At 37.4% G+C, this 72,089-nt stretch overlaps 1 protein-coding gene across 1 annotated transcript; it reads right to left on the bottom strand.

Annotated features, from left to right (window-relative positions):
- Positions 1-25,832: 25,832 nt before the first annotated feature.
- On the bottom strand, positions 25,833-59,685 carry PPP1R3A (protein phosphatase 1 regulatory subunit 3A). Its single transcript, XM_021545243.2, has 4 exons — positions 58,864-59,685; positions 38,410-38,468; positions 38,170-38,306; positions 25,833-35,959 (listed from the first exon to the last, which is right to left on the bottom strand). The coding sequence occupies exons 1-4, from the start codon at positions 59,655-59,657 to the stop codon at positions 33,482-33,484; spliced, it is 3,468 nt and encodes a 1,155-aa protein (XP_021400918.2). The 5' UTR covers positions 59,658-59,685; the 3' UTR covers positions 25,833-33,481.
- Between the last annotated feature and the right edge of the window lie 12,404 nt (positions 59,686-72,089).

The raw sequence follows: 72,089 nt of genomic DNA, 5'->3' as shown, positions 1-72,089 counted from the left end.
GGTGGAGAGACAGATGAGACCATAGAGTAGGATATGATGGGAACAATGATACAGAGTTTATGGCTTCCATAAGAGGCTGCTGTCATGGACACTTTATTACCAGGAAGCTCAAGAACATCAGAAGCAGTGGTCTTAAAACCTACCTTTAGTTCCTGTTAGGCTGAGTAACAGCTCACCAATTGCTAATAAAATCTCCATCACTGATTATCTATAGCAGGATATTCCTGCATATTACTAACTGATTAGCTAAAACTTCACCAAAGTTGCTGGACTTGCAAGAGGAATTACTTCCTCATTAAGCAGGGATGTTAGGTGATCGTTTAGCCTCTTGTAAGCATAGAGAAAAGAAAGGAAAACTGTTTCTTTGTGGATATTCCTTCAACTCTTCAGAGCCTGTTCCATTCTGTCCTCAAGCTGACTGAAAATCCATTAAAATGCAAAAGGATGTGCAGATAATGAGCAACCCTGGGCTTCATGGAGGAATTTTGGGGTGAGATATGTTAAGCCTAGACTTTAGCTGTTAGCTTCTCTAATCAGCATAGTCCCTTTGGTCCCTTTGGGCCTCAGAGGCATATTTTTTTTAATTGGGGCATCAATATGCACATAGCTGTCTTGAATGGTGGGAGCATCCCTGCTGCACACACCCAGTGGGGACAAAGCTAGCCAGGGTAGCAGACTGCTACAGCCTAAGGTCAGAGCATCACTCTTGCTCACCTTGTGTGCATGTGCTCCTGGGGCTGCTGGGGCTGGTCTTCAGCAGGGACTAAACTTACTTCACATAATAATCTTAAAAGTAAGATAGGAAAACATGGATTTCATAAAACTCCTATATGATCAGCAGGAAACTACACTCAGAGAGAACTTAGTAGTGGTTCACTGTCAGGAATAGAAGGGTGCATGGCATGGGCTTGCACAGGGCTCTGTCTTGATTTTCAGTAATTTTGTTAATGACCTAGATGGTGGAAAAAAGTGGTTGCTTATCAAACCTGAAGTTTATATCATGCTGGAAGTTCTGTAAGGATGCTGGAGAACAGGAGCAGGAATTCAAGGGTATTTTAACAATTTGGGAAAATTATTGTAATTGCACTGTTTTTATGGAGTTCAGTGTCCACTTTTCATTCTATTAAAGCTCATTGTTATTGTTAAACCCACAATTTTATTCTCATTCATAAAATTTATTGGAGTTGTTCACGCTTCCAGAACAAAATAGAAACACGCACTGTTCTGGAATCCTGAAATAACTGTGGAGTTTTAGGGAAAAGTAGTAAGTATTTTATGAATTGAGACTTCAAATAATTTTCTTAATCTTTGATAATTTCACATTCCAAGTCAAAATAAGAATCTTGATACTACATTTATAGGAGTATATGAAGCTAAATGGCATAAATTCAGCCTCACACCTTACTGCCTCAGCACATATCTTATACATGTGTAAGTATTAATATGAATATACATCCTCATACAAAGGAGTACTGTACAGCATCATTAAAATATATAAACTCGTAAACCTGACTAATGTGGAAGCAATGTGGGTTCACTTTAGCAACTTGACAAACCTTTGCCCCATGCATTTTTTTGTCCTGTTCTGGTCTAAGAAACATGGTTTTCAAAAAATAATTGCCCTAAGTGTGAATCGCTACCCTGAAAATAATCACAGAGACCCTCAGTAGATCCTTGGTGCCTTCATTTTCATTAGGAACTTTCACATTTATCTCTTTGTTTTATGCCTGTTACAAAGAATTATAGTCCCCCTGGAGACATTGGATTAGGGATTATAAAATCAATGTGGTGTAAAACCGTTGTTCCAGCACTTTCAAGCCATCCCCACAGAATGGGAAAAGGCCAGCTGGACCCTGACCCACTGGCTGGGACAACATTGCCCAGCTGAATGATCTCTTCAGGAGCAGCTAACTTGACAGCCTGTGTAAAGCTAGATAAGCAGAGATATTAGTGTTCCCTGAGATATAAATAATTATTCAGCTCACCAAGCAAGGTAGCACTGCACCCTGCAGGACCTAAATCAGATGCCTCAGTATGAGCCAAAATGCATTGGATTCACTGCCAGATTATTCAGCTTAATTAACACTCCAGACTTTGTCAAGATAGTTGACTTTCCTTAAAACAAATAATTATAACTGACTGCATCTGGAAGGATAACATTCTTACAAGGTCTTATATTCATATATAGGCAAAGATATTGTTTTTCTGTGATGTAACCATTAATTTTAAATCTAGTGACTACTTCTGTATGTATCATGTTTAAGAGATGACTTGAAGAGTAAGACTGGTTCAAAACATACTGCTCACCCACAAAAAAAAGTGCCAGATAAAATCTTCATTAGGGAAAAAAATAGCATTGTGCACCTTTTCTATTCAGCTCTAAAAAGGGACAAACATGCTAAACTACCCCATGGTAAACCACACTTTTATAGTCTTTGTCTTAATATGCATAACAAATATATTCAGTTAATTTGGATGTTTACATTAACATATGTTTATCAAAACTTCCAGTTTTCCAGTCTGGAAACCCTTAAATATGTCTGTGAATCTCTACTGAGCTTTACTTAAATACAAAATGTTGATTCCAGTTATATGGATTAATTCTATTACTAATGACTAAAATCAACCTAAACCCAGGAGCAAAATGAAAATTGTTTTTTCAAAAAATTCAACAGTTTCCTGACTTCATCAGCCTCTGCCTTACACACGGCATGGGAAGAAAGCAGTGCAATGCATGCATTCATGTTGTCACCACTGCATGTTGTATTAAATGTGAGAGACAAAAAGTGGAGAATGTGCTGTTTTGATATTGAGATAATTTTCTTGTAAAGATGGTTTGCTATTTTTTACATAGTGAATTTGGTTTAATTACAAATTTGCATATTTAATTACATAGATGTCAATTTACTAACCAGTAGAGTTCTCAGAAAAACAGACATAGATGTTATTGTTTAAGGTAACATTACATTTGAGAGGTGATGCAGTAAGAGTCTAAACATTGCGTGTGTTTCTTGATGAAAACTCTTTCTTCAGTAAGAGTAACAAGAAAGTATCACTGCCATGATACCTCTCCTACGACTAACAGCTCATTTTTCATTCTTTCCAATCTAGTTTAAACCAAAAGGGAACTCCTGCAAAATTAAAATATTTTTTCTACTATTTTTGGTTGGCAAATTTTCCTTCAAAATGCTGTAGGTTCAGAACAGATGTGACAAGGAACATTCTGACTTTAAGCGTAGACTGCAAAAGGGGAAGCCAAGCAGGACAATGCTCCTGTTGTTAGTGACCAGCCAAAGCCTGGCCACAGCTCATGATGGGTTTGTCACACAAATGTTTTCACTTTAAAAATGATTGTATTTAAAACAAAGAGATTAGGCAGCTGGCATGAGACTCATCTCATGCTGTCATTCCTGTCCTCTGCCTAAACCCCAGGTACATGCTCCCACACACTCAGTAGAGGGGGGAAAGTGACCTGGTCCCTTGCCTGTCCTAGAGGCAACTGCTAATTTCTGGGGAAGGACTTGAAAGTCACAAGGGACAGTGAAGTACTGAGCTTCTAACTGAACCTTTGAAAATACCCCAAACATTTTTCTTTCATAAAGCAGTGATGCACATGTTTTCTTCTTCCCACAGCTTGCTTTTCTTCACAGTGATTTATAAGTCCAGTGAAGCATATTTCTTTTACGCAATATATCTTAAAATTAATGAATCAGAATATGTTTTCTTTATGAAGAAAATATAATTTTTCTCTACTAACCTAAAATAGGCCTGGGTTTCCCTAAGAACTTTATGCCTGACTGTAATAAATTAGAGTATATTAGCTTATTATTGCCATAAAATAATGGAGCGTCCTTTGTGTTGAATTCAAATTTCATACTCTAAATCCAAATTTCCATCTTCAAATCTCAACTCTGATAACACTTTATTTTGACCCTGGAGTAGATCCGTAGTGTACATTAAGAGATAGTCTGGGGGGAATGAAAATTTTGGATGAGGTACCATGTGTGCAGATTGCAGAAGTATAGGATAGTTGTACAAAGGTCATCATAATATTTAGACCTGAAACTACCTAATTCTGATAAGAAATCTCATTTCTAAGCAAGGCAGAAGTGTGGCATTAAGGGCTTAGGTTTATGTTTTAGGAGTATCATTGGTATCCTTTACTGTCCCCAGAAAATTTCTTCAGGTACCAAACATACAGAAATTTTCCTTATAGTGAAGCATCACCTTCTTTTCTGGAGTGATTCATCTCCAGAAGAACACAAAACTGAAGAAGTGTACAGACCAATATAACCTCTCTCTTTAGCACATTAACACAGAGAATGTGTCATCTCTGCATGGCTTTACAATTCCAACCTGAGTTCTGAAACGTTCCCGTACTCCAGCTTGGAGTAGGGACAAGAACTCAATTCAGTCTTAACCTTCCACATGAACGAACCCCATCTTTCACAAAAACCACTTATTTTAGTGATTGCAATGCTTAGATTTTTAGTTTGAAAAACAACACTTCTATAGTACACTTTTTTTGCAATAAGATCTGAAGGCTAGATGGGTAAGAAACTGTATTTAAGGAAGGACACAGAAGAGAAGCTATCAGTTCTGCTAAACACTTATCTATGGCTTGACTCACTTTTGTCAACATGCTGGATGTTGTAATCCCTTGTACAACTCTTTAATATTTTAGGTAAAGGAAAATATTTATAAAGAAGTCTTGGTTAAAGGACTTAATGGATTTTTAATGGAGACCTGGTCCAATACTTACTGTAGGGACAGAGTCTTATAGAGAATCTGTTTTCCACATGCACATACACAGCATGCAGCTTGCATTTCCCCCTGTTTTTATTTTCCTTTTATTTTTTTATTCACTTGCGATTTTTTAACTTGAAACTAACAATCTTTAAAGGGAACGGATAAAGAAATATTTGAGATGAGAAATCAAGAAAAAAAAAAAGAACCCACTTAAATAAAAATGTCCCAAAAGTTAACTTTAAATTAGACTCTTTTCCCTCCTGCAATTCTCTTTTTTTCTAGCCTGTAGTGTTAAGTTATCAATGTTTGATAAAAAAAGTATGTGCATCCTCTAATAATGAACTTATGTAAGGTTCATATACTGTACCAACATGTCCCATGACTGACACAGTAAGCCAATATCCATGTGCAATGGAAAATTTGGATTTCTGATTTGTTACTGTATTTTTAAATAAGGGAAAAAAATAATGTTGGGGACTCCTATTCACACATTATTTATAGCTTTATTAATATTAGCTATACAGTGTGTTGAAAAAGAATATGAACAGTGGCTCACAGTGAAAAATTTTCTAATTCAAATCCCTCAGTTCTGAGGTTCTAAGAAAAACAAATATTTGGTAACACACTGAGTCTCCAGCACAGTCTAGCCTTTGAAAGAGAAGACAAACATCTGCTGAGAAAGATAAAAAAATGTTAATTGATAAACAGAAGGTCACCAATATAAAATGCAGCTAACAAAAATTGGTCTTGGTTTCTGAAAGTCACACACAGACTACATAATTGTCAATATGTACATAATTTAAGACCTTCACCAGACAGTTATCATAATGCTAAGCATTGCTAAATTTTATAGAAAATACCACCTTGAATGTCAGAAATTCAGTCTGCAAAATAGAAAAATTGTTGATGAAGGATGTATGGGGTTGCAGACCCTGAAACTTCTTTTGACTGGCAGGCAGAAATTAATGACAGGAACATACTTCAAGTGCAAAGAGCTCACAAGTGAAATTTTGGAGGAAAAAGAGGAATATAAACTAATTCATAAAGTGTAGCATAGCATAATCAAAAGAACCATTTTAAATTGAACAGCCAGACATAACCAAAAAAGCCATTACCTCTTTCAGCAAAAATCCCCATCTCTGTATTAACAATCTTGCTGCTCATGAGAGGACTGCATTGGTGTGCAGTTGCTGAGAGCATAGGCACTGAAATAACCTTGCTTGCCTTTGGCTAGGGAGTTCCAGCAACCTGAAGATGGGCAAGAGCAGGGATGGGCATGAGTGATGATCAGGCCAAAATACCTGTTATGTTTGTCAGGCCACAGCAGCCAGGCTTCCCTCCTGCCCCAGACTTTTGATTTCCGCTGACCACACGGTCATGGGGAAGAAAAGCCTGCTGACAGGAGGGGAATGTAAGTCTTCATCTCTCATTTTGCAATAGTACTGGGAGTTGCAGAGAGGATTCCTTTCCATGTGACATCTTCTGAAAAAATAAAATGGTTGTAAAGCTCTGTGAGGTTTGTGTGGGGCACCAGCAGGCAGTCACTAACACCGTATAAGAAGATTTTCCCTGGGGCAAGCCATATGAATGTCATACATGCTGGTGGGCATATGGCAGCCCATCCCATGGAAAGTCCAATCTAGGCCATTCCCCTGCTGTGGCAGCCTCTGTAGTGCCTTAGCTGCATCCTACATACTGCAATACCACCTGATGGAATGCAAGCCTCAAAAAATGGAAATATTTACATTCTTGGCATGGCGGTGATCAAGGAAAATCTTTGTCTGAAAGTGAAAGACAAAGAAAGCCTTACCAGCCTACATTTTTGAATGGAAGGATGAGCACACAACTTCACTTTTACCAGTAATATGATTACTCCCAGCAGGGGACAGTATGTGCTAAAATACAGCAGCATGTGCCTAATTATACAATTACACCCACACATCCCTGTCACCCACTCTTTGCAATTTTCATCTGAGAAGAGAAGCAGAGTTAAAATACAGCATTTTTTGGTTCTGGGTGTAAAACCTCTTTCTCACACAGTCCATCTCCTTAGGAACCAAGTTTGTACATGTGCAAATGCAGCACAAAACCTCAGCTGAACCCTAATATACACTACAATATTAAATGCATACTTCTCTTAATGCATCTATAGGGCATGCAGTGATCACATGAATCCTTGAAGTTGGACATTACTACCAGAGATGAAATATCACAGACAAAACAAGTTTTGTTAGTGAAGGATACATCCTTCATAAGTGGATCAAAAAAAGAGCTGGAAATTGACTGAAAGAAGTTGATGCTAGGATGGATGTAACTGTAGGATGTAACTATAAAACATCAGGCGGGGAAAAAGAAAAGCATAGGAAAAAAAAGAATGTATGACTAATACAAAATGTAAATATGTATAAGTGGTGAGATAAAATTATATTTTCTTTTTATTCACTGTTCCATTATGGAAGCATATCTTACTAATTTGAGAAGAACTAATATTTATTAAAGTAGGAAGACTATTTATACATACTTACATTGCTTCAGTCATACCACTATACCCGCTTCTTAGCTTGTATCTGTGTTCTAGGTCATATTGTGGACTTTAATATAATCTGCCTATTCTGGAGAGTCAGTTGTCATTTTCTACAGGGACTCCTTGGATCATACCTGTTTCTCATTTAATGTGAATCACAACTTCACTGAAGATGTTGAAAATATTTATCCATGCAAAGCTACACAGAGAAATTACATGCTGGTAAACTTATTAGGTTTGGACCAAGACTGGATCCAAGCCCATATCAACTGTGAAAACATGAAAATATAATTTCCTGACTATGTAAAACTAATGTTATAAGCATCACAGAAGATGTACTTAGTGAAGTAGCTATGGGATAGATTTTGCATTTCCTTATGAGGCAGATTTAAGTGCTGTTGGTGCTGCTTCTGGACAAGTAAAGCTTCTGCACCTCTTTCTTTTTGGGTCCAAGACTGTTGGACTGGGAAGGGCAATCAGATTACTCTTTTTTTTTTATCCCGATGATAATTTAAACCTGATACTTGTAACCCTCTCTTCAAAGGTGAGAGTATATACTAGGGAATGTTAAGAATATTTGGTTTATCTATGATTCTGAACCCAGATTGCTATGCATGAAAAAGGTTAGAGCATAAAAAAATTACTATTTCAAGGACATTGAACACAGGTTGTCTACTTCACAAGTAAGGCAGCAAAAGCATTTTGACATTAGGTTCAAATGCCAGCAACAGCAAGCTTCAGATTTCAAATTTCTTTGCATGATTTATAAGGAGCAACAGAGAGGATAAAATAGAATCCTCACCAATGAAAACTAAAAATGAAAACACTTCCATATCCCAGCCCACTGGCTGAATATCTCTCTCTCTAATCCAAAGTATGCTACTTATTTCTTCATAGCTGGACACAATAAGGGTAATGGGGTCCTCGCATCCACCAGAAAAAAAGATTCAAGATCAGGATCCTGCTATTCACAGCTGGACATAAAAAAAAGATTAAAATGGTCCCATACACTTCCATAGCTAATAAATGTGATATTCTCCCTTGAAATATGGTAGCTTATTTGAATTGTGATGGCTGACTCCATATGTGTGTTCCAAGAGGTCTACAAAGCAAAATTAATTTCCTTTAAACATATTTTTAAACCTCCATGAAAGAGTTATTGTGAGGGAAAAATGCTTTTTTCACCAGGGAAACTTATCAGGCCTGTTCCAGGGGTCTCAGCTGCTTGGCTATTTGGGTCTCATTTCATTTTGGAGATGTACCTTGTAGATATTCTAGGTCTATGTATGGGCCAGAGGCCAAGGAAAAGAACAATCCTATATGGCTGACCTAAGCAAAAGGAGCTAAAAAGCATTCAAGAAAGAACATGGATTCAAGCTCAAAAGTCAAATAAATGCTTAGTGGGGCAACTCTGGAAACCAAGCCAGCCTTTTAATTACTAAAAGTTCATCACCACAGAAAATTTTGTGACTGCTTTTTTGGAAAATATTTCATTATTTCTTTTCACAAGAAGTATTTGCCAAAGAAATTCAGCATATTCTTGTTACTTAATATGTTCAGAAAATCTTCATTGAATTCATATACATGGATTTTCAGTTGAATATATTTTTTTTATCTTGGCTTTCTAGAAAAATCATATTTTGTAGACCTGTAATATAAGCAAGTTTTCCCAAACACCATACATTTGTCATATATTCTGATTCTGTACAGTTGAATCAGTGGGACCTTTGCAGAAACTCAAGCAAGTAGTGGGTAATCATACTGCCAACAAGGCCTAGAGCCACCTTTGCATTTTGTACCTGAAAGGTAGTAACCAAAATGAGCACTTCAGGAATAGTTTTACTTCAGTTTGACACATCAAAATTGTGTTAGTCAAAAATTTTTTTGAGACTGAAGTAATGCAAAAGAGCACAGTAAATAAAATCTTCTTTTCTTGCTACACCCTCACCATATGCACACAGTTGCTTGGGTATGAAACTCCAGCAAATAATCCAACAACACAAACATGAACTCTGAATGTTCAAAATATCCTGATTACAACAGTATTAAATGTATCTCTTTACTTGGGAACTCTGGTCTTGACAGCAACTAAAATTACTTTAAACCTCATCTCTTTTTCAGGCAGAATTTCCTAACTCCTGCTGTGTGGCATCTACCACTAATCTGACATGCCAGAACAGTGGCAGAACAAAGAGGAAACCATTGTAAATGTATTTATTTTTTAAATCTGCATAAAATTACTATTTCAGGGATGCACTATTCAACCTCTGACTGCAAAGTTTAGTCACCCCTAATCAGTCTTCAGTGTTGAATTTTATCAGAAAATGCAGAAAGAAGTGGTATCATTTTGTAACTGCATCTGGAGGCAATAATGTGTAGGTCTGTCTGTATGGGGAAGTTACAACAAAATATGTCAAGGCATGAATTTCAAGCACAATAACTGCTATGCTCTAAGTCTCTCTGTAGATGCTCTGCAAGACTAAGACTTCGGGGGTTTATTCCAGTTTAGCTTAATCCATTTTCACAGTGGACTCCTACAGAGGAATTAGTGTCCACAGGGAGAACTATTTCTTAAAGGTATTCTGAGATATTTTCCAACTAGACAAGCACTAATTGTTAATATATTTTAAAATATATATTTCCCCATAGTAATAAAATAACAAACCTGAGTACTTTTTCAGAAGAAATTAGAGATCCTCAGAGACTAAATCACCCCCATCTGCTGTTTTGCAACCCATGTTGTATGGCAGCCTCTCCTACTTACACATGCTAAAACAGTGCACGAACAAAGAGAAACTCTGGCACATGCATACATTTTCCAAATTTACATAAAATTAGAATTTCCAGAATGCATAATGTGCCAGCCATCTCAAAGTATTGTTAGGCTGACTTGTCTTTGAACTGGGTTGGTACAGTATTGATTATATATTAAATAGGGTGTTACTTCCCCTGTAGTACAGGCTGTGTTGCAGCAAATGTCACTGAAATATAAAAAAAATGTGCCAGACTGCTCATATAAAGTGGCATAGTGGCATGCAGAAAACATGCATGTTCTCTTTTTTCTTTTTTTCTTTTTTTTTTTTACTTAGGAATTCATTTCTTCATAAAGGTTTTGTCTTTCCACGCCTGAAAAATGTAAAATGTAAGCAACCAGACACATTTCCTGAAACTGAGTAACCTGTTTCACTGATCAGAAAGTCTTATGTGTTGTCCATCATGATGGGCATTAGCCAGTGAATCACATCACTTCTAGCTGGGACCTTTCAGATACAAATATTATGATGCTAATGTGAGTGTTACTTAGTGTCAGAATTTTAGATTGATTTTCAATATCTAGAAATTTAATCCACAGTCTGAATTGCTTCAGGTCTGCCTTAATGAATATTACTGGCATATCACATCTTTATTGATGTTATTTTTGAGACAGATATGTGAGAAGAGGGACTACAAAGAGACAGCATTTCCCTCCATTAAGAGTGCAGCAAGCCAGCCCAAATATCCTGTCTGCTGAGGGTATGATGTAAGATTTATTATGAAAGTTTTTTCTGCCTTTCAGACTTAAACATTATCAAATTATCATATTTTTTTTAGGACCCACACTGAGGGAAAACAATGTATTAATGCAGTCAAAATTGTTTGGAAATATTAATTTTACTAATATTATTAGTAAAAGGAAAAACTTAGTTGTGGAAAAATTGCCCCAGCATGTATTAAAAAGGTACCTGAACATTTTGTAGACTGCTTAGGACAATGAAATATGGCACATCAGCAGTATTTAAAACTGTGATTCCCGAAATAATCTCAGTATTTGTTGAATATTTTCTTCCTCTAAATTGTGCCAAAAATTCCAATTCATCTTTTGATATTCCACTTTTATTCTTTTAAAAGAGTATGAATATGAGTAATAGTTGTTTCATGTAAGAGTTTTCAGAGTACAAAACTGCCTTGGAATAGAAATTAATAGAAAAAAAAAATCAAGGTTTCCAGAATTTTATTTAAATATTCCGACTACACTTATTGGGAGAGAATAAATTTCAGATGCTAGGTTTTAATCAGATGAGAGTAAGTTAATGGAGGATCTCACAGCATCTCCTTATTTGTGAACTGAACATTTGTGTTACTGATATTTAGCAGCCCCTACTAAGCAGAGTTTGAGGATGGTTGATAGAGGTTTCAACAGCCTCCAACTCTTCTGAGGAACTTCTTTGCCTTTATCTTCTTCTTCAGTTCCATAGTAATAGTAAATCTAACCATTTGTTGGGTTTTACTGATTTCAAAGTTGTTCTTAGTATACATAAAGTAGATGTTTATTTCAGTTTTGTCCACATAATGATACTGTAGATTCACATCCTGGTCTTACTGCCATAAATGTCTGTCTTTGAGGTTGAGAACGTGATGCTGGAAAAGCTTGCAGACATTTTGCAGACATGTTGCTTTTGTCCTTACCTAGTAATTTCTAAAATCAACATACTTTCACTATATTTATCTTTCAAACATGGAAAGAGTTTGAAGTTTAAGGATTTTTTTTGGCTTTTGATTGGTTTTCTTACTTTTGCATTGATGCACTTTCATTTTAGTGAAAAGAACTCATTCAATCAAACCAGCCTAAGTGGAAATACACATTTTTCTGAGATGCTCTATGAATAAACAGGATGTGTAATGAGCAGTCATTAGACAGGATTTCCTTCGTCATGCAGAAACCTCCATATCTCACTGAGGAAATTACCATTTGTGAGTCTTTGCTTGAAATTGGGTTTATCATATTTTGTGGCAATTTTCATGTCCCCTCTATTAATGTATATTACTGTTTCACCTGTACATACTGCATTTACATTTTGTGGTACAGTTTCTATTTTGTTGCATATTCTGAAGGCCTTCTGGATGTAAGAAAATATGTCAAGGTAAAGCTCCTAATAGCTTAATTAAGAGATCATCTAATGTGAAGAAGCCTATAAACAGGAAAAAAACCAAAACCAGCACCATACATCTACTTTTATTTTCCTTTTCTAAAATACCCTGGAGATATAATGCAAACTCCAGCTTGGCTGATGGTATCTAAAATGTGTTGTGGCAAATACTTAAATGCTGATGGAATAATACACTGTGTAGTTGTAAACTGGTTTTAGACAAGTAGTTTTCTATAACATAAAATTCTATTTTATTTTTGGTATACCATTCTTCATTAAGTTCTAGCTACAGTGATCCAGATATTCAATAAGGAATAACCTCAGTATTTTTATTCAGTCTAAAGCAGCACAATTTTAATGCAAATCTGCTGGAATAATGTAACATTTTGGCATGAGCTTCAGATGGTGTTTCCACACAGAAAATAAAAAACATAAAGGATCTGTGAGTTACCCACTTCAAGAAATTTTATCTGTCTTTTGACCCTCTGCTGTTTCAAAGGCAGAAAATAGGTCTGAGTACAAATATTGCACTTGAAACTATTTCTCCTTATCTTCAGAACAGTGATGTACTTTTCCACCATATCTGAATTTGTTTTACGCAGTACTATATTAAGTTTTCCTTCCAGAGAGCAACACAGTGCTAAACTAAACATCTGACTTGATAAAAGCTGGAATTACCTTCGAAGTCACACCCCATGAGCTGTATTTCCAGTTTAAAGATCATGTTTTAAGTGCCTTGATGCCTGGGTGAAATGTTCCTGAAACGGGTGAAATCTGTGTTAGAGAATCCAAGACTACTTGAACACACCATGAGCATAGCACTACAAGCCTGTCTTTAGAGTCTTGCAAACTCTGAGGCTGCTGCCTGAGTGGCCACAACAAGGAGCACTCACTGCAGTTTCTAAAGACAGCAGGGAGTAAATAAAGGCAAATCCCAAGCAGCCAAAGACGAGCTTTCTCAAAGGTCACAGCAAGTCACATTCCTGAAGAGGAGGCACCTATATTTACACAGGGAGAATTCTAAAGAGATATGAAATTGTGCTCTCTGTCACACACACAGCACCTAAAACTAAAAAATGCAAGATTGAGACAGACAGACCATGCAACCATACCTGAAATACTTTGGACCTATCAGGATACAAAAGATAAAGGAAAACTTAATAAATTATGATTTTTTAAAATTGTTTTGAGGTATTTTTATCCATGATTATAGAATTTGGCTGTGGATTGTCTGTGCCCCAGATGTGTGTGTGACAGTTTTGGTCCAGCAGGCATGGGATAGCATCCCTTTCCAGTGCTGGCATGTGTCTTTGGGAAGGTTTTGATCACTCTCCATATGGCTTGGAGATGGAATAAAAAAGTCTACTTAGCTCCATGGGGAATAAGCTCATGCAAATCTGCAGGACACTTTCAGAGCTGGAAATACATTACAGCAACACTCAGCTGATCCCCCAGAATCAAGCTGGCTCCTAAACAAATTATTTGCTCTGGACATGAACAGGTTCCATGTTGCTCCCATGATTTTCTCATACTCCACAGTACTTCCTAATTGCCCTGCAAGGGCACTTTTAATTTGGGCCCAGTACCATTAGGTCACACAAACCATCTCACGCCCAGAAGATTGCCCAGCCTGGCAATATATAGAGATGTACTTTTGGCAGATGTACAGAGCTCCTTCCTAGCTATGTGGGAGCCAGAGAAAGTCCAGAAACATGAAGAAAACCAGAAAACCCAGCTGGACACATCTGTCTTGGACAGATAACACAGTGCCTGTAGTCTCTTCAGCTATTTTATCTAAGTCTACATACAACCCCAAGTACTGGTTGCCCATTATTTCAGAGATGGGAAGTCATTACTTCTCCAGTATGCTTTTGTGTGGAATAAATGATATTGTGGTTTTAAAAGACTGGCAAATGGCTAAACTGCCCTGTAATGCCTTCAAGGAGAGAAGGATTCAAGTGCAGAAACAGATTATTAGTTTAGGTGAATGGAGTGAATTGGTGCCAGAAGTATTAGACTGGAAGATAAAAATTTCAGAGGTTCCACAAAATCAAAAGGTTGGTTGAAGCCTGAGGGGTGAAGAAATGAGGCACTGCAGTTCTGACAAAGCTTGCATGTATTTGTTGTTTCTAAAATGAGTGCTGGGCTGTCTGAGTAAGAGCAGAAATACAGAATTGGGCATCAGACATGTCCTCAGCCAGCAGCCACCATCTGCCTGCAGCACTGCTGTGTCATCATGCTGTGATAGCTCGTGACTGCAAAATAAGTGGGCCTGCAAAGAGTTTAAAGTATAAGTAGAACCCATGCCAAAGAACAGCAGTCCCAGAATAACTCTCAGGATGTCAAAACCATCAAGGTACCTGAGATCTGTGAGATCCTCTCCTCCCAACCACCACAACTGACTCTTCCTTGCTATTTCAGTCCCCACATTTTTCTGACTAAAGTCAAAATGCTGACTGTGTAGCACTTCCTAGTTCTCCAACCTGGATGATTTTTTTTTTTCCTTTTTTTTTGGTCTCAACTGGAACAAGAGCTGCAATCTTTCTTGGTCTCTTTTATGGATAAGGAATATGGGTACCTTCTAGGGCACTAATAGGTCACATTCCACACAGAGAAAGTCAGGGTAGGGAGGCCCCATACATGCCATATAGACTTGATTTTCAGGCATGTATATAACCATTCTTTTAACACACACTGGATTAAACCAGCTCATTGTATTACCATATATAAACATTTTTAATTCTTACTCTACAATAAATATAAGGGTGGTTGCAATATTGACTTGAAATAAGGAATTAACATCTTTAAAAGACTGAGGAAGACTGACCTAGAACACAAAGAGGTTATTAATGCTTTTGAAAATATACCACCTGGGCTTGAGCCAGTAGGTAGTGAGGCAATTAATAAAGAGCGAGACAAACAATATATTTGTATTCTCTTTGTGCACAAAATGTAACTGAATAGACATAAAATCCATCCTGCTATTGTCTTTCTCTTCTTGTGGTTGTGATGAAAAGGAGATGAATGTATTTAAGAGTGGTTTCCTATACACTATAGTCTTGTACAGTATCCCATTAACATTACAGAATAGATTGGTACTGCAATGAATTATTGAGACAAAAAGCTCTATACATTCTTCTCTATCACTCAGTAGGGTATGTGGCTTGACTTTCCTACAAATTCAGCAACTTTCCACAGAAATAAAATGCAAATTATGGCTACTCTGGTAAATTCTCTCTCTAGGAAAGCTGGAACCCTAAAGGCTTTTAAAATACCAATTTCAAGGAAATTAAAATACTTTTTCATTAAGACCTTCTATGCATTTATTATTAAATGCTTAGTTTATAATGGTACACTGCACTAAACCTCTCACTTTATATGAGATTGCAGGGTGCATGCCGACAGCTGGTTTTAGAGTGAATTGCTGCTGGAAAGGCAGGTTTCCTTTTCCCCACAGTCCCAGCCTTCATGTTTCCCTCCTCTCTTCATAATGGAATATCTTTCTGTGCAGACAGTTGAGTTCTCTTAGCAAATTACTTATTTTTCTGGCATTCCTAGTGTGAGTGACAATAGATTTTATGTCTGAGTAGATGGGTGCAAACCAAATAAAGTTTGTAAAATCAGTTTGTATTCCAAGGTAGGTTATTAGCTCAGGCACATTTAGTTGCCCTGTTCCAAGCCAGAGTTGTATTCCAGCCCAGATCTGTATATATTTGTACATACCTTTAGTGGTCCACTCCCAAGCAGGTTTTAAAGTTGTTTTAGAGTACCAAACATTCACTCTAGAGTTTTTTTGCCAAAATAAACACTAAATCAAACAGACGCAGACCTTCCTGATAGCCAGTCTGTGCAGTACTGTTCAAACAGCTAGAACACCTACTGCTGTGAGTCCCAGTACTGAAAGCCTGTGTGGGAAATCATAAATTAATTGCAATGTGTTTCGCAAGGTTACATTCAAGTATGTGGGTTTTTTTTGTTGTTTGTTTTTTTTGGTGTTTTTTTTGTTTGTTTGTTTTGTTTTGTTTTGTTTCGTTTTTTTTTCTGCAAAGCAACACAAATTTTTGGGGAAAAAATGAGCACAGAGAGAAATCAGGTCCCTGAATTAAAAAATTTCCAAGCTACAAGTGCTACAAGTGACCCAACCACAGATTATATAAAGACTTGCTTGATGAGCTCTCAATTTTCTGCATGTAAATGGTCACCTAATCTTCCATCAACCTTTTTTTGGTATAATTCCCACTTTCCATAAACCACATTTTGCATGCTTATAGGTGATGACAAAGAAAAGAAAATAATATTTTAGACTCTGTGAGGCAGGATTAATGAGTAGGTTAAACTCAGTCCCTTTGAATGGGAATTTATTGATTTACAGTGTAACGTAAAGAAGAGAATGATGGATAATTCACTTACTCACTTTGTCTAACTCTCTTTGGTGTGGTGAACTAAAAAGAACTGGAGGTAATGGTTGTGAGATTGTGAAAAGAATATATTAAACCTCAGAAGCCTGCATCATTTACCATTTCACCAATTCTTAGTTTCCTCTTACATTCTTACTTTTATTGTTGGCAGCTTTAGGTGCATGTATGCTACTTTAAATTCAGAATTTGAATAAATTCACAAAAGAAAATTATGTGCTCACTTTACAAGGTCAAAAGCAATCTTTTTTCACTGACAACTCAGCCTTACTGTATTGGACATTTAAAATTCAATTTGTGTTATTTCTGCCAAATCTAGTACATAAGCATTAGCAATAATGATTTGGAAGCCACATTTAGCTGGTTTAGCTGTTATTCCTAATGTGACCATAACTATAGCATCTAAGTGGAGTACTGATAGCCTTGTTAAAGATTCATGCAGTGCCTGGGACACTGCTCTATTCTATAGCTACATCAGTGCTGCTGGACTGACAAATATAGCATTGTTTTTCTCACTGTAGTGTGACTCACAAAAACCTCTCACCATAACAAGATAATACTTTTATAAAATGGAAAATGCAGTTTTATGAGCACAGCAGCATGGGACAAAAAATTGTGAAATAAAAATAACAATAAATGAAAAATTAGCATTTTAAAAAACTATCTGTAAATCTCATTCTCATTTAGCTTATTTTGGACTAAGAAAATGTGATATTTAATATCAAACTGCTTTTAAAACAGTGATGCAAACTTCAATTTATGCTGTCATGTCAGTGCAAACTGTAATAACTCACGAATTTTGCAATTACTGTTTACTACATGAAATTAATTGTTTCTAATTTCATACAAGTCAACATCTTAAATCTTGGAAAAGGTATTGATATACATAGGTGTGAGAATAGCACATCTGTGGATCCTTCTGTGCAGACACTGTAGGTGCAAATTCTGTGCCACGTCATGACCCACAGCGCCCTGTTGGCTATGACGTGACCTCAGCACATATGAGACATTGCAGCTACTATTTCTAAAAGCAGCTCCTGTGTCCATCAAAGACATCTGGCCCATATTCTGCTTCAGATGAGCACCCCAAATCACAAGGCACATTCACAAATGTGCCAAATGTTATGCGTCTTTCTTGACATTTCACTTGTGAGCTACCCTATCACTTCTTCCCACTGGGCAGCTTAAAGTCACATCTTGACAGCTTGCTGGAAGACCTTGTGCTGCAGCAGACCAAAGCTGCCTTAGAAATGTAAGAAACTAAGGAAATAGTTCTAAACAAGTAGATTTTGGCTTCCTGTTCTGCTGTTTTTTTCTCTGCTACTTCTTGTACAACAGTAAGGAAAGAGGTGAGCAGTACAAATTACATTTAGTCCAAACTACATGTCCTATATGTCCAAAACTCTTTTTACCCTGAGAGGAAGATTCTGCTAAATTCAGAGCTCTGCTGTCTTCTCAGATACTTCAAGCTTTCATTGCTAGTAATGAGTGTGAAAACAGAGGAAATACACAGTGAGATATGCTAGGATATACACTTGAAGACGTGAGGCTGGGCTTTGCTGAGAGAAGTCGTAATAATAAAGACATCAAACAGCACGCCAAACTTCCTCATCTGCCCAGCTGCACCTGTGGAAGGCAGAGCCTGAGGTCACACAGTGCTGTCCTCCCATGTCACGGCACTGCCACCAGATGTGCTGCCCACCACATGGGCCTGTGCCACTCCAGCTGTGTGCAGGCTCTAATCTGAACCTCCACCACCGTCACAGCCACCCCTGGCTGATCTTCATGCCTCCTTCTGGGCCTTCAGCCCCGGCCTGTTCTGCTGCTGCCGTTCCCCTGAGCTGGTGCCAGGGGCTGTGCATGGTGTGCACCAGCAGTGGCACTGCCAAGAGCTCTCAGAGCACACTCCCACATGGCCAAACAACTGCTGTAAGATCATGAACGCGGGGAAGGGGCTTCATGGGCCCTGGAGAGGTGGATTAGGCACATACTCTGCATCCAGTGTAGCAAGAGCACATGGGTCGCAATTGTTTTAACTTCATTTTTCATTTTTATTCTTTGAGAAGTGAAACTCTGGAACTAGCTTACTTTTTGGGCTTGGCTCAGAATGGTTTATCTCACACAGTGCAGAACCATTTGGATAGGAAAAAATGTAGCCTCATAGCAGTTAAGCTGGTAACAAACTACTACCTTAAAGTATTTTTTCCAATTAAAAATAAAATCTATATTTTTATACAAATAAAAATGTATTACAACTTTACATCCTAATTATAGTTTGAAAGTGCCAAATTCTTTGAAAAATCATTACAAGCCAGTTAAATGGAGAGTGGAAAACAGTTTTATCATAATTATACAATTGTGAAGTTTTACAATAAAGAAGTTTTTTAGAATTTCAGTTCGTCTGAAGTGCCTTGTAGATTTCTTTACAGTGTTTTAATTGCACAATCAAAAGAAAACACCTGTTTGAAATTAGCATACATCCAAATAAAGAACAAAGACATGCATTTTTGACAATGAGAATAATTAACCGCTGGAAGAGACTATCAAAGGATACAAAGCATTCTCATTCACTCTCCTTAAATCAAGAAAAAGTCTGTTTTTAAAAGACACTGTCTCTTATTCTGGGATTGTTTATTTGAAGTTCCATGATCCTTGCTATGCAAGAGATTGTAATAAAGATGGTAATTTTTTGCTACAGAAATCAGAGAATATTTTGGCTCCTGGGACAGTCACATAACACATCCCTGATCTCTGGCTCCTGTCAGCTGCCATCACCCTGCAATCCCTCTTTTCTGCAGATGAAACAGTCAGCAAGTTTTAGAGATATTTAGCCCTATTTGTTTTGTAGCTTTCACACTGCCTCTAGTATAACCTTCCACATTGAAACTTCTTTACTTATAAAATGAAAATTATATAATAGTTGCTCTGAAAGTATTTTGCAAAAGGAAAAATTGCATATATTTAATTAAACTCTAAGAGCCCAAATCAGAGTTGTTTTAAACATCTTTCATTTATTTCACTATCCCTACCTTTAAAAACATAACTGCTAATTCTTAGACTTGAATATTTGGACTTTGGTGTTCCAAGACATTTTCAAGCTCTGAATTAAATGTGGTCCTAAGCATGAACACTTTACATATATGCTGCAAAGCAATGCACCAAATTCCACTCCAATTTACTGCATTTATACCCTCAATATTTCTCATCCCTGCTGGTCTGGCTGGGGGTGCATACTCCACCTGCTTGTCACTTAAATAACTAGGGGATGTGCCTGCACTCAATAAAGGACAGAGCCAGTCGCCTTGGGATTCGTCATCCAAATCCAGCCTACCTGTGTCCTATCCTCTGAGCTCTGCAGGAGAATAGATTCCAAATGGGAAAGCTATTGCTGGCTTAAGTAGCACTTATGAGCCATGTAGGGATTTCTGCTAGGAAATCCACTCAGGTACAGTGGGATTATGCTGAGACAATTCCTTTCTGCTATTTCTCTGTTTCATTCTTTCCTTTTCTTTCAATTCCTTGATCTGCTCCTTGTAAACAGAGTGGATCTTGTAAGTGAAGCAGTGATTCACAGCCATCTTGTTCACAGTGACTGCAAAGCAATTGCATGTAAAAACTCTGTTGACAGGAGCAAAAGAAGCAAAACTCCAGCTTCTAGACATGATGAGGGCAGACTTCAGGTTGCTCTTGGAATCAGTAAGTATGGTCCCCTGGAAAAATTCTTTTGCAGGTGTTGAAGTCCATCGGTGCTTGTCATTTTTTAAACATCACTTCTTAAGGGCATAGGAACAGCCAATTCCCAAATGCTGGAAGTCATGCAGGTGAGGCAGAAAGTCAGCCCAGTTGAGCAGGATTCTTCTCTTGGAAATAAGGCAAATTAAGAAAGTGTATGCCCAGTGGAACATGGGACAAATAATGAGATACAGTTTGCCACTGTAGGTAGAAAATTCATATGGCCAAAGCTCACCTGGAGTTGAAGTTGAACTGTGGGGGACAATAGAAGCTTTTTTTTCCCAAATATATTAATGGCAATTGGCCAGGTGTAAAATTAACATTAACATCAACAGGATGAGAATGGTCACCTCACAAACAGGGACATGGATGAGGCAGAGGTGTTTAACATGTTCTTTGCCTCAGTCTTCAACATGGATGATGGATCAACAGGTCTCAGTGCCCAGATTTGGAGAACTATGGCTGTGAGAATGATCAGCTCCCAGTCAACCCTGAAACTGTGCAGGATCTGCTTATCCAGCTGGATCCCAATATCCAGCTGGATCTATGGAGCAAGATGGGATTCATACAAGAATCCTCAAAAAGCTGTTGATGTCATTGTAAAACCTATCTTGATGATTTTTGAGCAGTCTAGGGAATCCAGAGAGGTCCCAGCTGACTGGAACCCTGCAAACATTGTCCCAGTTTTCAAGGACAAGAAGGAGAACCCCAACTACACAACTACAGGGGTATTCTGTTGGCTGTCAGTCTCTCTTTGGTGCCTGGGAAAGTTATGGAGAAGGTTACTTTGGGAGATACTGAAAAACATCTGAAAGACAAGACAGTCATTGCTTACAGCGAGCAAGAGGAAAGTACTGATTTCAAGAAAGTCAAACCTGATTTCCTTTTCTGACAAGGTAACCCACCCAGCTGACCAAAGGAAGCCAGTTGATGTAATCCCTTTGGATTTCAGCACAGATTTTGATACTCTCTGTCACAGGATCCTTCTGGACAAAATGTCCAGCACTCAGCTGGATAAACACTTTATGTGGTGGGTGAGCAGCTGGCTCATGGGTCAGACTGAAAGGGTTACAGTGAATGGGGTGACATCAGACTGGGGACCTGTCACTAGTGGGGCTCCACAGGGCTCCATCCTTGGCCCTGTGCTCTTCAACATCCTCATGAATGACTTGGGCATTGTACAGGAACGGATACTGAGCATGTTTGCAGATGATACAAAACTGGGAGGAGCTGCTGACTCTTTCAAGGACAGCAAGGCCCTGCAGAGAGACCCTGACAAAATAGAGAATGAGGCAATCACCAACCATATGAAGCTCAACATTGCAAAGTGCCAAATTCTGCTCCTGGGATGGAGCAACCCTGGATGTATGAACAGACTGGGGAATGGGATACTGGAAAGCAGAGCCACAGAAAGAGACCTGGGGCTCCTGGTCAATGGCCAGTTGAACGTGAGTCAGCAGTGCCTGGCAGCCAGGAGGATCACCCGTGTCCTGGGGTGCATCAGACACAGCATCTCCAGCCAAGCAAGGGAGGGGATTGTCCTGCTCTGCTCTGCACTGGGGCAGCCTCACCTCAAGTGCTGGGGGTAGCATTGGGTGCCACAATGTAAGAAAGATATGAAGCTGTGAGAGTGTCCAAAGGAGAACAATGAAGATGGTGAAGGGCCTTGAGGGGAAGCTATGTGAGGAGTGGCTGAGGTCTCTTGGTCTGTTCAGCCCAGAGGAGACTGAGGGGAGACCTCACTGCAGTTACAACTTCCTCCTGTGGGGAAGAGGAGGGGCAGGCACTGATCTCTGCTCTGTGGTGCCCAGTGACAGGACCCAAGGGAATGGCCTGAAGTTCTGTCGGGGAGGTTTAGGTAGGATATTAGAAAAGGGTGTTTGAGCAATAGATTCCCCAGGGAAGTGGTCACAGCACCAAGTCTGTCATAGTTCTAGATAAATTTGTACAGCACTCTCAAGCATGTGGTGTGACTCAGGCAGAGCTGAGAGTTGGACTCAATGATCCTCATGGGTCCCTCCAAACTCAGCTTATTCTGTGATTCTGTGAAATCATAGATGAGTGGAGGTTTCTGCTGTACCTAGACAGCAGGCAGGAACCTCAGAAAATATCCTTGTTGTATCTGTCATTTTATTCAGTGTTTTTAATTTCCACTCATTTACAAGAGATGATTACATAGCTGCTGCCATAAGAATTTTGATGAGAAAATATTCAGCCCAGAACATACAGTCTTCATAATACAGAGCATAAGAAATTATAGCAAGGAGAGGCTGTTAGTAAGGTATAACAAAATGGTTTATCACTGTAGTGTATAACAAAAACTGTAGCCAAACTTACCAAAAGCCTCCTACAGTGCAATTTGTTAGACCTTCCATTCAGTCTCAGATAACATAAACCTGCTCCACAGGTTGTGTCCTAAGCATGTGGTTTTTAAGTAATATTTTTTTCTTTCCAATCCCCAAATTGTAAGCATCACTATGAAATTTTCATCAATTTCTTGAAACTGCCTTTTTGATATTGCAAAATGACACAATGAAATTTAAATTATGCACATTTTTTTTAAATTTATATTAAATCATCAAGGTTTTGTGAACAAATCTATGTGAAGAATTTGTCTAAAGTTTATGTATTTCACACTCAGAATTTGTGGAATAATTTGGCTGGCTTGACTTTGTCCATCCACCTTCAGCTCTTCAGCACCTTCACTGTTACCCAGTTTATACATGTATTTATGTCTTTGTTTCCTCCAAGCAGATGTGGGCTCATTGTGCCATCCTTTGTGCAAACCAAAAACTGCTTTCCCATCTCAGTAGTATGGAGTAGTTCATCCCAGGGAGGGATGAACTACTCTGTTCTAGTGATCAAACTCGGCAGTGTGCTCAGCCACCTCTGTCCATCAGAACAGCCTCCTGCGGACCCAGATTATGAGCAGACCAAGCCTCCACTTACCTGCAATGAACTGATTAGACACACCTGCATCTCTGCCCAGCTGTATGAGACTTTATGTCAGGAGGGTCAATTACACAGTGATTAATAAACAGCTTTGTCTGTGATGCTGGACATGAAGAAAAGTACCTGAACAAGTAAGGTGTTTCACAGAAAGTGAACAACAGTAAGGTGGATTTTTGAAGGGGAGTAGCAATTTTAAATGTTGTAGTTAGAGAGACTTTCCCTGAAAACTTCAGCAACTGTAGGACTGTATCTTTAGAAGACGTACTATTCTGTAGGTGTTCCAGGGTCAGGAGTTTGAATTTTCTGCTTTTGTACTCACTTCTATCTAGACTCACCATAGCAGAGCTCTACATGCCTGACTGCCAGCACCAGTTTATTTTGTAGCTGTCCACTTTCAACCATGATTTACTTACCACTAATGTAATGGTAATTAGTACTATGGTATTGTTTTATTTGTATATAAGTAAATTATCTGCCATATATTTGTATAAATACGTCTTTGTATTAAGTTGAAGTAAAAAAACCCAAATGCAGTTTTCATAATGTCAAATTGAATGGGTGTGCTTGTGGAATATGAACATAGGCCCATAGGTATTAAAGAATGGGTAACATGCAAAAAGGGGAGATTTCCTGGACCCTTTGTTTGGGGAGGCTTACTTGAACCCTAGTATTCAATTTATCTATCAGGAAGGGCAAGACCCTTGTACCCAACGAGGTTGTCAGCATTCTGACTGAGAAGTCCTGCAGGATCAGAAGGTGGTTTGACTTAGTCAGGAAAAAACACCAACAGCATAAGGGAGACCCTGCAGCAGGTCCTTCCACTTTATGACCCCTCAGTGTATCTTCCTCTTTATTTGAGCATAACCCACTGCCAGCAGCTGTTAGTGCTCATGAAGAACTCACACTACCAGAGTAACACTCTTTATTAATATAAAATTGTGACAGATTAAGGTTCAAGGATTGTCAGTGATAGTTGCTGACTGCAAAAACGCATTCAAAGCAATACACAGACAAACTCCAATAAAATTATTTAGCACAGACAGTGATGCCCATAGGCATCCCTATAAGGAAGAAGACGGTCCCATTGACTGACCTCAGCAGTTGCAATGGAGTCTTCCCTAATGTTCCCCCTATTCTTAACTTTTATACTATTTCTTTGTGTTTATGTGGAGCTTGAGTGACTTTAGTAATTAATTTTTGTTTACTGATGGATGTAAAATTCTCTCACTTCACTTTTAAAGATATAGTCAAAAATAATATAGAGTGTATGCCCAGTGAGGGGTAGTCATACCTTGGAGATGGGTAATGTTGGGGTGCAGGTGTGTGTCAAGATAAAAATCAGGTTATAATCTGAGAGGAGAGTGATTTTGCCACAGTTGTTGGCTCAACAGCAAGACATATCTTCCCTGGTTGACAAGTGTTATGCAGCTTCTCAGCTGCAAAGCACCTCCCTGCAAGTATTCCAACAGAGCCTGGCTGCAGTCTCTTCATTCTCTTCCATCCCCTATTTTATCCCCCTTATCAGGTGCTATGGTTGCAGATTGTGGTGTGGGGAATCATCATGGAATAGGTTTTGAGTGTGCAAACTTCATTCCATCCAGGGACCAGCAACTGTATTTTATAATTTCTATACCATTATAATTTACATTAGGGTATGAATAAAACTTATTGGTTTCCTCTAATTGTATCCCCAGCCATCTTTCCCCAACAGGGCATCTGAAAAGGAAGTTGTTTTAATTATCATTCTAATGCCAAATGAGGCAAATAAGGTCAAGAAAGAGACAAGATAGCTATTGTAAGTAGATGAAAGTTTTTGTTACTAATTTAATTTAGATTACCATTAAATTTTCTTTCAAAATACTGTCTCTTCTCATGCACTGAGGTCAAATAATGTTTATTTAAATACAATTAAATCTCAAATGCTTAAAACAAGAACCAAGTGGATTTGAGTAATGTGAAGCCAAGGTCATAATCCAGTGAATCACGTAAGGAAGGGTCCATAGAGTGCCCCAGATTATGGTCTTCTGGTCACTCTAATTAGGAGACCTGGCATATACTGATGTCATTTTCTCTTAATGACCCCAGAGAAGGAAATGCAGATCTGCAGAGGAGTGTGAGGCAGCCCAGTCATCCCCAGCCTGGAGTTTGGAGCAGGAAGCTCTCTAGGCCTAAGACTCTCCAGAGTATTAACTCTTCAACCCCACTGTGTACACTGGATTGAAGCATCTACCTAATTTGGAATTTATTTAAATTCTCTGAGTACCTTTCTGTTCAAAAGTGGGATGAATCCACATCCAGTGGGTTTCTGAGATGTCACTCTGAAACAGCTCATTTTCCATTGCATTGGATAGTGAGCACAGAAACATTGTTCAGGCTCTGGGTTGCACTTCCAGCTGATGGGCACCTGAGCTGTCCATTGCTTCAAGCCCTGTGGACTGTGAAACTTGCCCACAACAAAATGTTTGGTTTAAATATCTCATGGAACAAATAAACGTGAAAATTGTCATGCCTAGTGCAGAGTAGAAAATGTAGCTTTGTATCCATGCAATTGAACACAGTTTAGCATTGGTTTATTAAAAATATAATTAATGAGATTACAGTTGTCATTAATCTAATTTATAATCCATTTTTATTGCATGTATAAATTCTTGAGTTTTGCAGAATTAAAAGGAAAGCACATGGCACGTCATGCTATTGCCTTATGCAGTATCAGACAACACACTATAAAAAACACCATGTTTGAATTTCACTTGATATGTCTACATTAAAGGATGATGTACAGCTACAGGTGTAAGTCTGTTCAGATTAGTTAGTCTAAAAGGTCATGACTGCATTTGATAGTATTGAGTTTCTTACACTGTATGTCTTCCAATGTTTGATAATTTCAAGATAATAACAGTTTATTTAAACATTTGTTTATACCAAATTATATATCATGTAATGGATAACACAATGAATTGCTGTACATGCAGGTTACCATGCACACCAACATAAGACTGAAGGCAAGGACACAGGTAGCTGTGTCCACATGAGTGGGTGTGTGTGAAACACACAGAGCTGAGTCCCAGCAAAGCAGACTGTGAACATGTTCTGGCCACACCATCCAAACACTGCATTTACAGCAGCCTGCCCACCTCACCTGCAGAGTTAACAGGGACATTGTCTCCAGGAACAAAGCCTTTATTAACTGGTTTTCTAATACTGATGATTTTTATTGTTACTCATGTACAAGGAGGGAAGTGAAAAGACTTGTCTATGTTTGTGCCATTTTCTGGAATGCAGCATGGCTTAAAGAACAGTGATGTGGTGATCACAAGCTCAGCCTGAACTTAGATAATTTTCCCATGTGTAAATCTCTTGTCTACTATGGAACAGTGCAGGCATATGCTTGCTTGCTTGCTTGCTTGCTTACTTTCTCCCTTTCTTTTCCAGCTATTTTTATCTTCCATTCTTTCCTCTATTCTATAAGATTTATTAATAATTCTGCCATCATTCTACAAAAATGCTGCATTATATAGAGGGATTATACACTAAAATTACATCACAAAATTGAATAAAACTGCTTGATAAACTAAGCAGTATTTGTCTTTCATACCTAATCTTACAAAGTTCATATAAAAACCTGATTTCTGTCTCCCAAAACATGAAATTAAATGGGTACAAGCCAAGACCCTTTGTGGCTGCTGAGACATTTCCCATAGGCATTGCTAAGTGTGCCTAACTGCCCCAAGCCATTCAACAGCCTAGACCATTCAAGGAGGTATGAAACCTGCACAAGAGGCCTCCTACTCTTGTCCTTTATCAGTCATGGGTCTTGGCTCATTCATAGCACAGAGGGACAGACAGGCACGTAGCTTGTATGAATAAATAAGGAGTTTCTGAGGAGCTTAATCAGGACTTTCCCCCAAGACAGTAATTGTTTTATGTTCTTAAAGAGTTTAGGCCATTCCTAATTGTTCATGGTTGCCCTAAAAGCAGAAAGGATTCCTCCCTAATAAAGGGTACTTACTTAATAAGGTAGCTTTTGTCTTTTCCTCAGCAGTTCTTATTTCCCTTTCATAGACCCTGGAAAATTTGCAGTATGGAGCTACCTTCTGTCCTCCACTGGAGAAGGTAGTGCCAGGAGTACAAGCAGCTGGCAGCCCCAGAAAGATCACTGGTAGAGAGGACCAGAAATTTCTACATAGATACAGCTTGTATAGTGCATTAAATGAGCCTGTATGCTCTATGATCTCCCTATCATCACATATACACAAGATATGCTCGTGCCCTGTGGTCCTTAGGAATCTAAAAGTCCTCCTGCAGCCATGTATACTATTATAAAATCAAAGAACTATACCAGACACCACAGGGATTGTGGAAGCTTAACTATTTACTGACAGTTTTGTAATTCTACATAATAAGCACAGGCTGACATATACTCTTGTTTTCTCCTGACACACATAGCTTCATGTCTTTGGGGACTGACCTGCATAAACAGCCATGAGGCAGGTTTGTGGCTCCAGCCTGAGACTGTCCCCCCCGGAGGATTATAACATGCTGAGAAGGAGGCTGTCTTTCTAGTCCTCAGAGCAATGCTCTAATCTTGAATCATTGAATATTAAGGTCAAGGGTAAGATATTCTCCACTATAATTCCATTAAGTGGTAGCTGGTAAGTTACAAAAAGAAGTTAGTGTGTATTTCAATTTTTATACTTTATATAGCTAATAACGTATTTGTGTTATCTGTCCAACCTACTCAGAACTTATTAAACTTTCACGTCTCTAGAGAAAGCAGTTCAGAAACTTTCAAATTAGACATTCTGTTTACTATTTCTTTTCCACTCTTCTATGGAATCTAGTTGTCACCTTTCCATTCCCTTTTCCTAGAGCCACCCATGCACACGTGAACACATGTCTCATGTGTACCACCAAATCATACATAACACACTTGTTGGATATCTCAGCTTACCTAGTTCATGCCTACTCTGAATGCAGAAATTATCTGTTCCTTTCAATCTCCCCATGGTTTGGACAAATACTGTCTTCACTCAGGCATGTGTAGTTTTGGTCAAAAAATCTCCCCTGACACCTACCTGAATTCTGAATCCTCAGCAGCATCAAGACCTCCTAGATCAGATAAACGTCCTGAGTCCTGTCATTATCCATATAGCTCTAAAGTCTCCTTTGCAGACAGTGGTCTCAGAAGAGCTGTGAGTCTTAGAAAGCTCAGCTGGGAGTCACAAAAGGGCATGATTGCCTGAAGTGGAACTGATTTAAGCACCTTTGTAGGGATAAGAGAGAAATTCACAGTTCACTGCTAGAAAAATTCTCCAGTCCTGGTTCATGAGGTATTGACCTAGGCCTGGAAAAGTAAATTTATAGTCTAAGGAAGAAGTAGACCTCACTGAAGATATGTAAAGGTCTTGGTATTGGTTTTGTACTTTATCTAAATAGAATTTCACATAAAATGCATGAGTTATTCTCAGAACAAAGTTTATATCCAAACATCCCTCCAATCTATGGCTTAAGGAGTTAAATTTTCTCCAGTCCCCAAACTCTGGGTTTGTTTTCTGCAAAGTGCCTTGTTTCTGAAGGCAGCTGTTTAGGTACCTCAGTGCATGAGAGGGCTGCAGAATATGGAACCTGACCTGAAAAAAGCATGTCCCTGCCATCCAGCTAACTAAATCCCACTGGCACAGCAAGAGTGTAACACCCAACTCTGCCATCAGGCATTTTTATTAGAAAATTTTGGCGGTTCTGTATTTAACATATTGTCTGTTTTGATTCTTGTTCATATGTTCAATGACTAGAGAGTTTAGGTTTATTCAGGGATGTAAATACCACTGGGCATATAAAAGTTAGTATATTGCCTCAGAACATTTTCATATTAACCTTCCTTTATGGATCTAGCTCATACTCTGTCCTCTCTATTTTTTCATTTCCAATATTAACTAGGGCTTTAAAGGCTGTAGCTTGTTTCAGAGCCCATCCTCTGTTGAGCAAAAAGTCACATATTGATAAGAACCAGCAAGCAATTAGTAACAAGAAGTACTTAGGTCATTAATGATGTAGCTTGTTTTGACTACCTCCTAGCAGGATATCTGAGTGCAGAAATTCTTCTGCCCTGAATTTATATTTAAGCCAATTCAACAGATTAGACAGCCTTCAATATGGAAATTAATTTATTTGTTGGATGTGCAGTTTGGATAATAGCCATGGGACATACCTCCCATGATATGGAATGTAGATACACTTCATATTCCTTGCAATAATGTAAGGAAGTCTTTTGCAATTATATTATTTTTGATCACTATATTGTACCAGAATCAAACCCTTTGTGAGCATGGGATTACCCTACCATATAAGATCACACCTTTCTATTGCATAGCTTGAAGAAATAACTAGAATCTACTAGAAATTAAAGTATTAACTGGAAATATGTTGCTGCTACCTTGTAGGCAAGCTAATTATAAATCATTGCAAGAGCACAACACACCACTTATTCCCTTAAGTAAGTAAAACCCAATATTTTGCCAATGTTATAAAGGTGTTTCCTCCATACTAGAAACAAAAGTAAGAGGATTTTTAAAAGATAGTTTATCAAATGATAAATAAAAGAAGATAAAATTACTTGCTTTGTTGTTTTAAGCACATACATACTTTAAAGTTTGGGCACCTGTGCTCACAGATCAGTCTAGAGTACTGTTTTGCAATCATAAAGTATGATATGCTGATTAAATATTTTAAATATAGAACATAAAATACCAGTCCAAATCTGAGAAATGCTAACAGTATTCCACTTGTGTGTAGATGAAATATGCTTACTCTAACACTCAAATATTTACCCTAAATTCCAACTCTGAATAACTGTACGTGTTAAAATGGCAAACCCTAATGTTTAACCTGTTGCATACAGGAATACAGCTGTTTGAAGCACACTTTCTGTAGAGATTGAAGTAATTTAGCCAAATCTTAGCTGATATTTAGGAATTGTTTAAAATATATTGTGACACATATTAAAAGCCCACTAATTTTTAATGAATGTCTGTATTAATAGATCCTTTCTATTTATCCCTTGCAAATTTTTTAGGTCATATTGTCTCTCCTGAGCTCTCTGTAACATTTTTCTGCCACTGTCCAGAGACTGATTCAATTCATTGACTTTCCTCCACCCATGGTCCTTGGCCCATCAATCATCCCTAACCCCTTTCTTTGCTTTCCAATCAGGTGACCTGAGCCTTTAACAATGAACCAAATATTTTGGGTTGAAATGCATGAGAAACAAAATTTTCACCTTGCAGATTACATACAGACAACTACCACACAAATGTATGGTTCTACTATGGTTCAAAGATATCTGTGCTTCCATGTGAAGGAGCAAAAGGATCTTTAAAATGCATACTGCTTAGAATTCCCAAGATTCAATAAAAAACCACAACCAGGCTTTTCTACCTCCATGCTGGCTGACTTGTTCAGATCTCTTTAAAATAAGGCATGTGTCCAAGACATTTAAAGTTCTTTAGCTCTGTCAGTGCTTAGGGATTTAGACTGTGTCAGATTAAGACCTCTCCAAAAAGTGAACATTACCAAGTTCTGGGAAAACTCCTCTGTGATGGTAATATCAAATGAGTCTCTAGCCTCAAATAGAAAAAAAAATATTGCGTTCAGTTTTAGTCAGTTGAGAAAGTAGGAACCCATCTACGTACAGTGGTACTGCTAAACACTGATGACTACAATCCTCCTCACAATAACACTCCTCCAATTGTTAAACTAAATTCTGCTGCATGAAAGGCCAAGGTTTGGTAAAACTGAATATAGTCAAATATGAGTTTGAATCCTGTGACTTTGTGTGTAGAGCTTTTATGTAACTGGTCAGGAACCTGGACTTTGGTCCTTGCTCTGAAGTTTATGAATTTTGCTTTAAAGAGCTATGTGGTAAATTAGATTGTAAGGGGCTTTTAACAGCTAACTGAATCTAAAGATTCTAATTTCTGCCATGGTTATTTTAACTGTAAGATTGCAATATGTCATGTCTTTGATTTCTCTTACTTGAGGAATCTGGTACTTGACTGCATTGTGACACTTTGAGCAGGACAGATGCAGGATGCTTTCTTTACTTTTTATCTCTCTGAGGACCTTGATTCTGTCAGAATATATAAGATGTAATTTCAGAGCTTCCACCATACTGGGAAGTAAAGTAATACCTGATGTCTCTATCCCAGTTAACCTGAAAATCCGATCCACCTAGACCAGGGACTCAGACTGCAGGAAGTGAACTACCAGAAGTAAGGCAATGTTGTGCCTTTTGAAAAGGTATGTATGACCATCATGAGAAGGATATGTTCTTTCAGCATTTGTTGTCTCCAGGAAAAGGAAGATCTGCAATCATTACTTTGGATTTACACTGATTTAACTTCAATCCTAATCCTCATTTAAGTCTAAGTCTAAGCCTTTTATTGGATTCATCTCCTAATGCCTATTGAATTAATTTCTTTATCTCAATTAATATTTTCCTCCTATATATCTTTGAACATCTGGACACAGCCTTCCATGTAGCTTCTTAATGTCCCTAGCCCATTGCTACAAGTCGTTCATATATTGCTGCCAAAAGTTGCCAAGGTATCCAGCCATCAAAACACATCTGAACACATATGAGCAATACATCACATACATACTTGCTCACCCCACTGAATGCACTATTAAATGAAAATTTTTTGAAGTTTTACCCCCCAGCAGAACAGGAATGCCAACTCTGCAGCAGATTGTCCTTTCATCCTGAAACATGTGTATAAGTTTTACATGGACTTTAAAGCATTTATTTAAGAGCTAAGCTAACAACTAAACAATTTTGCTATTACATCTCTTCAGCCATCTATTGCAACCATGACTTTCGCAGTTGTGGTATTTCATAGTGGCAGTAAGGAAAGTGAAACAAACAGAGTTTTAAAACAACCCTTTTTTTCTTCTTCATTTTTATGGCTTCAGCAACATTATGTAGTCTTTTAATATTCTACCTGTGACAGTATCTGTGGCCATCCTCTGGGAAATGGCTGAAGATCATCATAACCTGTCTGTTCTTTTCCTTCTGGACAAAATTTGGGCTTGATCTTGTGTGGGACGCCCGCAGTGTTGGAGCAGCAAAGCTGCCCATGTGTCTGCCCCACAGGACTATTGCACAGGATCAATCTGGGCTCTCCTTAGGGCAGATATTAGTCTTTTCTGCCTCACCCAAACCAGACAAAGCAGCCTCACTGAACAACAGGGTCATGCCCAGTGTTTTCTCTTGGTGTTTGACTAGCTCTAGGTCACTCTAGGTCACAAGCCATAAGGAAAAAAGCTGTAAATCTGTAAATTCAGACATGCTCCACACAGTTATAGCATTCTTTTGTAAAATTTATTTAATGCTTTGTAGATATGCTCAAGCAGTTCTGATGAAAAATGTTACTAAAAGGCTTTGCCCAGAATTTTCAGTGAAATTCTCAGCCATGTTACTCAGTCCTCATTTGCCAAAACCAAAAACCTTTGTGCATGTGAGTGATCATGGCTGTGATCATTCTTTACAGGATGGAAATAGCACATCTATTCTGCTACACAGTTACATCCTGGAAGTTACATGACGTTACTGAAGTCAAAGCCTTACATTTTCCAAACAGGGGTACTGCTGAAATTTTCAGTCAGAAGAATGAAATAAAAATTTGGAAAAATGTATTAAACTATCAATAGATGCATTGCTTCGAGCATTGGCTAATTACACTAGCAGATTATCAACTGCAATGTCAGCACCAAATACTGACTTAGGTTTTATATTGTGTCTTGGGTTGTTATGTACCACACAGAATCTTGGGGAAAAAATTCCCAGAAAAATATGAAGCTTTAATGCAAAAGAAATTAAAGCAAGTAAATGGTAGGTTTAAGTACTACAGAGACATGAAGCATTGCTTTTTCATATCCTGATAAGAAGCAACAGCTGTACTTCATTTTAACTTGACGTGCTTCAGAACTCATACTCATATAGGTATTTAATGATCCAAACATAATGGTCCTGCATAGTTTAATTACTTATATGAAGGCTCAACTTCATATGTAATCTCTTAATAAAAGATGCTGCTGTGAAAATCTTGCTTTGATTCTAACAAAGAATAAACTCTTTAACAGTGAAAATGCTTTGATGGAATTGAAGATTATTGACTATGGATCATGAGCACAGCTGACAATCAATCTTATTCCTTCTTAATAGACTCCTTGTTTCTTCTTCCTTCGTGGTATAGCCAATACAAGGAGAACAAGTAGAGTGCAAGGCAGACCATCAAATCGTAATGGTAGAGTGTTGCAGCAAATAGAAGAAACAAAAAGAAATAAAATATTTTGAAAGCAATATGTTTTAAGCCTGGAGACTCACTAGGTAACTTAAGTGCTTCACTCTTCTGGTGAGAAATATCAGCAGAATTAGAAGTGTGTTGGCTTTCTTTTGGTGAGTCATCCAGCCAGCTTAATGTTTTCCCCTCTGTTATTAAATGGTCAGTTTGACAGCCTCTTCCTCCATTTTCTTTGGTGCACTTACTAATTAAAACTTCTGGTCTCCATGACCTCTCTTGTTGGAGCTCTGCTTGATGGGAAAATTGACCTGTATTCCTTCCTCTTCCTTCTCCAGAAATTGCTGAGTCTGAAGCAGAAGGTACTTCTCTTTCAACTTCAGGAGAGAAGATTTTGTTAAGACATGTTATTTCATTTGTTAGATTTAAATTGTACCCTGACTCAGCCGCAATCTTGTCAATGACTTTGGATTCAAAGTGTCTGTACAGGTGCTCCATACCTTCTTCCATAGTGGGCCCTTCTGAAGATGGCACTGAAGAGCTTTTATAATGGTAACTAGGCACAGTGTTTGTACCAGAAGGTGGCATTTTTGTTTCAGCTTTAGAACATAAACAGGAAAGTGCATTACCATGGCTTTCTTCCCTGTAGAGATCTTCTGCTTTCTCATGGTATAGGTGCTTCTCAGTACTCAGGGGACTTTTAGGTACTTCTGAACATAAACCCTCCTGCAAATCTTTCTTTCCCATAGCAGAAGCCTTTTCTGCTTCTCCTACAGGTAGAATATTATCTGCTTGTGCTTTGGTACATTTTTCCCTGCTATTGCAGACAGACTTCGTTTCTCCTTGCAGTGTTTCATGTACGCCTGCATTATAAATACCTAAAACTGATTCCTTTTCAAATTCAGTGTCATATAATACACCCACTGTGTTGAGTTGACAAAGAGCATAATGTGAACCATCATTTCTCCCTTCATGTGTATCAAACGCTGTTTCCTTTTCCTCTGTGGGCCTGTCACTTAGTGCAGTCTCTCGAGGTAGCTTAGCAATTACTGCTTTTTCACTGCCAGGCATTTTTTCTGGAGCACTTTCTGATGTTGTTTTAATTATATAAGCTGTACCTGCCTCTGCTTTATCTGTAATACCCTGCTCAGAGACAGAAGACTTTTCACACCTCTCTGCCTCCTGGCAGGTAAACAGCTCCTTTGTGGAAGTCACGGTCTGAGGTTCCATGCTCCCCCTCATTCTCCACCGAACCTCACTCCCCGTTTCTTGCCACCTCTGCTCTGCAAAGTTTGCTTCACTTTCCCTTCCAATTGGTCTCCCTTTATTTGTATTGTCTGTCTCTCTGTCTTTTAACCTCCTGAATCCTCTGTGTTCCTGAGTGTCCTCAGGTCGCCTTTCATCCAGCCTGGTGTCCCTGGGTGCCTGCTTGTTCTCAGCTGGCAGAGGTGCTGGGTTCAGGGCTTTGGCATTGTGTTTCCTGTATGCCTTGAAAGACTTGGAAGCTTCCTCCTCACCGATTGATGCCAAATCTGCTACTTCAATGACTTCCTTCTGCTTCCCTAAATCAGTGTTCCTTTCTGACATTTCACCAACTCCTTTTTTTTGCATAGAATCTTTTGAGACACCAGCATGTGCAAAAGTGCTGGCATACAAATCTCCTCTTAAGTGTACCTGAACTTTACTTTCAATCATCTTGATTTTTCCTTCATTTTTTTCAGCATCTGACGACAATGAATCCAAAGTTTGGTGAGACATTTGTGGTACCTGGTGCTCCAGAGCTGGATTAGCATTGCCATCCAGCGTCCTTGCTATGCATGCATTTAATTGCATGGATTTGTCATGCTCTGGTAAAATGGTTTCTGGTCTTGTTTCACAGGCCTCTTTTGAGGTACCAGCAGCATCCTCACTGATGAATAACCTCTCCATCATCTTACTTCCCGAGGAACTGTCTATTTCACCTTCTGAAATATCTGTGTGACTCTCTCCTTGTCGGCTTGAGCCAGTAGCCATAATATTGGTAGCCTCATTCTGCTTTGTCAGAAAATGTTTTGCCGATAAAAGGCTTTCACTGGTACCAGTATGTTCCAAAGACTGCTCATAGTTGTTTACTGAGCCAGCAGTGACTCCCTTCCCTGGTAGCTGATTATTATAATCTCTTACACAATACGTAGCTTTATTTTTTAATTCTTCTCCTATCACATGTGAAGTGTTTTCAGATGAGGAACTGATAGGCACAGGGTGCAAGTCACTGCTTCTTTCTATACAGGTTAGCTTTTCCACCAATCTTTCAGTTTCACTTGGAAAATTAATTGGTTCTGTTGTGTATAAATTCCTTTCATCTCCGGAAGAGGTACCTCTAGCTCCTGTGAAGTGCTGATTTAACTGAAACAATAGGATAGAAAAAGAATGATGAAAAAGTGCTTTGCAAAAATATACCAAATGAAGGAGGCAGGATTTCATTATGGAAAGTTTTGTTTTCAGTAACAAAGCTTTTATGGAAACATGTTCCAAACCATTTGCAAAATTTGCATTGCACGTATTTTTTAACATAGGTAATGAGCTTTATGGTGGTGCTGAAAGGAGCAGAAAATAAAATAGTGCTCATAACCTTCTCTCTTTATTCATGAGTTCAGTAAGCTGCTAGTGGATTTTATACAAATTAAATCTGAAGAGAATATTTCCTTAAAGGCAGGGTAATTTGTTCACTATGCATTTGATTCTAGATTTGGAGAGAGGAAGCTGTGGGGTGAGGGGGGAGGATTGGTGCTTAAACAAGGGCATTGATACAGTACATCAGTGCCCGGTAATGTACGGTATTGTCCAGTAAAACAAAGACACATTTCACACTGACAAATACTGTAAGGATTATCTGTGCTTCATTTCTCTCAGGGAGCATTTTACAGGCTTCAAACCAGACTGTTTTTAGACAATCTGGTAAGACATGAGTTGGAAATGAGATTAGCAAAGTAAAAGGCCAGAAACTAATCATTCTCCCTCCCAGCTCCCAAATATCATATTGTATTATTCAGCTATGCCTACTTGTCACTGCACTCTCTTCTCACTTTAGCAGTCACACTGATAGCACTAGCTGATCAATTAGAGGCTAGCTTCTTGGGCATCCCTTTATACATTTGCACTTGCTGTAGATACCCCCATTACAGTTTCTCTTATTAATATGTTTTCTGCAAAGCCTCTGCAAACTATTAATAGTAAAACGTCACTCAAAGAAAAGTGAGGGAGCTAATGTCTCTGCAAATTCTGTTTTAATGACCCTCTGCCAACCAGTGCTCAAGTGTATTTGAGTTCTTCGGTGATGCCAACTGTCAGGATTTAACAGTGAGATGCCTGTGTTTTTTTCCCCTCCTCATAACTGACATTTGCATGATCTCAATAATTATATGCAAATCTTACGATTTCCCCTTCTTCTCACATAAGGCTCATGTTACTTGTCAACTGCACAGCTGTCTTGTGAGCCAATGCCTGTGTGTTTCAAAGATTTGGTTGTATTTCCATGTATTATAAGCCTTCATTGTTTAATTCATTAAAGAGTGCACAGTGCAAATTAACATCTAAATTATAGCTCCCCCTTCATTTATTGTACGGACAAGTCTGGCAATTGATAAACAAATGGTTATATTTGATCCTCTTTTTTGTAAAAGGGTGGACTGAGAACAACAAGGGATTTTAGAGGTCTTCCTTTGCACATTTCACCATGAAGAAAAAAGAACCAAAACGTTGACTTTCGGGCAGTGAAAGGTTCCACAATAGGCAACAAATGTAAACTTTTTGAAGTAAAAGACAACAAAAATTTATATTGAAATGAGAGGAATTTTTTCTCTCTATTAACAATAAAAAAAGAATGTTTCCCATCTTCCTCTCTTATCTGATTCAGCATTCACATTTTCACAGGTGATGGCGATTATAATCTATGATTATGAATCTGTGCACCCAAATGATATGAGCTGAGAACAGACACTGGGAATAATAGATTGCTCTATGTGTCTCATTTATTGCCATTTTTTCTTTCATACTGAAAAATGCAAGGCAAACCACACACACACATGCATGCACAGAAATCCAAATAGATTGAATGTTCACCGAGTGTGAAATTCATTGTAAAAAATATAATGTAAAATACTGATAGAGAAGAAACTGCTAATATAAATATATATGCTTACTATGCTAATATAGTTATAATTTCAAAAATCTTATAAGTAAACAGCACTACAAAGATAAAAATTTTACAAATAGAAAGCATATATTTAAAAATATTTCCATCCCAGAGACTAGGAGGGGAGATTTTTTAAATGTTACTCTTCTAATTCCTTAGAACCATCTTTTAGAGCCTCTGGTAAAGAAGTAAAAGGGAGTTGTCATTAATTTAAGACCAGAAAAAGTTGATGCACTATATCAAAATCAAAGCACCTTCTATTGTTGAATCAGTTAGAGATTCAGTGTAAGTACAGACCAAGGCTTTACATTTGTAAATTAGTACATCAGTCAGCTCTGTTAAAAGGGGGCATTTCACCAGCTTTGAAGCGTAAATGGATTCAAATCATTTAATACTGTAGATATAATTGTATAACACTTACCAGCAACTCTAATTCTTTTTCATCATCATTGTGATCACCCTGGTTGTATTCTGCATTTTTGTCTTTTACATTTTCTTTAGCTAGTTTCGTGTCTTTGTCTTCTGCTTGTGAATAAACAATTTCTGGGATGTTTGGGTCTGAAGAGTTAAAAAAACAGTTGAATAATTTCCATGATGTTGGTTACACTATTTTTAATTAACAGGTGCAGTAAGGAGGAACTAATTAAACCGGGTGTTGTACCTGAAGTCCTTGAGTTATTCCATGTGCCATCATCATACTTTGTCAATGTTTCTTCTTTTCTGTTCAACAAAAAGAAAATTATTGTGTTATTCTGCAAAAATTATTGTTTTAATTCCCCTTAGACTCAAATATAAAGACGACAAGTTAATTACACAACATTTTTAATGCTATTTGAAATTCTGAAAATAACAACTACATAAAATGTAGCACTTTTTGAATGACCTGATATTAAGGCTTGGCCATAAGAAAGAATTGGCTGACAAAATGAGGCTGTGTTGACCTTCAGATAACATTGCAATTCTGATGGGTTTTCCCAGTCCTTTTCTGAGGAAGCAGCACAAAGGTGATTAGATGGGTCAGTGACAGGAGAGCATAATTTTGGGGTCAGGCAAGGGTCTGGAAGGATATATGTGTTCAAGAGGCCAGGGTTCTCTCTTGCTTGTGTTTTTCAAATATTTATATATTTACAAAGATGGCAGAAAAAGGTGTCTCTGTTACCTGAAATATATAAAAAGGTTCTCCCTGAATGTGTATAAATCCTGTTGCTAAACTATGCCTGGCCAGCAGGAACAAATTCTGCTTCCCTCAGCCAGCACAATTTTTTCTGTTGCTTCACTGGCTGTGAAAAAATAGGCCAGGTTCAACACAAAAAAACACCTATAGAGAGATGCTGAGAGCCTGCAGACCTCATCAATATCAATTGATATCCATCAAACTGCTAGCAGTTCGAATTGTGTGCTTATAGGGATCTAACCTTTAGTGGAAAAGGAAAAAATGTTAAGAGAATGTCACTTATATAAATGTAAACTATTGTATGACTGCTAATGACTCCTTTATGAGGACAATTTTTTCCTGTAGGTTTTAATTTATGTGATTTTTAACCAGCCGTCCACCTCTGTTACTGAAAATTACTTTCTAATTTTCAAATATTAATCTTTTCCCCTTCTATTTTCTCCTAGTGTCTTTCATTTGAATTGATATAACATTAACTCTGCCACCTAAATGCTTAATTCAGAAGGAGGATGCTAAATTTATACTCTATTAAAAGAATGTAGACATCTACTGTTACCAACTTCTTAAAAATCCATCTTTATAGGGTTTGCCAGCCTAAGCAGACAGACGTTCTTGCCAGTCTTGCATCTGATCACTGACACTGGCCACTGTCAGATACTTCAGGGGAAGATGTAGAATTGCTGGAAAATACTTGGAGTAATTTGCACTGCCCTCTTAAATTTCCTCTTGGTCTTTTTTTGTTAGAAGCTGTCTTTGAAGCACAAAATTTAATGCTCTCTCGGTGATTCTTTTTCACCATTAATTGCAATAATGCTAAATATTCTTGGAATCTCTGAATGTCATGTCACTCTTGAATTCTGTATGTGCATAGCCTCCATGTGGTTTTCACTCTTCCACTCACACTGAGTTGTACTTTCCCCTGCCTGCAGTTGCTATAATCTGCATTTCTTTCTGAAAAATGTAGCAGATCCACCTTTTTGAGTTGATCTGTGGAGGTTTTAAGGTACACCATTAGTGCTTATTATTTATACATAGGGGTTTGGAGAGGGTGGTTGGTTTTTGTTTGATGGTTGGGCTTTTTTTACTGTTCAAAGGCTTGGCTTAGTGTTACATCTAGTTCCCAATTTTCTTCTGCCCTTTTGCCTCTTTTTCGCTCACCTGCTTCTGGACATTCTGAAGGTTGGGGTTTAACCATGATACAGATGCATCAAAACATTAGGTGCTATTAGGGTGTCTGCAAAAGCCTCAGATTAGGAACCAAGACATGTATAAGACATGAACTGAATTGTCACCCCAAAACAATGATCCCAGAACAAAAGGAGCCCAGAAGGAAACCTTCCACTGCTTTCTAGTGGGGGAAAAAAGAGAATCCTAATGTCTGCATTTCTTTGAGTATAGCTGACTACCTACAGTGTTCAGCCATATGAATGGCACAGCTCTTGGAAAGCAGGGATGGCACCCATTTGCTGCTTGAAGGGACTTTTGTCTCCTTCTTAAAGAAACAGGAATTTGACAATATTTTCATTCAAGAAGCATTCCCAGAAGAAGGGGAGTTATTAATGTCTATATCTAGCTTAATATTCTACTGCTAACTAGAGTTCACAGACTACTGTGACATCCAAATAGCAGAGCCACTTTCAGCTTCTATCACACCCTCATGTCATAAAAAAACACACTGCATATCATTCATACAAAAAATACCCACATTACCAGAATACAGAACATATGGGGAAAAAACTGGAGGACAGATCAGCCCACTCCTAATGGAGTTGGATGTACAAGTAGGATCCTTACTCTTTAGCTTACTTTTCATACCTTGGAGAAAGGAGAAAATGAATTCTGCCCTGTTTCCTGTGTTACCTATGTAGTGAATATTTTTTGTTTTGATTAAAAGATGTTTAGGGTAAAAATATAGGCATAGTGTTTGAATAAGGATGTTAAGGATGAGTACCTATTTTATAAACCTTTTAATGTACAGGTATAAAGATGCTTCAAAATGGATAATTATGGGTATGTGTCAGGATATTGTTACCTCATCTAGCCTTATTGTTCTAAGCATCTGTGTTCAGGCAGTCCTGTGTATCATCCCTATTATCAGAGGTGAAAGACTGTCACTTCTGAAAGGAGATTCATTCCCTCTCACATGGGAATCATGAGTAAGATGGAGTGACATATCCTACAAAGTCACTTCTTTCCCTCTGAAAGGGACTGGACATAAAGGAAACTGGGCCATTATCTAATGCTGCATACATCTTGGGCCATTACCTACTGCTGCATGACTCTCACCTTGCAATTGTAAATTCAAACTGGAATGTAGTTATGGAGTTATGCACTGTAACATTCAATGTATGTGTGACCTGACCATCTCAGTTTTACTTTTGCTGTGATTAGAGCAGAATTTTTCCTTAACTTTTGTTCTAGTAGCATCTGGAGCCCTGGTCATCAAGTTTCTTTTCACAGCACAGGTAAAGTATGGCAATGATAACACAGCCTTACAGCTACACTGCAGAGTTTGTAGCAGAATTTCTTTCCTATTGCACTTAATTTTATAAAGATTTGTAGTTTGTAGCCCATTATTTGTGCACACCTGCCCTGCAAATAGCTGAATACAGGGAATGTCAATGTAACAGTTGTTTTACTTAATTTAATTTTAGATCAGAAATATCTGTCCTCATATAATTATTCTCAGGGGAAATTTTAAATTGGCTTAAATTGAGGATATTGATACTGCAGTGTTTGAGGATCACAAGGAGTATAAAGCAAAAATTATTTAAATCACTACTTCAATTTAAGAAATGATACTTTGAGGCTATGGGTGCATATAACTACAGGACAATCTCAAACCTACTTGTATATCCTAAGGACTGAAATACTTACCAAAAGCCAATAAAAATTAGCCCCTTCATCAAACAGGGCAATTAGAAGGTTTTTTGTCTAGTTTGTAAGTTTTTTCTCCATATTTCTCTGAAAAGGTCCTAGCATAGTATCAGAATTCCATGAGCGGATTTTTTTTTAAATTAGAATATTAATTAAGTTTTTGTTTCAGGAATTAAGTATTGCACTTTGTTGTGAAGTATGGTCTAAATTTGCCTACATGATGAGAAACACAACATTTGTATTCTGTTAAAAAGTGTTTGCTTTTATTTTTGAGTGATACAGATATCCTTATAACAGTGCAAGCTAGAAAAAAATCCATTATGTCAGATTATGCTGTTCCATTCCATTATAAATAGCCATAAACCTGCAGAAGCACTGTTGCTTTTTCTCATTCAGATGAATGGGGCACATCTTCATAAAATTCACCATTAACTTCTGAATTTCTACCAGCTTAAAACTCCAAAACCTATGCTCATATGAGTAATTCTTGATGAAATTATCATTCACTTGTATTGAGTTATAAAAATAAGTCAGAACTGAAAACAAGTTATCATTGTAATTTTGCATTAGAAAGAACAAATATGAAGTTCAGGGGCTAGTTAGTAGGACTGAGAGGACTGAAAATGTGATTTACATTATGTGAAGGAGTTAGAAGTCCCAAAGTTATGTGGAATTGGCATCCCAGAGAGGAAATGTTAAACTTGAACCCCAAAGATGTGAAGAATAGACAGAAAATGTCTAAGTGACAAGAAAATAGTGATTAAACAATGTTTCTTTGATTTCATGAAGGGTTAGAATAAACTCAGACATGTCAAGGCTTTGAACTAGCCCTTTTAAGTTAAATAAGAGTTTTTTAGAAGTGAGGTTTCATCAAAATTTCAGATAACCCATATATGACCCCACAAACTAAAGACTTCTCATAAATTCTTCTACCATAGTGCTAGTGGTGGGGCAGATTCTTATAAGAGAAATCTTGCAACGCATAACTGATAGGAGGAGCAATTTAGAAAATTATATTATTTCATGCAATCTGGGAGCAGAACTTGTTGTTTAAATATGTTCCAATTAAGAGAAACAATTATAACAATTATAATAATCTCCAAACCAAATATGAGTGACTCAACAGAGGAAAACACATATTAGTTTAAAACCTTTGCTATTCAGATCTATTCAAGTGGTCCTTGCTGTAACAATATCAGAAGAGTTGAAAAATAGAAGCTATATTTAGGGAATAGTGTCAAGGCGACTACAGGCCCAGGTGTCTTCGAAAAGTTTTCACAATAGACTTAAAACAAAAATGAGAACAGAAATATAGATAAATGGAAAATGGCATAAAAATGCCAGACACCTGATAATATCTGTCTTTGATAAGATTACTATATTTCCCTTGTCTAAAAATCAGTTATCTGGACTTCATTAAAGCATTTGTTGTGCAGCCACATGGGAAATTTACTAATTAAACAGGAGAAGAGGGAGATGAGCATAAGAGCTGGGCTGTGGGAGAGGGGCTTGGTGCCAAGCAGGGTCCCTGGAGCTGGACTGAGGAGCTAGCAGGCGTCGCTGGGGAATTGGAGAGGACAAGTCATGTAATCAGACTTACTCAGTCATGTTATTACAGACCAAAGCACAAGAAGTCACAGTTAAATTAAATCTGTGGCAGAGAGGAAGTTGGGAGACATCACCAACACAGAGGAGGATTGAAAGAAATCGGTGGCCTGGAGGATCAGAATAATAGATAAGGGATGAAATTCAAAATTATAAAGTGTCAGGTTATACATTTAGGGACTAGAAATATTTTCTGCCACAAAACTAGGTTTTAGAACTTGGAAGAAGCAGGTGAACATGAAAAATCAGAGCGTTTTTTTTGCCAGAAACCATTTCCAAGCCACTGGTGCAAGATGAGATAGACACTGTGATATAAAGGCAAACCAAGTTCAGCAGCAATGTCTCAGGGAAGGTAGTCCTGGTTATGAAAGATTTCCAATAAATGTTCATATTGTGGCACCAGGCACCAATAAAACTCTAGAAAATTTGGTTAAAATGTCCAAGAAAGATTGATTCAAACTAAAACATGTTCAGAAGAGGACTAGAGAAAGACTGGCAAGATGAAAAATCTATTTTAATGAAGGAGACACAGTAGTTCTATTTTCAGAATAATAAAATAAAGTCTGAGAGGAGGAATAAGTGCCCTCTATTGATACAGCAAAGGGGTAAATACTCAAAAGACTAAAAAAGCAGCAAGACTTTTAATGCATTAATATAAAGAGTTCACAGAAACATTTGTTGTGAAAACTTAAAAGAAGATCTGTAAGCATTAGAAAAGTATATCCTGTAGTCTATCAGTGTAAGTATCGGGCACAAGAAACTGAGAGGGTCTCAGGATGGAAACATGAATATATTTTTGTGAAAGAGATTATGAAACACATTTCCCAACAAAATAAGACTTCATGATCCCAAAGTCACAATCCAGCCCTATTTCAAATGCTCCTGTGCAGCTATATGCCCTGAGAGTTATGCTTCCAGGATTTTAACTATGGAGCAGGAGGTGTTTTTGTCTGGCCTGAAACAGGATTGGAACTATGGCCAGGACTAACAAACTACTTCATAATGGGTGGGGTTTATCATAGCTTGTCAAGATTTTAATTCACGCACCAATATTAGGCTGTAGTTGTGTCTGTGTGTCTGTATAACTCACTGTATTGTCACATTCTTCTGTGCTATATCCACCTATGCTAGCTCTTACTATATAAATAATATGATATTTATTTTTAAAAATGTGAAAAAAAGGCTAAAGTTGTTAGATTGTGGAGTATGGAGAGTTGAAAACGTACGTGAAAAACTCTGAAATTAACGCAACCTGATCAATTTTATACTATCTCATATTTAAAAGAATACGTGCGATAATATTATTTCGTCTGAAATTCAGAGAAGTATGAGGTTGCTAAAGTATTCAAAGAATGTATTTCTTAAATATTAATTAAAATATGTAAAAGGGAAAAAAGTTTTTAAACCTATTTTATTTTAAAACAGTTAGGTTTTGTGGGTTCTTTCATACTTCTGATTTTACTGCAGATTCAAAATTAAGCCAAATCAAAATTCTACCCTGAAGATAGAATTGAATGTATTGAAATTGTGGTGAAGCTAAAATGTCCTCATGAAAAGAGCTGGCAAGACCAAACTTGCTAACCAAACCATAGCTATATTTTAATTTCAGGACAGATTTCTAAGCCTAAGAGTACCCTCATACAGCAGCAACCTTCAATTCAACTAGAACTTTTGGATCTAGTGCCAAAAATATCCAGCCTTGCTCAAGAATAATGCCACTGGGATGTAAACAACATGTGAGATCCCTGAAATGAAGTAGTTACATGTGTCAGCCGTGCTTTACTGAGAAGCAGAAGAGCAAAAGGTAATTTAGGGCAGTTAAGTACTCATGTTTGAGCTGTCACTGGAGCCAAACAGGCAATCCTACACAGAACTGTATCCTCACGGAGCTGGGAAAGGGAATATGGTGAGGGAAGGGCAGGCAGCTTAGTTTGGTTATTTTTGTATCATTAGCAGCAGTAACTTCAGAAAGAAGTAGAGAAGGAAGTCTCTGCATTTAAACAAGCAAAAACAAAAATTATTTTTAAATGTTTATGTACACATCAAAAGCAGAAAGCCTGCAAAAAAATCTTGAAGACCTGGGTGAGAAACTAGAGAAAGGGTTTTCTACATTATAAAATTCAGTAGTATTGTATGCAATATCATTCAAAATCTACAAACATGTAACAAGAATTGATTTCTTAGGAAAAAGGAATTTTGGAAAGGATTAAAAAAGATTTTGTATGTGTAAATTTCTATGCAGAGGTTTAAAGTTCTATTGAATTGTTTGTAAGGCTCAGAAGAATAAGAATTCAAGGTATTTTTTTTTACTAACATAACCCCCATAACAGTTGTCTTGCTTTAAAATATTGCTTTATTTTTATTGGTCCTAAAATACCAGTTGGACAGGGGAGAAAATATTTCCAAAACCAATTCACACTGAGAGTAAAATGCAAGAAGGGTAAAAAGCCTTGGTACTATTAAAAAAAAAAAAAAAAAAAAAATATATATATATATATATTTCTATCTAAAAGCTTTATTCTGGTTTGGGAGCCACCACAGATCCTGATGTGGACGTTCAAAGTGTAGACTTTGACTTCTTTTGTGATGATGTCTCCAGAGTTAATTTTATTCTATGTCACTGACTGAATATATGAACTAAATATTTAATGAGTAAAGACAAATTCATTCCTTGCCTCCATATAGCACAGTTCAAAACTCACTACAGGGGCAAGCCTCCCTACCCATCTAAATAGATATCTGTGTTCTTAGAATCTGAAGTTATAGTTTGAGAATACAACCACTCCACAATTTATTATCACATGCAGCTCTTAGTCTCAGGCCCCGGTGCTGCCCGGGAATCCACAGGAAGAGGAGCTACAGCCCTGGCTTGAAGCCACCTTTGTGCCTCCTGGGGCCTTGCCTGGCTGTGCCACAGCACCTCCCGGATCCCTAATGTGGGATGGAGGTGACAAAGAGGCTGAGAATTACCTGTGTGTGCTGCCTTAAGAAGGCAAATATATTATTTCTCCTTTGGAGAATTTCTAACATGGAAGACTGCCTGCTGGGGGTGTGTCCAATGGCTTCACCACTGATCAGTGCTTGAGCTCCTATTTCTGGACTTGAAAACTGAGAGGCCACAAAACATCTGCAGCTAGACACGTTTATGTGCCACCACCTGTGTGCTATGGAGAGAAGCCATAAAGTGCATGTGCATCTTCCCGGGAGCAGACCAGAGCTCTGCACAGAGGCTCCAGTGCCCGGTGGTGCCTGGCAGCGTGGCCTCGCTGGAGCCAGCCAGCTGGTGGGTGGTAGGATCTGGCCTTCTCCAGAGTTCTACCTCTAAGCTGTATCTGCCCAGGCTTTGAGCTCCCTGTGTCGACAGAAAAGAAAGAACCTTGATAAAGCTAAGGAGAAAATAATTGTTATTGCCAGACCTGGTGCTTCTTATCTGTTTACCTGCATATTTCATCTAAATGAAGGCAGAATATTATTTTTATGAACGGCATGCTCTCATTTGCAATTGACACTAATGAATGCAAGGCCCTTTCCCCCTCTTGTTTGTACCATCAAATTAATTAGCTCTATTGTGACACCAGTATTTTTCTCAAGTAGTTCAAGGCTTGAGCGTTTTCCTTTCTTTTTCTAAAGGGCATCTTCAGTGCCCTTTATCTACCATAAGAATCATGCATCACTTGTATTTTTCACAACTAATGCTGTTTATTATAAAAACTGATTGTGATGTGAAGATTGTTATACTGTGTGGCAAATTGCCCAAACAATTACTGTAAATGCATGAGCCATAAACTGTACTGCCAAGGACACTGGTAGGTTAGCTCCTATAAAAGAAACAATTAGAGTCTGAGGTGAAAATAATAGAGATGAGATGACAGTTATTGAAAAGGCAGAACATCCAGTTTAATGTTGTAAATATAGGTTTGTAGATTACACTGATGGTTTTAAAGTGTTCATGACTTATTGAATGGAATAGAATATTCCATACTTTAGAATGGGGCCATAATTATTATTTCCTTTTAATTGTCATGTCTGATGCATTTTGAGCAATTGTTGAGAACATCTACACATTATACTGATTCTATTTCTAAATTATCATCCTGCTTCAAGGGTTGGAGGTTTTTTTTTTTATTTTACTTTCTTCGCATTTTGTTGTTCAGGGTCTGTTCTGAACAAAGTATTTTCTCTTGAGGAACGTGGAGTGCTTAGAGGGTTACAGCAATAATTATTTCAGTTTCAGCCTACACACTTCACTGCTTTAAATCATCATTAGAAGTTTCATCCCTCAGCAACTCCTGCTGAGACAGTCTTAAACTCCAAGAAACAATTAGATAAGAATAGCTAATCTTCATAGCAACTTGTATATAAAGGTATTGATAAGAATTTGCCAGAAATTAAGGGAATATATTTTTTTCTTAGGACTCATCTAAATACAGAAAAAGATTATTGCTATGATTGCTAAAGAATTCCAATAATTGAAACCAGACTTGGAGTGTATGAAGGTTAGGGTGCATAAAGAAAAAAAAAAACAAACAGATGTGCACTGTACAAGAAGATATGTTGCAATAACCTGTGGTACATGCAAGAAAATGCAAGAAAATTGACATTACTGCCTGAGAATATTAAGCAGTCCTCTGTTTTGTTTTTTGGTTTTTTTTTAAAGACAAGACATAAGGATAACAGAAAATGAGATAACCTTCTAATATTTGACCCTAGGGAGAGCACTAAACAAACAACTGTACACAGAATTACAGCTGTACATGAAGGCAAAGGTACCGGGCACATAAAATCAGATCAGGGAAGAGTCTTCCCAGGGTTTAGAGGAGAGGATAAAGTGAGCAGCAGAGCAAAGGTAGCAAGCAGCAAAAGGATGTTGGTGTGAGCAACCTGTGTGAGTTCTAAACTACCAAACCCATTAGTTAGAGGGACCTGGAAAAAGCTCTAAAGTGGCTCTGAAAACAAGTTGCAAGGAAACTAAGTACTCGTCTAAAACACTTTTCAGAGAAATGCTCTAGGTCATTTTCAGACTTTTACAAACTGTTAAAAAAATATTATTTTAATATGAGGTAGGGGCTTCAGAGCTGTGCTGGAATTTGATGGAGCTGTACTGAAGTTCAGGGAGGTGTTGGGAGGCAGAGCTGGGGAGGTGGCAGAGCTGTGGGCCTGGGCAGTGGCTGCATCCTCAGGCTGAAATAACTGCCTATTTCCAAAACTCAGGGCAGAGTCCTGGAACTAGACTTAAGTGTAGCAGAAGCCAACAGCCACGCGAATTAGAGACAGACCAAGCCTGCACAGAGCAGTGTGAGCATGATGTGGAGAATTGCAGCCCATGCTGACAACAAAACAGAAGACAACTGAAGCTCAGCCAGCCCATCCTCGCTTCTGGGCTCCTAATGCACACTCCTGAATTCTGACTTCTCAGGTGGCTTTACCTGAAATATGGCCAATTCCCACCTAAAAGCATTTTGGCTTCAAATGATCCCTCCTTGTGGAGATGCCATAACCTGTTTTTGTATGTCATGAACCATATTATATGTCTGAACCATAACACTGTTATTATATGTCATGTGTGGCAGCATCATGGCCTTCTGCTTATGCGATTATTTTATTTCAGCAGGTACTTAAAAAATAGAAGCACAACACAAAGTGAATTTAATGTAAACAGTGCAGGAAATAATAAATTAAAATTATGTTAGATTCAAAACTGATTAAGACCACAAAGGTAAATATTTAGAAGCAAAAACTGCAGGTAAAATCAACATCTATAAATGAAGAGCTGTGTGAACTAAGCAGAAATAACTGAATAATATTTTAAAACATTGCCTTACAACCAATCCTATTAAAATGAAGCTTTATGTAAAATAGGAGCCCTGACTGTGAATCTAGGCAAGACTGATTTTCTTATATGACCTTCAACAACCAGCAGTGTTAGAGAAGGCTCAACCTAGTTCTTAGTAAATAGGTGTCACCCAACAAATGGGACTGACACTAATTAGCTCCCTTGTTGATAGTCAGGCAGCAGAGGACAGAGGCAGGAGATGCGTGGTGCACTCATTGTTAGAGCAGCAGGTGAGGGCATTTGCAGGCTGGCATGGCAAAGGAGGCTGGCACTGCGGCTGCTGTTTGGAAACTACCCTGGGAATGGAAGACTTCACTTCCAGGAGAGTTAGGCAAGCAAACTTCACAAGCATTTTGAATGAAAACAGGGCCACAAAGAACCTCTACTGAAATGTTTGAATTTTGAGGAAGACAATATTAACCTGTGGTATTTCTCCACCTTCAGGAAATACCCCTTAGGTTTTTTTTGTCCTACCTAAGAAAAGGGGCTGTTACCAGAAGAGGAGAAAAGGTGAGCCTGAAAAAGGACAATAAAGGACTGTCAGTAATTTCTACACAAGGAGAAATTAGAACAGAAGTTTGTAAAGTGAAGTTGAAAAAGATGCTCAGAATAAGCAATATAGAGTATTATGATTAATAGTATCAAGGGGGACAATTGATCAAGAGAGCAGATGTAAGGGAATTTAAGCATTTTTTTCTGCAAAGATAATTCCCAGTAGGATTCAGACAATGTTTGTAATAAATCTATTTTTATTAAGATTATTGGATTGGTGTTATCCAGGGGATTATATTTTCCAATTACTAATATTTTCATTTTTCGGTCTTAGTTTATGATTGAAGCAGGGACATGGGTGGCACAGAACAAAATGCATTGGCCTGACTTGGGATGAGAATAATCATTGCCTCAAAGCAAACAAAGTCCCAAGAAATTAGTCTTTATTTTCTAGCTCATTAGAAAAAGACCTTGAGTTTTAATAGCAAAACATTAACACTTTGTTTTAAAATATAGATGTATATCTGTCCATTTGAAGATTTTAGTGCCATCCAGTCTGAACTAGGAGCCCAAGACCAGTTTGGTGCCAAGCATTTAATATAGCACTGTCTATCCCCAGATCTCATGACTGTAGGTATGAAGACTGCAGAGCCTATTGCAAAGGAGTCGGTTATACCTCAAATTAAGCTATAGCAAGTATAAACAGGAACTCTGCCACTTTATTCAGATGCTTTCACAGCTCTGTCATGATTGTTGTACCTCATTGTGATATCCCTGTAGCAATGTTGAAGCAGTACCTGTTCAGAAGTGTCACACAGCTCTTTTGTATGCGGATTGGACAGAAAGCTCATTGAGTCCTTTGACAGAATGGGCTAAGTATTTAATAAACAGAGAACCTCTTTCAAAAAGATTCTCCAGGGTGGTGTTAGAAAGTCTACTGAGAGATCCACTGTGAATTCGTAATGCAGGACTTTTCTATTTGGATATCTATCTCCAGGGCCAAGCTGTTGAGAAAGAGGAAAAGGTAAATGAGCAATCAAGATTTCTGACGGTTAGGCTTGGCCTAATGTGAGAGGATATGCTCCATAGGTCACCATTTTGTCTAGAAGAGGTATGGTCAAAATATCAAAATGTTTTTGTAGAAAGGAGCTGGCGGTAGTGTTCTTCTCTTGCTTCTTTTTACCACTGCTTTAAAATATTGGAGGAAAGAAACTTTCAAGTTTGTCTGTTTTGGATAAATCTGAGAGGAGAAAAACGTTAACCTATGTTGCCTCTGGTCTTTTTCTGAATCTCACATGGGAAAATTAGGGAAGGAGCAGTCTCTCCTGGCCTGTCAGAAGAGAGTATTTTCCAAGAGGCTGCCTGCAGTGTGCTGAGGCATGTATACAAGAAGGTGGGAAGTGCCTTAGATAAACTGTAGAGAGATAGATGGCAGTCAGGTGGGTCTAAGACACAGATACCACTCCTGGCCAGGAGAACAGAAAGGGTGACCACAAAAAAACCCCAAACCTTAGGCAGTTGTTCTTAAGAGAGGGCAATTATGATCTAAATCTTGGAAAGCAATTGTAAATTCAGTATCTCAATAGGATGAAAATCCCAGGTGTCATCATGACAAGAGACTTTTATAACCTTTTGTTCATTTTTCACATGTTTACTACCACACAGCAAGAAGGCAGCTGTTTTATAGCTATCAATATTTCTGTCAAGAAGACATGGAAAAAACCTAGGAGACGCTGGTTCAGATTCACTAGGGTAGCTGCAGGTACTGACAAACTCCCCAACCCTCTAACATAACATGAAGTTTTTCAGCCTAGAAAATCTTATATTTATCACTCAGTATCTGTAAATGTTATTGCAGGGACAACAACTGTGCATCAAAACAAAATAAAAATGCCAATCCGCTTTGTGTACCTAAGTGCAAGGTGAGAAAAATCTGCCATCTTTGCCTAATTCCCACTCAATTGTGTAGCCCAATGCCCTTTAGGACTACAGTTAGTAACTAGCAGTAATAAATCTTCAGGTTTAGTGTTAGCATATCAGCTGGTTTCATGAATCAGGAGGAGAGTGGAAAGGCACTCAGAAAACCAAGCCTCCTATTATGCTTTGGCATGTCAACTAATACTTCTTGTGCATGTCACTGAAGGTCTAAGGATCAAATAGCCACTTCTAACCTTCTCCCACAATGTTTAAAAGGTCTTACCCTCTTCTGTGCCCTATAGAGGAGACTTCATTTAACTTTCAAAGTATTTGTTTGGACCATTTTTCCCACCTTTTTTGATGAGAAGATAATCCATATTTTATATTAAAAATACCATGGGCAGTTGGTTCTCTGGACCTACACTGCAGCTGAATCTGTTGCTTCAATGTCAGAGTTGTAGTGCTGGGGACTGGATCAGAGCTTAAAGTTCATAATCAGAATAAACAGCTCAGATGACACTGGTACTCATTGCAATGATTAAATATGACTCCAGTGCTCTCAGCTAATGTTGCACTAACTTTAAACATCTTTTCAAGACTAACATTTAGCAAAGTCAAGTTGAATGTAATGGAACAATTTTTTTTCCAACTGAACATTTATGAACTGTAGTACCTGAATGGTGGACAGGAGATAGTATTGAAATGGTCATTTACAGCCTGGTTCAATTTGCAAAATAGATATCTTCCTAAACAAAAGAATATTGAACATACAGGCATTCATTTAGCAATGTACTTCTATTTTTCCAAAGGTCCTTAACTGGCAATCTAAGAGCATCTGGTTCTGTAAATATTAAAATTCAAGAATAGTTTTACACATGAAGAACTCTACAAAGCTCTGTGAGACTCCTGATGTTCATTAAATTATGTATTATGCCTATTGCAGGATCAAGCCTGTTGATGAATTAAAAAGTTCTAAGAGTAAGCTAAAGTAGTGTTACAATGTTGGTGTATTTAAATAAGCTGATGAAATTGTAGTAACTGAAAAAAATCTTACAAGTGTAAAGTCAAGCAATGCATGTATAATACAAGTACTTATCATGGCTGAGAAATGACGCTCAGATTACAGAGCACTGGTTTTATATGATTTGATGCAAACAACTGAAAAAGCTTTGTAGCAACCAGTATTTCCCACACAATAGAACACAAGTTTCTGTTCTGTAGCATTGGTGAGAGCAGTTTCTAAAGTAGATCTTGGAAATGAATGAGAAACCACTGATACTAATAAATTCCAGTGTAAATACTATGCTAGGATTGACAGTACAACATGTTATTTTCATGTATTGTTCCTTTAAATTTTAGATGCTTCTTTAAATATTTGTAGTGCAATAAATGGATGGCAGATGGGTGGCACAGTTTGCAACCACCAAAAGCAAAAATGTGACAGGTTTTCAGCTTTCAGGTACACTCCAATTAGGAGTCCACAAGTACAGAAAGAATGTGTCTATTTGTCTGTGCATGTTGCTCTAATCCACATCTTCCACCTCTTTCTTTAACACTTCTGTGATAGCATTCAAAGATTTAAGCCATTAACCTAAATATCTATCTTCAGGGTATTTAATAAGTTTCATATGTCAAATAGTATACATGCCCAGATTTTGAAATAATATGATTAAACAGACAGGAAAAAACCACTGAGCATAGTTTCTGGCCAAGTAGGATTGTTCTCTATAGAATATTTTTCAAGTGGTTTATCTTAGCTTATTTTAAAGTACTTTGGAGAGTAAGGCTGTAGCAATTTCCTCAAAAGATAACCCTTGAGTTACTGTTAAGAAGCGTTCCTGATGCTGAGTCAAATTCAGTTCCACAACTTGCTTTTATCCCACTTGTCTGAATAATATATTTTATAGAACCTTAAATAATTATCCTATGTCCTTCCTTTTCAAGTAGGTTGAAAAGTCTTATTTTTGGTGCCAGTCCTAACCTAATTCTACAACTGAGAAAGACTGGCAATGACCAGGAGACAAGAGAAGGTCTGGGAATACTAAGTCACATTAAACACAGTGAAAGGAGTGTTCCTCTTAGCTGGCTCCCTGTGAATGGATAGCTTCTCTAGCAGCTGCTCTCTGGTAAAAACAGTGACTGCAGTCACTTCCTATTAATAGCAATAAACTTTAGTCAAATACCATGTCTGTATGCTGATCAAGATATAACTCATGACTTAAAGTGCCAGAAACAACCTTGAGATTAAACAGAGGTACACAAAGATGTGTGCTTTAACACCTTTCTTGCTCTTCTTTTACCTTCCTGATTATGGTGAAGGATTAAAAGGGAATGTAATTTAAATTCCATATTTTAAATGTACCAGATGGGAACGACACAGTTGTTCTTCATAGCAAAGTGCATGAGAGATTATTTCCAAACATCTTTGTAAGAAGCCTTTGATTTTTTTTTAGCCACATCTTGAGCTTGTGGGAAAGGCCAAGAGGAGCTGCAGCAAAACTGCATTTCCCAGCACAACCGAGGCTGGTCTGCCATCTGCCTGGAAAGACAGAGCACAGTGACCACAGTGCAGTCTTGACAAGCTGCATCTTCAGCAACTTTTACTTCCTTTGCCTCCCATCAGAAAGGAGCTGATCAGCTTCTGAAGAAGGGACTCATGCATGGAAGAAATTTTCTCACTGACAATTTCTTAGAGACCATTCAGTATACATGTTTTCAAAGTTGGCATTGGCAGCCCACAGACGTGGGTTTTAATCTCTTCTTTCTTATTGTGTGTTGTACATAAGAGAAACTCTTTTAAGAACCATTGCCCTATTCTGTGTTGTGTTTTAAAGTGACATCATGGAGGAAAGGAAATTGTTGCACTATTTCTCAAAAAATGATACAGTTCAGCAATTACAAAAAAAAGGCATAGGATCACAGCTGGATCACAGTGATACACTTGTGGATGAGGTCAGAATGATATATTTGTTGGCTCAGAGAGGTAAGGGAGGATAACTCTAACAGTTGTGACAAAAATACTAGCCTTTACCTTCCTTGTCAAAGGAGAGGAGTGCAAACATGATACCCTTCTGTAAAACAATTCGTGTGCTTATCAGCCACTTTCCTGGTGCTCTTGCTTTTGCTCTTGACAGATGGCAAACCAAAGCCAAGCACAGAAATGGGATGTAGCACCCCCAGTGACAGGGGATGTGGCTTCCATAACTCTATCTCTACACCTTTCAGCATGATCCGCAGGAGTCTGCCTCATGCAGCAGCCAACCAGTTCCTGTGTGATCAGACCAATGCAGGAGCCTGGTGTCCACAATACAATCATGTGGTCTAAATCCGAGGACTGGGAAGAATTCACATTCAGAGTCATTATCCATATCCCAAAAGCATGAGAGTCAATAAAAAAGATAAAAGAGTGGAGCTGATGCAATTAATTTACATTTTTCTGACTTGTATATATCTATATATAATGATATTAAAATGATATATAGTATATAATTTTAATATATTTTTATATTTTATGTTTTAATATATGTGTATATATTGATGTGTATATATTTTGTTTATATTTATAAATAGTATGTAAATTAGGACTGTTTACTGGCTTTTTATTAAGCTTTTCCTCTTCCTGTGAGTCTTAGAATTTTAACAGTCAATTTTTCTCCTGAAGTATATCTATGACTATGTACAAGTTAAGCAAACACTTTCAACCTGGACATGGAAGCAAAAGCAAATGAAACATGAAATGAAGAAGCAGCATTTTAAGTGATGTGGTTCTGAATATCCAAATATAGACAGTTTTCAGCATTAATTATTTGATGCAGTTTTGCTTGTTACTATAAATTTTTTTCAGGTGCAACTTTTGAGGGCTACATTCATTTTTAAAATTTATTTCTTAATAATGGTGTCAGAAATCAGCCTATTAGCCTCATTCACTCATCTTAGTCCTTGACCATATTCTAAAGGGTAACTTGAAATAGTCATATTATTGTGTTTCCCCAGTAACTTCCTCTGAAAGTGAATATTATTCCTTTCACTTAATTAACACAACTAATTCTTGCTAATGACATTTAATGAGCCACACAAATATGCCCTAGAGTGGATCAGATTCTCTGCTTAAAAACCATGATCCCTTCATGTCTTATTTTTTAACTGCAGAGGTAAATTGCACATTTTAAGAGAAAGTATAGATATCTCAGAGCCAAGAGTTAAAAAAAAAATAAAATGTTAATACAAGTTTCTAAATTTTAAACTGAGTCCTAATTGAGTATTCTTTAAAATTATCCTTCTATTCAGATTGCTATAAAGAAATCTTTAATTAATGTCCAATTCATGGGTATGGATAGCACCTGTAACTTTATTGTGAGAATCATAGATAAAATTGCTTTTACTTCTATCTATTTGCAATGCTGCAACTCTAAGGACAAGCTGGTTATGTTCAAGGATCCCCCCGCTTTGCTAAATGTTCCGTAAGCACCCAGCATAGCACATATAAATGCTGCAGAGTTTATCATCCAAACTAAAAGTAAGAGAAGAGAGAGAGATGGGCTGGTGGAGGAGAGCTGGCAAATGGGCAGCACTGCTCAACGTGAGATGAAGGAGTAACAGCACATCAGCAGCCTCACTTTGCCAATTTTTGGGGATTTGTTTTTCTTGTGCTTTTTTCCGAGGTATCAAAGCAAAGGAGTTTTAATGAGGGTCTGAAGGAGAATAATGAGGTGCTTTTGCAGATGTCTGCAGGGTGTTCCTCCTCACTCAAAGGGGCAACATGTACAAAGACACTTTGAAAAACAAGTGAGCAATGGAAGTTGGTATCGTAGTTCTTTGAAACAAAAGACCCTGATGCTGACCTCATTTACACTGGCAAAAGCTGCGACTCTTGTGAATTCAAAGAAGTCCCTGTAGCATAAAATTAGTCCTGGATTACATACTGCCAGAACTGTCTGTCAGAAGCCTTGGTGACCACTGAAACAATATTCCAAAGATACTTGCAGCTCATTTTTGCATTTACTGTAAGGTCTCTGTACATTTTTCTGCCATTAAAGAGAGTCTTGAAAATGCATGGATGTCAATTGTTTGACAGAAATGTGTGGTAGATCCTAATGTAGACAAGAATCTGACCACTTTGGTTTGAATATTTTAAACATACTTGTGTATATGTGTCTATATGAACAAATATACACATAAATGTATACATATATGTATAAACACATACACACATATGCATTCCTCTTCAGTCTGACATAGAGGGAGACAACTTTATAATCTGATTAGAAAAAAAGTAATTTTATATTGAGAAGACATGTTATCTCTTTTCCCACTTTTAAAAACAGCTCTCTGACTTACACATAAATCATTCAGTATATCCATGTAAAAAAGTATCTCCCAGAAGGAAGACTTCTACAACTTTTGCTAGCACTATGCATATCATGAGAAATTTTAGGGAATTAAGCACAGAGGAGTCATTTGACCTTAGATGTCAATGGTACCTAAATTTTCAGGTTATTCCTGAATCCATCTGGAAGCCCAGGACTCACTAAATTGAAACTTAGCTCTCCATGTTCATCATCTGTTCCTTGTGGGTTACCTCACCTCAGGCTGGAGTCATACTTCCTGCACATGCCTATGGTGTTCGAAATCACAGCTCTTCTGCAGGGTATCTCAGGCTATCCTACTTATCCAGAATGGTCATGTGACACTCCTTAAAACACAGAAATTATGTATAAAACCAGACACAAATGTCAGGAATTGACCACAGTATGTGTAAAAGCATTGTTCCCTCTGCTCTGACATACTGGGATGTTCCTTCATGGAAGTATCATTATGAGAGCTCCAGAGTTGGCCCAAAGGACACTTGTCAGGAGAGCGTTGTGAACTGGCTGTGAACCAGACCTTGGGCTAGCCTTGGGGTGGTTTCTACCCTGTGGTGTTGATACAAGCACTAAGCCATATTGTGCACTTCTCCTCACAGGGATAATGTGTGATTAGGGCTGGCAGAAGTTCCCACCACAGCAAGTCTGGTTTTGGGAACAAAGGTTCTGCACAGAGGAAGTCCTGGCTGTCTCCCTCTTCCTTAAGCTCCCACTACTGCAGTTCCATTCCCCCTTCCCTACCACTTCAGTCAGTGGAAGAGCACCAGTGAAATCAAACAGCTCTCTCTTATTTGGAAAGAGTCTAGGAACTAAAACGCCAACATAAATTCAAACCCACAGTATTAACTTAGTTCTGGCATCCAAGTATTGCAAGAGACATTACAAATAAAATACAGATTTAATTCTGTAAGAATTTAAAAAGTCCAAATGATTTATAGTAAATTTGGGGAGGAAAATAATTGAGAATTAGATTTTTGCATGCAACACTGCTTTGCTAACAGAAAGAACATAGTTAAAAACAGTAGGAAAACAGAAGTGACTATGCCTAAGTGTCTTTCTTTATATAGGATTAAAGTATAAGTTAACAACTGCCACTTTATAATTAACTTATTAATTGTCTATATTTAATCAAAAAAGTATATAAATGATAAATTCTATAAATTTTTTCTTTAATATATTACCGATTCTGCCTTATAAAACATACTTCATTTCACCATTTGTGAAACAGAAGCATGAACCACTAACAGGGGAAAGGAATTATAGCCATAATATACAACTTGCAGAATAGCCCAACCACTTGCAGAAAAGTTTGTACCAACCATTTTAATTGCTGTATTCTTCCCTAATTTATCCACTTCTGCTTCATGAACCACTGGTGCCATTTCTGATTTAATATTGCATGTAGAAAAAGAACCATGAAATAAATTGTGTGAAAACCTTGCTTTTGTTTTGCTTTTAAATTTTTGTTGACTTACGAAGGAAGTGAATGCAAACTATTTTAACTGTACAGCTACCTTAGTCTGGAACAAAGATCCCATTGACATCAGCTCAGTTTATATCCTACAGAGATCAGAACTGGTACACAGTGCATAGAGGGTTTATAGAACCTCACACTACCTTTCAAATTAATGTCATGCATAAAATTATGATCCCAACTAATCTGTCTGCAGAAAATCACCAGCTGATATATACAAACACTTTACTGAAAACAAGTCTCAGTCTAATTTTTCATTTACAAAAAAAGTAAAATAGAAGAAAATGACAGTGGGCAGTCTTGACTCAAGTAAGCATACATAGAAAGTCAGAATTAACCAGCTATATTCTAAATTACCAGAAATTAAGGTGTAATCTCACCTGCTTTGTGTTGTCTTTAAGCAGCCTTTAAGACTCCTATCTGTAACCTCTTTCTGGGCTTTATTATCCACCTTGGGCACAGTTTCTTTCTTGTGACAAATCAGCGTGTAATTTTTGTCATCATTGTTTGCCCAAAAGGTACCAACTGATGTCTCGTAGCGTATACAGAATTCCACCTTAATTCCATCTTTCTGGAAAGGAGGCACCAAAGAAATCTTAAAGCAAAACTGATCTGTTTCACTGCCACAAGAATTAGGCATGAACTCTGCAAGGATGTCATAGTAGCTGAGCCAGTTATTCAATGTCATGCGAACATACACCTGTTTTTCAAAGGATACATTGAGGACTCGTATAATGCCGTTCATACAGGTAATCCCAGGCAGGAGCAGGACTGACTCCAACACTACTTTCTGCTTTCGCACTTTTTGTAAAAGTTCTTCTTGAGAAGCAGGTAATGTAAACTGCTGGGAGAAAAAATATTCAATCTGAGGGAACACTTCATCTTCTATATAATTTTCTTGTCCTGTATTAGGAAATTCCCAGATATCAAACTCTTTAACAGACACAAGATCAAACCCAAATGCATCAGCAAATGAAACTTTTCTTGAGATGTTGGTGGGAGTCTCTGCCTCCTCTTCCTCTGAAGCTGAAGAATTCCGTCTTCGAGGACATGGGGAGAAACGAAGTTTAATGTCAATATTAACATCTTCGTCGTCTGAAGTGGAATCATTTCCAGTGGGGACTCGTAGTAAGTTAGCCTTGTTAACCTGACTAGGTCCTTCAAAAGACTCCATTGGGCTCTCTGATATAAACTGAAAGAGAGCTGTACAACTAGTAGAAGCTGCTATTTGAGATACTATGATTTAAGACAAGGATTAATGTTACAGTTGACATTGCAAAAGGGAGTTGGGTCTATTAATAGATGCTATGGTGTGCAAGCTATGTTGGCCTTTCTCCATCTGGCAGTATTAGATGTTACAATTTTGGTGATACATTTGAAATATTGTATTCCCTAATTTTATGTGGCTCTATGTGCTAAGAAGAAGAACAGCAGAAACTGTCTTCTTTGCATAGTTAAATTGTACATAGCTATTTTAAGATGATCAACTTATGTTGCACAAAAAATCATCATATTGATATAAGGAGCTATTCTCTGATTAGGATGTATACATCAGAACATTAAAAGTTTCTATATTGATAAAATATTCCTATATATATTTTCAGGGCCATTTTTGCAATATTATCAGATATAAGATGCAATGTCACATTCTGCCCCAATTTTATACCATGCTGACCCAGTGAGACAGATACTAGGACTATGCCAGCTTCTCCTAGCTAAGAAGTGGCCATCACCACATCAATGAACCAGGAATGCAATAAAACATGAAAGTGAGTACACTGAAAATGAACTTGTAATGTCCCATTGTAAATATGGCTGAGCTCACCATTAATTAGATTATGAAATTATCTTGTGTAAACTGCTTTTAGCATCATCCAGGCAAATGGAGAGAAAAGCAACTGAAAGAGTTAATTTTAGCAGCCAGCTCTGAAACACAACCCTGTTTCACACAGCCACAAATATGAGGAAGAAAGAACTAAACTTAAAGGGTGTTCAATCTTTGTGCAGGACATCTTCCCATGATATGAAACAGTGCCTTCTTAACCAACTTATTCAGATAGCATTTGACTTTTATTTCATGGCACTCCATGCATAGAAAGATTCAGTCTTTATAGAACAAAGATCTTGATCTCAAAATGTCACCTTTTTCCATTGCATCATTTAATGTTTCCTCTTTCCCTTGCCTATATCAAAGGGTAAGCCAACGCCATAATCTAATAGTACAGTACAAGTTAAGATACATAGTGAGACTATCTTGAAATTAACCATGCCAGAGACTGACAGTAGCATCATCACAGATTTCAGTAGAGTTTAGAAATTTAATTCTTCATTTAGGACTCTTTGAATCCTTCCCCCTCTCACAGTTTCACTGGTAACTTTAAAGCTCATCTTGTTATGTCTATTTCCAGACAATAAGGTAAATGGCATCTTACCACAAATCATCTTTTCTGATGAAGCACCCCCCCATCCCATGAGAACATTTCCATGTATTACCAATGATCCATCAAAACCCTTCAATAGCCATCCCACCTGCTATTGCAAAAACATTCCTAATTCCCTAATCATACTTTGAGACAAAGGAATATCAGAAGAGATTTTAAAAATAGCTTTTTACCATAAACTACATAACTCCTACACTCCAGGAATGTTATTGACTTTGAGCTAGTGCTTTACAATGCTGTATTTTTTAACAAAAAGAAAACTTGTGGAAACTAGTTTTGCCTCTAGACTGCATGAAAATAGGTTAAAAACTGGTTAGAGGGTTTTGATTTATTGATTAATGTTGTTGCAATTTTTCTATTCTTAATGATTGCTGAAACCAAACAGTGATTTGTCTTGGCCCAGTCCAGCACTCATTCAGTTAGGGAGAACCATTCTATAGGCTTCAGCAGCTATTAGACTAGATATTATGCCCAAGCTAATAAAAAAACCGCTGTATTCCATCATGCTGTGACAAGGACTGCTTAGGAAGGAAGGACAGGTTGCACAATGTTCTGAAAACAAAGACATATTAAAAGACATATTTGTGTTTAAATCAATTACTTAATGTCAGTGACATTAATTAATGGATATTATTCTGTACCTCTCTATCCAGCTTGCCATTCACTCAGTTCAAATCTTTTAGTTCTGTCCTGGGTGTAAATAAGTATTGGAGATAGGAATAAAAGGTGAGAACAGGTGTAGTTGTTAGTGTAAGTTCTATCACTGATCGACAAAGTCTCCAGTCTCGTGCCATTATCTAGTTAGAGAAAGAGCATGTACTTAGTAAGGGCAGTCAAAATAGGAAACAGAAAAATGGTGTATAAGAAATAATATGAAAGAGGGAAAAGATTCTGCCTTTATACAATAAAGAAATACCAATGGTTATAAGGAGGGAGACCAACAAGCACAACTGGGAACAGGAGACCACACTCTAATTGCAAATAATGTCCTATCTACAAGCTTCATCTTCTTCAGTGCAGAATGGAGAGATTTATGTCTGTTCTCTATTTAATTTAGTTCTTGTCTGAACAGTTTGCACAGAGTTAAACTTTTCATAGAAGGTCACATATTTTTATCCAAAATATACAGACAGAATTACACCAAATCAAGCACACATATACATATAAGGATTGCATTAACACTGTGAAAACAAAATAATGAAAAATAATATAATTTCTTCTCTGCATCTTTTAAAATTGTGTCCTAAAATACCTAAATCAGACAACAGTGTAGCTTTTTCCTTTCAAACTATAGCAGCAGCAGATAATTTCAGAACATTTTAATGGGACAACCTCTTTAATGACTTCTTTACTGAAGCCTCATTCCTCTGAACACATAAAAACCAAATGTTGAATCAAGACAAATAGTTTCCAGGTGCCCTTAAACACTGTTTAAATAACAGAGGAAACAACAGATAGAATTAAAAATGTGTGGAAAATAAGACAGTTCTATATGGGTTAGCTGCTCTATTGAACATCATCATAAACATTAGAGAGAAAAACATTATAGAATTAGCAGGCTTTGGAACTAATTAAACACACAACAGAGCAACAAAAACTACAGTCAAATATTTTTGTCATATCTATTATTAGCACTGACCAATTGTTCTTTCTTTGCCTTACCTGGAAGAAAAGAGGCTATACCTTTGCAACAAGCAGACAACGATTATGTCTTAAGCATGGACTAAAGATGAGCAGTATAAAATCTGGTTCCACTTGGCTTCCTAACAGTGGATTCCCCAGTGCCCTAGAAAACTGCACTTCTTTAGCAAATAGTATGAGATATATTACCTTCTGCACTGCTATTAAATAAATCTATTAGGATACGGCATAAATACATTTTCTCCTTACAGAGAACGCTGTTCTAGCTGACTGTTGAATGGTCAAAAGAGCTGAACCGGAGGTAGAAGAAATATTTTAAAGGTTATATACTTTAGAAAGAAACACTGATGGCATATTTTGAGAGCTATTTTGAAACAATTAATTCTTTAGTTCTACATTAAAGTATGCAGAGCTAAGAGGAAGACAGTATTACATTTAGGCAATATTTTCTTTCTAAATTCCATATGAGTGTAGTTAAATTTTAGTAATAAAGGCTGAATGAGGACAAAGGCTGCACTTGATTGTTTTCTGCTCTTCATTACAGATTGTAAGCACTGTCAGACTTTTTAACAAAACTTTGTCTGATGACTGCAACTGGTCTACTCTGTGACCCAAAGCAGAAACTAGACCACTCCCTAAAACATGTGCTTGTTTTCACAGTACAAAGCAGAAAAATTACAGGTTTTGTAAATATATGTATAGAAAAAGAAACACTAGAATTATTGTAAAGGGATAATCTGGATTCATACAAAAAATACTAAGACATTTAACAACATCTCTTTAACCTAAATTAAGGGCAGAGGAAAAAAACAGTGAAAATTCAGAACAGATTACATTACTGGAACAGAATTTCCAAATTCTCTTTTATCCTCATTCATCTTTTCAAGAATAATCATTTATTGACAAATTTACAGGATAAACTGTTTACCTAGTCTGGCTGATAAAGTCAGCCTCTTTTTTTTTATGGTTCTTTGTGGGAAATCTCAGATTTCTAACCATGCAGTGTTTTAGCAGCTTTGAAGAGAATGTGCCAACAAAAATGATGCTTTAATAAGGTGTGTGCAGACATTAAAAGAGGACTCTTCTTCCCCAGGTTTGAAAAAGTCTGCATAGTAAGAATACACTGTATGCTTTCCCTGACACTTATTCTTCTTTTAAGATAAAACTAGACATTGAGCCAGTGAAGGTTGTTCCTCTAATGTAAGAGTTCTGCAAACATTTCAAACACTGGCAAGAAGGTTCCCTCAAAGAATAAGGATAAAACAGGGAATTTGTCTTATTTTTTTAGATGGCATCTTGTTTTGGGCAAAGTGAGGAATTTTCATCTTTAATGATAAGACTCAGAGGAAAATAAAAGCTAATTTCAGAAATAATGTGCAGAAAGAAAAAAACAAGGAAGACACCCAGGATTTTGGGATTAATATTTTCCTTGGTGGCATATTGGAAAACCAAAAACTGTGATCTTGGAGATGCAGCCCTTCCAAATGTAGGGTTTTTTTGCTCACCCTTTTGTCTTTCATTCCCTGGAGGATCTTCCTTCACTCACTGAAAGAGCTGTTCATCTGTTCAGATATGGAACCCTTTCAACACATTTTTTTCTTATTTTATAGGATTTGAGTTCAAGTATCATGTATTTGACTTTTGGGCATTTACTGCATTTAAATTTCTAATTCTTCAGACTGACTCCTTTTAATAACTTCAATTTCCTCAGTTTCTGAAAGCCTCTCCATAAAATTGAAAACTCTAATAAAGATTGTTTCTTTATTATTAATTTAATTTAGATATTTGTAGACACTCAAAATCTGGGTTCTGTACCTTGTCCTTCTTTAAAGTCCTTCAATTTACAAAGTTACTACTAAAATAGCAGAACATGTGATTGATTCTGTGTTTCTTTCTTGGAGCCATGTGGAAGGGAACACACAGTCCTTGTCGCAGTGGGCAGTATTCATTCTCCAGTGTACAACTGCAGTGTATCATAAAAATACAAATTTCAGTAGAAATAACCTAATATAGAGAATCCGGTATTCTGAATTAAAATCAAGTTTTTATATTATTATTGTAGGAACCCCTTTAGGTACTTGCTTAAAGTTGAAACAGCAGAAATGGCATGATTGTAATAAATAGTCTAGAGTGCCAGATCACACATTTCAGAGATAATCTCAATAATTTCTGCTATGACTTGGCAACCATTCAGCTGCAAATAAGAGAGAAGGAAATAAAAAATGGATAAATTAGTCATCAGAAGGTTATGAAAAACTACCAGCAACAGAAAGATGGCAACTTTATGGCAACTTTAGGATGTTTCAGGGAGAAAATTTTTAGTAGGTCAAATGAATTCCTTCAAAAGAATTGATTACTGAGACCAAAGACCAAGGAAAAAACCTGTTAAATAGCTCATCATGTCATCAGTAGGATTTTTGAACAGCCAAGGCTGTTAAAATACCAGGTACATCCCATTCACAATGATTACTGGAAAAGTGTTCTATTAAATCTTGCAAGTAAGCAGGTGGCAATTCTACTCTGGCACAGAAATATTAGATAACCCATGTGACTTGTAGTTGCATTATGAGTCTTACTTTCTAATCTAAGAACATCAGGCTGCCAAATAAAACATGGGTTGGTCAGTTTGAAACCCTGGGACAAGGCTTACAAGGGCCCTATCAAGATGATCAGTCAAGATGATCACTTCAAGATCAGGAGGAAAGGGATCATTTTAATAGATACCCTAATGCCCCTCTCTCTTTGACAGAACTAGCTGAGAGGAGAAACCAAGAGTTATTTTCAGAACCCAAAAGAGCCTGAACAACAGCATCAGCTTCAGCCTTATAAAGTTAAATCTTTGATGCCATTGTTGATACCTCAAAACACAGACCTCATTTGTTAATACATATTTTGGAAGTCAAAAGTGACCCAAAAGAAGCTATGTCCTCTTTCAAAGCTTCCACCACATTGTTTCATTCTGCTTCAGAACATATTTCAACATATTTAATAACCATCCTAAACTAATCATAGACTAATCATAGAATCATTGAATCATGGAAATGGTTTGGGGTTCCAACCCCACTGTCATGGGCAGGGAACATCATCCACTAGACCAGGGTGCTCAGAATCCAGGCCAACCTGGCCTTGAAAATTTCAGGGGAGGGAGTATCCACAACTTCTTAGGGCAACCTTTTCCAAGATGAGATGATTGTCTTTTCCTTAACAGTGTAAGATCTCAGGAGGCTGAGAGCCGTGTCAAAGTTCAAGCGACAGTTTGTGCTTTGGGAGTGACAGAGAACAAAACTCCCTGACTCTGAGTGGTAATTGTTCCCTCAAGCAGTTTCTTGGGTTGGCAGAACTGGTCACTCGCATACTCAGCATGAAAGCTAGTTGCTGTCAGAGAGTTAATAAGAAAAAAAGGGGAGAAACTTGTGATTGTTTTTTTTTTTTTTTTCATTAATTCAGTTTCACCAAGAATAGCTACACTGCAGCTCTAAAATTTGATAGGTAGTTTCCTTTCACACAGTACTTTCTAACAGCAGGTAAAACAAATGTTTATTGTACTAAATACAACATGTTTGACTAAGTGTAGAACACAGGAACCAACACGTTGGTTTCAGTTTGTTCTGCATATCACTGGAAAGTCTGATCCTTTCGCAACTCTATCTAGGCACCATAAATTTCCCATTAATCATTATGTTTCAATGGGGAACACTGAAGGGTGTTTTCTCAGATTATAATGAAGTGAGAGGCTAACGTCATGATCTGTTTATCTTCGTACTTAAGATAGTATAATTATTTTGGTTGTTTGTTTTTCTTTTTCATTCAGCTAGGACTAGCACTTTGACTTTTGTAAACATAGGCAGTTCAGTTTTTGTTGTTAAGGATGTTGACTTAACAGAGTATAAAATAGAAATCTGGGTATGTGAGAGCAGCACATTTGCAATCCAACTTACTTTTCTCCTGCTGGTTATATTCAGTGGACCAATTATTCAACTGGCTACTTGCAGTAAAATATCAGAACGCTTAAAATAAATGCTGGGCTTCAGGCTGCTATAATGAGTGAAGACTCTCCTGAAAACAATGGAGGAAGTCTAGACATCTGTACAGTAGGAGAAGAAGAAGGAAAATTGGCTCAAGGGATTCCACCCCGAATTCCCAGCTTTCGCATACATGCCAAAAACGGTCTTCCTGTGACTGTGGATGAAGGAAGATTTCTGGATAAACCACCTCTGTCATACATAGCTTTGATTGCAAAGGCGATACTTTCTTCCCCCACAAATAAACTGAATTTAGCTGCTATCTACAAATATATTGAAGATAATTTTCCTTTTTACAGGAACAAAGGTCGAGGTTGGAGGAACAGTGTAAGGCACAACCTTTCACTAAATGATTGTTTCATCAAGGTGGGAAGATGTGAGGATGGCAAAGGAAACTACTGGAGTATTCACCCATCGAACTTAAATGACTTTGTTAAGGGGGACTTTCGGCAACATCGAAGGTCACGAAAGCGAGGGCACCAAAAGGAGGTAGAGCACTGTCTTGCTGTGAATTATTTCACACCATGGAGACACTATCCCTCTTACCCAGCACCAAATTTGCTTTACCAAACACATTTTTTTCTGGAGCCGCTGTGGAAACTTCTGTATGCTGACAGACTGCAGTTTGTGCATGAATACCAAAAGTGGAATGTAAACAGTCATGGGGAAATCATAGGGAAGTTTTCACCTCAATTACAGACTGATAAACCCCACAGCACTTCTGGGGACTGGTTTTATGGATCTCCTGCCACTTCAGTTATGCAGCAGAATATTTTCCTGAATATTCATCCAGATTTCCCTAACTCCCTTTTATTCTTTTCTCAAAAACAGCACCAAAGTGAAGCATTCAGACACATCTGTAAGTACTAGAAAGTATTTGAAGTGCTTGAATAACTTCACAGGCAGCTTGGGACTCTGTCAAGATATATGTTGCACAATTTTTAACTTTTCTATATGTTTAAAGACAGCAGAAAAGCTTGCTTACTTATATAGACCTTTGATTATCCATGATTATTACCTAAGTATATTTGCTTTGAAACCATAGCAATGATTTTTTAATAATTTTACTAGTCAATGGCCATGCATAGATTACTTCAGTATAAAAGCAAATCCATTCACAGTGACTGCCCAGTGAAATGATTTTTAAATTGTTCTGTATCAATCTTATTACTATATACTACTGCTTTATTGGATTCAAATTAATACACATGTATGTGTATTTATAACTATATATTCAAATATGTAAATCCATATATTTACTTTTACATTGTACTGAATAGGAAGGATTCATAAATTTTTCCTTTGTCATTTGAGAATGTCTTTGAAATTATACTTGTCACCTTTCATACTGCTGGCAACACTGAATTATTCTTCTACTCATTTAATATTATACATTGGTTAGTACTCACTCAACACTATTAATTCTGATGCATTGTATTGATCAAAAAAAATCTCTGTACATTTGTATATCCTTAACTGTTAAGTTGTATACTTGTTCCTGTTTGAATAATTGTGCAGATTAATAAATATTCCAAGTGAAATAGGATTGCAATATTTTCTAAAATATGTTTTTAAGTTCAAATCTGCTTTTTAAATGCATGGCCACATATTAATTAACCTACTTAAATGATTGTTTAAAGGCAACATGTCTAATCATGAGTTTACCCATTAGCTGGGTATAGTCCATGCAAGAACTTTTCATTTTTCAGATGTTTTCACCTATTGCTTAGGCTTATATCTATATTTTTAGTTTACATAGTCACACTTATGTACATAGCTGCAGAGTATATGATGTTATAAAGTGCTCAATTAAATACATTTTTAAAATCTATCTATCTATACAAAAACCTCAGGGTAGCAGAAACTTATGAAGTTTCACACAGGGAAGTGTAACAAGCATTAATGTGAAAAAACTCAGCTATGCTAAATTATAAAACTAGAAGAACTTCCTTTGACACACTAGCTTACAGAAAATGCAGATGAAGGCACTGCAGTGCCTCAGTCATGAAATGCTCTTGCAGTTCCTGAGAACTGGATGAAGGTGGGGAAGGTGGGATGAAGATGTGTTGGGGAGACTGGCTAGAGGAAACAGAGATAACTGGAGTTGGGACACAGAGCTCAGACACGTTGATCAAGGAGCTGTGAGAAGCACAAGGAACACAGATTGTGAATGCCAGGCAATTATAACCATATGAGAATGAAAGCTAAGGAGGAGAGTCAGGGTTGGTTTCATGAGTAGTAGGTGGGAAAAGTTTATGTATTGGATAAGTAGTTCTTTAGCTGTCAGCAAATTACTTTAAAATTACACTAAAGAACAAGTTACTCCTGTTTGCTCTTACTGGGCTTACTTGGCAAAAGCTTGTGAAGTACACCTGAGGATATTCCCAGAATAACACAATGTCATTTAACTTCATCTTCCCTGCTAAGTAAGAGTTGGAAAAGGATATTATGTTGTACAATATGACACACTGCTTGAGCTATTGTGACCTATCACTTACCAGGTTTTCCTTTATTCTTGAAGTAACCATTTTAGTTTGCTCAGGAAAAAGAATTTTATTTTACCAGATTAGCGGTGATGGTGGAAATGTGGCATGTACCAGTCCTTACATGCACTTCCAGATCTTTATTCCAGTTTCCTGTGGGAATGAAATAAAAGTAAGTCATATGAAGGAGGCATTCTTCTGCTCAGATTTTATTAGAAGACCACTTTGAAATAGTTTTCATACCACTAGTGATGCACATACCATAGATTGAGAACTCCCATCTTAGATATTTCCACTATGATTATGTAGCTGTCCATATGCTTTCTTATGTTTTTTGTTTTATTCAATGCATTTTAACTTTTTGTTTGTTTGTACAGCAACTGCATGCCACATTGGAGGAGGATTATTTTCAAATAATATGCAATTATTAATTATTAATTATTATTAATATGCAATTATTTATATCCAAGTTCACCTTGGATATAAAACATGGCAAAACACCAGATTTTTTCATACAACTACAGGCAATATTTTAATGCCTTCAACTCAGGTAAGGGCTAAGTTATGAATACACTATTTAGACAAGATGCCATTTTTCCCATGTCCTAGTGTCTGAAAGCTTGATGTTGCAATCTTAATAATGTTTTTGGTTTTTTTTAATTTCAGCTGAAGGAGTAGGGTTAGTATGTCATTTTGTGATGAAAATGTCAAAGTACTAATTTGAAAGCAACTTGAAGTAAAAGTTTCAAACTAATAAGAAAAAAAAATCAAGATGTGCATTTTACCTGAATTCTAAACCCCCAAACACACTTAGCATAGAAAAAGAAATAATTTTCTGATCTTGAAATATAATCCTCCAATTAGAGAGGACATTGGATTTCTGATACAGGAAATTACCATTTAATGAGAAGACAGAAATGTTCTTGAAAATTAAACAGATTAATTACATGCTTGTACAGGAATTTATGAGGCAGTACTTATGGTGTAAGAGACTCCCTAAGAAGAAAAACCAACAGTTACAGATGCTGAATTACAGAAAATCCAACAAGAACATAATATCTAAAAACTGCATGTTGACAACTTCAGCATTTTCCAGCTGAAATGTATTACTAGGGTTGATAAAAAAAATTCAAGAAGACAGAATTTTAGAATTTTGACTATAATCCTCTCTTATACCCATAAATAAGACAGAGGTCATCTTCTTATGGTAGATCTACTTTAGGAGTCCACAGATGCAATGCCAGTGTATGACATAGTCGGGAGGGAAGTCAAATATGCTCTCACAAATAAAAACTGTCAATTGCTTTCATCTTCTTTTTGAACTAAATAAAATTTTGAATATTTGCTAACACTTTCAATAAACTATGTCTTAATGAGGAGCACCAAGAGAACTGGGCCTGAACATGCGAACCTTTAATTCAGGTAACAATATAGAGGTAACAATTTTAAGCCAAAGTTATTACACTAACTTTGCAGTGGTTGACCTTGACCAGATTATACAAATATTTATTCTAAAACTTAAGTTTTAAGATATCTCTGTCTGATAAGCACAGAATGTTAGTATACAGTTACATTTCTGATACATTTGCTGCCCAGCAGAACTTCTGACTTCTGAGACTTTTCCTCTTTCATATTGAAAATAGCCACTGTCCAGGGGCACAAATGAAAGTTTGTAGAAAGTCAGGCCTGCAAGCCCTCTAACCACTCACTTATGCACACTGACTTATGATCATCCATCACTTATCCATGTCTTGTACTCCCTGAACAGGCTACAGAAGATGACCTTTGGAGGCAGCAGAACAGAAATGCCTCATCCAGCATGCTGAGGCTCATGTACATAGACACATAAAGAATTTGTCAGGTTTGGCCTGTAGTGACACCATGAGGGAAAAAAAAGAAAAAAAGGGAATCACTCCAAGTTTCTTTGAGACATGGTGTAATTGGAAATGAGATTATGAAAATGAAAATGTCCCAGTCACACTGAAACAATTTGGGATCAATAAAGGACACAGATATGTTTGATTGATTTAAGTGTGCCCTCCTGTAACTAATTCTTTTAATATCTTGGAAGCGTAATTTTAATTAGGATCTTTCTAGGTTGGTAATATCTGATATGTGTTTGTTAAAAATATGAAAAAAAAAGTAAAAAAATGTTCCTATTACACACAAAATAGCAATAATCACTTACAAATTTAATTCTTTCTGTGTAAGGGGCAGTGTCATGCCAAATGGATCATGCAGACATGAATCAAACTACACAATCTTTGTGCCACAGACCAAGTTTTGAATCTTTTTTCCAATACCGACTCCCAGCCAGGTGCATCCCATCATGTGCGAAATGTCCTGGGAGAGGCTACTGAAATGGTTGAAAGCCACCAGAGAAGTCACAGACCACCTTGCCGCTGTGATATGTTGGCATAGATTGTGTGACTAAATAAAGTTGGAGGTCAGACTCTCCTGAGACCTTTAAAACTCTTTTAGTCTGTATTTACACAGACTAAAATGTCCTAAATGTTTAATAGGACATTAGATATTATGTCCCTGAATGACTTCTCTGTGTCTTATCTGTTCCCAGTAGAACCGAGGATCTGGTCATCAGCATTAATTATGTCAGCCTTTCATTCTCCTCATCCTCCTTCAGCATTTACTCTGTCTTGCTGCTTCTGTGTTCCTTTGTTGTCTTTCATTCTAATCTGAATTTCCCACTTCACGTTTTCCTGTGGCTTTACCATGTTACTGTCTTATGTATGGCTCAGATAAGTCAGAGAAGAACCCTGAATCCCAGTATTCCCAGTTCATCACAGAAAAAATGATGCTTATGTCAACATACTGGAATAAGACTTTAACTCCTGCAAGAACCATATAGAAAGAAGCTATAGCTACTGATACTGATTCTATCAAAAGCCATGAAAAAAAAAACTAATTTAATTGGAAGAAACAGACCATAAAGTAAGTAAAACTGTGGCCTGCAGACTTTATTTCTATCATAAGACCATACTGCACTAATTTTCCTGTGTAC

Source organism: Lonchura striata, chromosome 5, assembly GCF_046129695.1.
Source record: "Lonchura striata isolate bLonStr1 chromosome 5, bLonStr1.mat, whole genome shotgun sequence".
NCBI classification, from domain to species: domain Eukaryota; kingdom Metazoa; phylum Chordata; class Aves; order Passeriformes; family Estrildidae; genus Lonchura; species Lonchura striata.
The sequence above is the reverse complement of the archived record's forward strand: the minus strand, read 5'-3'. Positions and strand labels throughout refer to the sequence as shown.

What these genes read in the sequence shown, in the direction of transcription:
- PPP1R3A (XM_021545243.2), bottom strand. Translation starts at nt 59,657, where the DNA reads ATGGAGTCTTTTGAAGGACCTAGTCAGGTTAACAAGGCTAACTTACTA. An exon ending in TTAAAGACAACACAAAGCAG is followed by an intron (nt 38,469 to 58,863) that starts GTGAGATTACAC and finishes TTTGTTGAACAG; the next exon opens with AAAAGAAGAAACATTGACAA. An exon ending in GAATAACTCAAGGACTTCAG is followed by an intron (nt 38,307 to 38,409) that starts GTACAACACCCG and finishes TTAACTCTTCAG; the next exon opens with ACCCAAACATCCCAGAAATT.